The 72,089-nt window shown below is 45.5% G+C and overlaps 1 protein-coding gene across 1 annotated transcript; it reads right to left on the bottom strand.

Moving 5' to 3' along the window:
• Positions 1–16,950: 16,950 nt before the first annotated feature.
• LOC149347234 (sodium-coupled monocarboxylate transporter 1-like) lies at positions 16,951–63,383 on the bottom strand. Its single transcript, XM_089585531.1, has 16 exons — positions 63,045–63,383; positions 60,797–60,862; positions 59,004–59,055; positions 51,873–51,940; positions 47,790–47,947; positions 46,352–46,492; positions 40,169–40,298; positions 38,261–38,349; positions 28,588–28,680; positions 28,196–28,224; positions 26,957–27,018; positions 25,204–25,290; positions 24,147–24,325; positions 22,499–22,602; positions 17,147–17,247; positions 16,951–17,049 (listed from the first exon to the last, which is right to left on the bottom strand). Exons 1-16 carry the CDS (start codon positions 63,381–63,383, stop codon positions 16,951–16,953), a joined length of 1,797 nt encoding a protein of 598 aa, XP_089441657.1.
• Between the last annotated feature and the right edge of the window lie 8,706 nt (positions 63,384–72,089).

Here is a 72,089-nt window from a genome sequence, read left to right as displayed (position 1 = left end):
ATAGAAAAATGGTAGAGACGGGAATCAAACCGCTGTCCCTTCGGTCGCGAGCAGTGCGCGCTACCCTTCGACCGCGAGGAACGTCCTTTCGACTCGCTTAAAGCGAGGTCCAATGTGGTGAATAAAATAAAGATATAAATAAACATTAGAATAATGAAGCCAAAAGAAAATTGAATAAGCAAAAGCGCCCTTATCTGCGAAGTGATAAGTGAGAGGACCCAGGTCTGAAGGGACCGTTTAACTCTATCGTGTCAAGCCATTCAGGCGAAGCTTATGTGTCCCCCCAATTTTGAAGCGAAACGCTTCTCGAGGCTCGTCAACACCGGGTCTGGCGTGCACCGTGATCAACTTTAGCCACAGCTGCGCATGCGCGAAACCGAGCGACGTCACGCGGAGTGCAGGTGGCCGCTGCTGCCACAGCCGTCGTCGCCGCCGCTCGCCGACTCCGTCGTCTAAGCGTTGCCGCTTCTCCTCGGTTCGCCGCTGCCGTGCGGTCGCCGCCGCCGTCCCAAGAGGAGAAGGTTCTTTCGCAAGGCGTTGCGAGAACGCATGAGCGGCGGCGGCGGCCATAGAAGAGCCGGCCGTCCTCGCCACCGTTTGACCTTTCGCCGCAGCCGTGCGCAGTGCACAGTTGAAAGGAGGGGTATATAAGGCGCGCTTGCCCTTAGAAGAGACGCAGACACTCGCCATGGAAAGAGAAGAATAAAATACAGTTGGAAGGCGCAGAAACACCGATCCAGCAGTTGGTTTGGTTCGGTTTATTGATGTTTAACTTCCCAAAGCAACTAAGGCTATGAGGGACGCCGTAGTGAAGGGCTCCGGAAATTAAGACCACCTGGGGTTCTTTAAACGAGCCTGTTTTTCTGATGCTGCATTACCTCTGTGTTGATCATCGTGGGAATTTTGATCACTTTAATCAGAAGTGGTAGCTTGGGAGTTGGCTGAAAAGCAGCGAGAGCTTTTCGCTTATCCAGGCTTAACCTTAGCTAAGCCACAGCCAATTTTTTTCGGAGCAGTTGTGAAACAAATCCACATGAAGTTTTCGTTGCGAATACAGAAACATAGCGTGCGTAAGCGAACCGGCAAGGACTTTTGATATTCAACGTTGTTCTGGCTTACTGGCAGCCTAATCAGTAAAGGAGAGTAGATTATGATAAGTTCTAAGAAAAGCTTCCCAAAAAATTCCCAAAATGATCAACACAGAGGTAATGCAGCATCAGAAAAACAGGCACACTCGAACCTCTGAATTAACATCTCAGGAATTCCCGTTATATCATTGATAATCTTCGACACTAAATGCTTCCTCCATTGTTCTAAATAGCGGACTGAAGTCTAATCAGTCCACTTTTAGGCTTATTAGTGATGAAGGCAGTGTTAGTCGCGCGGGTTCATGTAGCTGCTGTGCACGAATGCATATTGGCTAAAATTTACCTTGGAAGCTCATAATGCCAACACTGTAAATGCAACGCAGGTTGTAACCGTGCAAACACGGCAGCAGGAAAGAAGAGACAGGACAATGCGCTACCATGTCTTTTCGTACATGCGTTCTTGTTAGTTTGCGCTGTTACGATATGCATTCCATTTCGAAGCACCTACTAGCACCCCTATCGGTATCGCTTATAATGGTTCCGAGAAGCCCACAACAAGGTGCATATAGTATTCTACTTCTATCATCTCTTGGAATAAACCACCTGTCCAAGCAACAGCATTACAATTCCTACACATATACATAGAGTCTACATATATGAATGGCACGTGTTTCATGGAAGCCTCTAAACAAATTTTATAAATAAGTTTTTTGCGGTAAAAAAAAGTTCTGTTTCCGGAAAGTGATACCATTGACTGGGGACGTCAAATATCAAGTGAATCATGCTAACTATTAAGTTGGTGAACTAAAATATCATCATTAACTTTTCAGATTATACAGATAGGCGCCTAGTTCCAAGTAGGGGCTTGTTACTGACCTTAAGCAGCAACGAAATTCGTTTTTCAATTTCCATGAATGCGGTCACTGTCATCACCATGCCTAAACAAATTTTGTCTTAATCTCGTGCAATTCGAAAACTGCTCTGCGGCTGAGTGTGCACAGAGATGTCAATCAAATCGCATCACTTCACACTGCATGCACCACGTGACCTTCTCGGTCGCTCTACGTACTGCTCTGCACACCGCTGCTCACTGTTCTTGCCGAGGCGGGTACGAGACGGTCACGTGATGCGGAAGTCGCGCAGGTGCGTTTACTGGTGGGCCTCGCATTGAGGACAAGGCAGGAGAGCGAATTTGGAAGTACGCGAGAAATGGCCAGAATTTGTTGAGTCCCAGCGCTGAAAGCAACCCCGTTTTTGAAATCGTTCGAACTGTTGTGGCTACTACTAATTGGTTGATTTGGTTTGGTTTGGTTTATGGAGTTTAACGCCCCAAAGCGACTAAGGCTATGAGAGACGCCATAGTGGAGGGCTCCGGAAATTTCGACCACTTGGGGTTCTTTAACGTGCACTGACATGGCACAGTACACGGGCCTCTAGAATTTCTCATCCAAAGAAATTCAACCGCCGCGGCCGGGATCGAACCCGCGTCTTTCGGGTCAGCAGCCGAGCACCATAACCACTGAGCCACCGCGGCGGCCCTATTACTAATTGTCAGCTGCACATCTTTAAACAGGCGCCCATTAGTAACAGATAAAGAAATGACTATTATAATTTATTCATTCATTTATTTATTTTTTTCATACTCTTAACCTTCCGATCAGGGCCAATACAGAGGGGTAGAAGATATACAAATATAATTACAAATACAGCGGTCATTGCGAAAAGTACCTACACAAAAACAGAATTACAAATTTCCACCCCGTTCGCGCAAAAACGTCTCCACACCTAAGAGAAATTTTTCAGCATCAGTCTGCTGAACAACATCATTTCGCAATTGATTCCACATTTCAATCACATCCGGAAAAAAATGAATAAACGCACACCAGTTTAGAATTTTGTTAGCCAACATACCAGTTAACATGACATGTGTTTTCTGAAGTCCGCGCGCACAAGTATCACATTGCCAAAGAAGACAGCTTTTAAAAGTTAGTAATGCGCCTCAGCAAAGGCTAGACAACCGCTAATCCTTAAGGGTAAAGGAGTGGCTTTCAACAGAAGGCGAGAGTAGCAGGAGGCGACAGAAAGTCAGGTGGGCGGATGAGATTAAGCCGCTTGCCGGGACATGGTGGCCGCAGCTGGCAAAGGACAGGGTTAACTGGAGAGACATGGGAGAGGCCTTTGCCCTGCAGTGAGCGTGGTCAGGCTGACGATGATGATTAGTGGGCCTCACTTAAACACCCGGTATAAACCAGGGCTAATCTGTCCATTGAACTGCTGCTATTCTCTGAAGTAAATGCAGACTACGCTATGGACACGCACGCCAAGTGTAGCATTATTTCCGTTGACACTGACACTATGAGCAGTTCCCCAGCTGCGCAGTGCGCATAGGTGTTACTACGGTATTAGCCGTGGATGTGAACTAACTTCCAAGGACGAAAGGCAGCGCATAGTTCCCCGCATGCCTTGACTCTCCGTCTTCAGCTTCGTCTTTCTCGGTGATGTTACTAAAGTTTATTTTACTGTTAAATAAACCCCACTGTACCTGTTACAAGCGTGATGGAGGCTGCAAAGATGGAGAGGGCGCCGACACTTTGCTGGAATGAAAATGCAATGGCAAATTATAGGGCCAATTTTCTCGCAGCATGATCGTGAGATAATGGAGATGGCAGAGAAAAAGATTAGTTTCAAGCCATAGTAGTGTTAAGGGCCAAATTTGGTAATTTTTTTTATTATTATCTCCTTGCAATAGCTCCAAGGCGTGCATCGCTATCCTTCATAATTACGATCCCTGTAAATACCACATTGGTGAAACGTACAAAACAAGGTTATTAGGTAAAGACACCTTCTAAATAATCTTTGAAATAAACACGCACCGGCCATGGAAATTATTTGGAAATCTGTTATCGATAACTCCTTCAAAAGGAATGCTATAACTTACCGCCTTTCTTGTTCGAATGATTAAAAGGTTTTTCACACAGAAATTCTTGATGTCCCTGTTGTTCCGTTAACTCTGTGAATTCTCTTCTATTTCTCATTTTAATAAGCCTTGAAAATATCTAGTGTATAATTTAGTGATGACAAAAGTATGCATCTTTCGCCTAGTTTCTACCTTGCATAAATGTGTTTTTTGTATAATGAGAATGTACGAAGTTCTTGGTTCTTTTGCCTCCTGTACTGAGCATAGTGTCGGGTGCTTAATTGGGCCCCGTCAGGCAGAGTACGTCTGCCTTTTGTCCTTGCATCTGAGACCTTGTTGTCTGAAATAAAGAATATCTATCTATCTATATCTATAGCATGTACTCCGTAATCAGCCGATGCCGCCGGCAGCACACGTGGAGTGTAGAATTATTCTTTGTCAGTCTTTTGGGCGGTATTCAGATCAATCAGTACCAAGCGAGGCGGCATTCTTTCGTTGCTAGTTAAAAAGACTTTCTGGTTTGACGTCCCAGAATGACTAAGGCTATCAGGGACGCCGTAGTGGAGGGCTGCAGGTAATATCGACCTCCACGTCGTTCTAACTAGTGTGTTGCTTAAAGAAGACATGTTGTAGGGCAGTCACTTGTCATATTCAACATTAGAAGCGGAGAAACATGCGACGAATGCTCGATTTTCAAATTGCTATTTGCATCAATTTCGCAAATTCACGTTCAGTTCAACTGCCCTAGAAATTACTCTAGTGCTTCTCTTCATGATCCGAATAGGGCAGGGTTCGCGGATTAGTTATTATGCGGCAATTAGGCACACCCGGCCAAATCTGCAACTGGCGTGATTTTTGCATCCCAAATTGCACATTGTGAAAGGCTTCTCTCGCCTAAACCGCAGGCACGTTTATGCTGTAGTTTTACGTGTGGGGTGGCATTCGCTGGTCCATGCTTTTTCATGTTATGCTTCAGGGGAGTAATCGCCTGATGAATTCAAAATTATTGGTAATCATCATCGTCTGCCGCTACGAATAGCCAAAACAAGGTGTATACGTATCAACAGTTCCGGGGGCGTAGTCGCACTTACTCTGGGTAAACGACTTGTCTAGTATGGTAGGAGAGGCAGTTTACCAAGAGAAAGAAGCGAGATGAAGGATAACCATTGCTGCGTGTGCCGCTAGTTTTGGCTCTTCATAGCTAAGGACGATACCGATTTCCAATAATTTTGGACCAGTCAGGCACCTACTCCACTCAAGCATTATGAAAAAAATGGACTAAATGCCGCCACACGCGTCGAATTACAGCATATATGCCAGTGTTTAACCTAGGGTGCAATTGGGGATGCAGAAATTACGCCGGTTAAAGATTTGGCCGGGTGTAAGTGCCGCAAAAAGATATCGCTGTGCGGAAGGACATGTAAATTTCACTCACCGTTAGAAAAATGTAGATCGCGCTGGCCGCTAATGAAATTGTGCTGCTGAAGCGCATCCGAAGGTACTGCAGAAAAAGAGAGTAAAAAACGTGCATGCATTGAGTGTTGAACTTAGCAAAGCGCAATAAAAAGACAGGGACAAGAAGAAAAAGCACACAGGACAAACGCTTGCGTTTGTCATGTGTGCAGTGTGCGTTTCTCCTGTGTGCATGTATTACATTTTTTTTTCTCACTTCAACTTTTAGAGTTGTACTATGTTTTGTTGTTAATTATAATGAGCATAATTATGTTGCGTTGCGACTGCTGTAGGGAGCCAGGGGCATAGTTAGTGAAATCACTTCTCGCCTTTTGGCCCGGCACCTTGGCTATTCCGCACTGTATTGTCAGAATTTCAATAAACTCAAACATTAGACACTTTTAGTTGGGCCGCCGCGGTGGCTCAGCGGTTATGGTGCTCGGCTGCTGACCCAAAAGACGCAGGTTCGATCCCGGCCGCGGCGGCTAGAATTTCTTTGGGGGAGAAATTCTAGAGGCCCGTGTACTGTGCGATGTCAGTGCACGTTAAAGAACCCCAGGTGGTCGAAATTTCTGGAGCCCTCCACTACGGCGTCTCTCTTAGCCTTAGTCGCTTTGGGACGTTAAACCCCATAAACCAAACCAACTTTTAGTTGGCCGTACGGAACGGGCTGACGTACGCAGGAGAGTTGCGGGTCGCGAATGAGCATGCGCAGATGTTCCGTACCGCTGGTCAGCTTCCGTACGTACGCACGTATCGCGCCGTTGCGTGCGCGCGCTTCGAGCACGTTACGGGATGCGTTGACAAGATTGCGGCGCCCGGCTAGACCTCTTCGGAATAAATACATGTCACCGGTGGATTCTTAGACTCGATAGCTCGCTCAAATGGTAGCGGTTCGCTTTTATTTCACACTCTCTAGCCCACGCGTAGAGGTATAAGAGATAACTAGCCCCTGTTCTTCAAATAATTTGGCGACTTTCAAGCTCTTAGGCCTAATTAAATGCGGAGTATTTACCTCGCCAGAACGGCACCTGGCGAAGCAGTTGTCCAGCTTTTAGTCATTTGTTACATTTTGTTCTATTTGCATAGTTTTTCTTCTTGAAACGAAAAAAGGCTCACAGTGCACCCGCCCTAGTTATCAGTAATTACGGATTAAAATTTCTTCAACACAGCTTTGATGTGCTTTGGCGTCTTCTCACTAGATGGCGCTACCGTTTACGCGTGCCCCTGAGAGACGCTACGGCACGGCCAACTAAAAGTGTCGATTTTCAACGTCCCTCGGCAATGTCTGGCAAATTTTACACCTTCCGGACTACGCTTTCAGAGAGTGGGCCATTAGTGAAACTCACCTCAAATATCGAAGTTATGCCGAGTTTGTAGAGCACGGGCACAAAGATATGTGTGGCCAGAGGAAACAGCAACAGAGGTGTAATTACACTCCAAAAAATGTGCCAGCCGTAGGCGTAGTAGTGAGCCGGCATGCCCACGAGTCCAATGGAGGAGAAGAGAGAGGCCACCGTTGAGGCGGCGAGGGGAAGAATTCGGAGGGTCCGGCTCCCAAGGAACACATCTTTCGCAATCCCGTCGGACCCGCCTTTCGACGGAGGGTTCCGAAAAAAGAAGTAAAGACCGAGGGAAAAGTTCCCTGCAATCAGAACTCCGAAGAGCACGTACTCCAGAGTACGCATCGCTGCTTCGTCTTCCGCGTGGTTCTTGGACGCCGCTTATCAGCTCAGCATTCGCAGTCTGCCACGGAAGATGCGCCCAAGTAAGCCTGCGAAGTCAGCCTTCTCAAGTACACGCGCTTCAGCTGCTGTTGCTTTAATTGATACTTTATTTTTTTTTTTCGCGCTATACGGTGGGAGAGGACCCAAGGAAAAATCCGTTCAAACACGGCTTGAGGTGTCCTTGGCGTCCTGAGCAGGCACTGACCGCAGCGAAAAGCAGCACAATAGAACAACGTACCAAGGCGCAACTAGCTCCGTCACGTTCGATGCAAAGTACAGAACGCAAATGAAAAAATATCAGGAGATAAAAATAGTCGACTTGAAATACATCATATCAGACTGGCAAAATCGCGTGCATAACCCACAGTACTCAACACAGAATGTTAAATGTATCACTGGCTGCAGTGAAAATACAAGTGAAACAAGTGAATAATACAGCGAGTGACAACTTCTACCTTACTTGGGTCCAAAGAGGAGACTCCGTTATCAGAATGCGTTAAACCTCAAATTAATCTGCGTCAAGATTAGCACCGACTAGAGCACCTGCTGTGCTCAGGGGAGTATCGCTAAGCCTATACCGGACTCAATTCCTGCAAACTTCATGCACTCAAACTAACATCCTTAAGCAATGGGGGACGCCGGTACACGATGAAGTGAGGGCTCCTGATGCGTGCGAATTCGAAAAACTTGCGCGTGCAGCCTGGTCGTTCTGGCTATTTGTGGGCAATGGGCGAGCTCATGTTCCGGTTGATGAGCTGTGCGCTACGCCGGAAGCTAGCCATCAAACGGCCCGTCCTGCTGTGGCACGTTTTTCATGTGCTAGCTTCACACTTTTGTGCTCGCTTTTTTTTAGGTCAGGGGCAGGACTTCCATAATAGAGCACGGAAGATGAAAAGCTGAAAAAAAAAGTAAAACTGCTTCCGCTCGTAGACAGCTGGTGGAAACAACGTGCGCCTGCTACGTCAAAGATACTGTGCGAACTCGGAGACCTCTTTTAGCCTCTCACCCACGATTCCCGACCCACTGTGCAAGAGGAAGTGATTGCTATCTACGTCCGTTGCAAGCGAAATAAAGCACACCACACTTGTAGGTAGCGTTCCCCACATCAGCAGTCTGCGCTATGGGTGAGGTGGTTAACCTTCTGTTTGCAAGTGATGTTCATATGAAGCTCAATTTTTTATTTCCCTTGAAAACGCACCTTTCTTTTTTATTTGCGCGCTTTTATTTTCGCGCATTTCATTTTGGACCTTGTCACCGCCGAGGGTTTTCCACGTGGAGCCATATGCCGAGAAAAAAAAATGTTCTATACACAAAACAGAACAATAGTCGGCGATCTCTGGAACGAATAATAAAGAACTGAAAGAAGGGTGTGTTTCCATCAGTGACAGTGAGTATTATGCAGGTGTTCCTTTTTTAGAACGTTGTCGTTTGGCAGTAACACATGTCAAAGGCAGGAGACATACCTTATCGCCTCGCATTACTCCGGCTGTCGTAAACGCGGTCCCATTCTGTCCATGAAATGTATGGGCATAGTTCTGGCATAGGTGAGTCATATACAATATGGCTACATTTTGTCACGGTTAATTTAAAAACCACAAGTGAATTGGCGATAGGAATTTTCGGCTTTGAATCATTGCTCCTAAGTGTGGCTTTTAAAAGGTTAAGGGCTCCTGAGTCTTTAAAGCACCTTTTTAGGCAAATTAGGGTTGCACGAGAAATTCGCCGCCTAATGGCCAAAACGTTATTCAGAAGAGCCGAAACCTTAGGGCTGCTCCACACAGCCTGCCTTCGCTTTTCGTATCAATCTTATCTGCGTTCAGAGTTTGCCAATTTAACACGAGGATGCTTATTGGAAGTTTCGCCACTCGCTAGTACGAGTCCTGTTTACATCCTCCGTAGAAAAATACTTTCTTTGGGCGCTTTTCTTCATAGGAGACAGGTTACAGTCGAACATTATGATGTAAAAATAGAATCAAAATCAATGTTTGTTTTTAGAGTATAAATGAATGGAAGCAAATATTTCTGTGGATAGTCACGCGTGCAGGGAGCGATCAAATATAAAACATATTTCATCAAGAAGTCAAAATGAGCACGAAATAGTAATAAAATATCTTTGGGAAGGAAAATTGGAGGGGACACTTAGGCTGCGGCTTACTGGTATGACGCGATAACGCCTATGGTGTAATGGTCATACATGCAAGATTGGTCGTTCTGGACTTGGCATTCATAGATCCCTGGGAATCCTCGCTCCACTCCTGGTGCATTGGCGCAGCGGTGAAGCGATGCGCCACTGCCCTTCGATGGCAGGTGCTCCCAGAGGTGGGACTTGTGCGACGCAGGCTGCTGTTTCCGGGCAACCTTTCGTGACCAATCATCAATTAAACTGCCACCTGCCACTGTGGTCAGTTTCCTCGCAGTTCGGTGGGCAGGGTGTAATGATGGCACGATGTCACGTGACATAGGGCGCTTACTTAGGCTTCTTCTCCGGGGATTTCCCGACAGCGCTGCATGACCTGCATCTGTGCCTGTATTGCAATTGGCCCGTGCGGAGCAACGTCACCAGTCACAGCACATGGACAACTATAAGCAGCGGTTGACGCACCAAGCTTCGCAACATTGCACGTAGTGGCAGCGGCAGCATCGGCCTGTGACCGACTGGATATAACCTTTCTAACCGTGTTTTACAGGTTGGTGCTCTTCTTTTTGCTAAGATAGAAATAAGCTCTAAACGACTAAGTACTTGCGGAAGTTGTTCGGCTGCAGCTGCTGCTGCTCCTGCTGCTGGGTTTTTTGTTTGCTGTGTTGCGGTGTTTCCATAGACGCTATTCCTTATAACATCTTGCTTGCTTGCCAGCAGACTGTTTCGAAGGCATCGACCGTTATAAAATGCTCTGAGTGTTCATTCTCTTATCATGCTGGCAACTGCTGAGGAGTGGGGCAAACAGCAGTGAAATCCAAACAGGATATAGGAAAGTCTAGGCTCTGCCCGACATGTAAAGCTTCTAAACTAAGGGGGGGGGGGGGGGGGGGCAAGCTCTGCAAAGGGTAAACCTGAACAAGGTGCTGGTATTGAGGCTAGACTAATCCTGATGAATCGGAACATCACCGCCCTACTCCCACTTCTTCAGAAAATTGATGACCTCATGTTGCTCAAAAAGACTGTCGAAAGCATTGAGAGAAGAATCAGCTTTCTGCCTGATAAGTACGATAAGGTTATAGAAATGACTGACTTGCAAAAAAAAAAGACATTGACGACCTCAAAGAGAGAGTTAAAAATATAGAAGCACGAACAATGAATGAAGAAATTCAGCCACTTAAACAGCAACTAAAGGACCTGGACCATATGGCCGCCCACAGAACCTTGAAATTCAGGTTGATGATTGATGATGATGATGAGATTGATGATTGATGATGAGAATTTTGAGCAAGATTGATGATGAGAATTTGTTGAGCAAGTTGCACGAGAGTGGGACATTGAAGAAGTCACACCCAGAGACATAGAAACCGTACAGAGGCTGCCGTCGACACCTCTGAAGACACCAATAATCCTTGTGCAGTTTGCTTCGCGCGCCGTAAAGGAATAGCGGTCCGAACAAAAAGCATTATTCTGAACGAAACGTCCCGACCTCAGTTTTTTTTTTGACAACATAACTTCTCAAAACCAGAAACTGCTCTGGCTGGCTAAGATGAGGTCAAAGGAACGTTTGCACCGGTTTGCGCGGCAAAAAGACGGCAGGATCCTTGTCAGAAAAAAGCGAGGTGAAGCGGCCTTTCACAAAAATTCTGAAGATGACATCACGCAAATCGCTTAATCGCTTCAATAAGTCACGTGTGTAGAGGAGCGCCTATCATCATGGCTGAACAGTCCTTTAACTGCTGTTATCATGACACAAACTGCTTCAGAAAATTCATGAAAGAGCAACCATGGAGGAAATCTATATCTTAGTTCCATCTTAATAGCCGAAGTTTGCAAAATAAGCATATCGATGTTGGATCATATTTGGACTCACTGAATCACAATTTTTCCATAGTATCCTTCACGGAAACTTGGTTCCAAAACGCACAAGATGCTGTGCACTTCGACAATTACAACTGCAAAACAATGTGTCGTCAGCGACAAAGGGGTGGCGGTGTGGCACTTTATATCATCAAAGATATAATGTACACTGTTATTCCAGAATATAAACTTATCACAGAAGACTATGAATGTCTGACAGTTGCAGGTCATGCTTTTGCAGTAGCTGTTATTTACCGTCCACCTTCAGGGTCTGTTTCTGCATTCTTAAGCTTCTTTGAAGAACTCAGCCAATACCTGCTCTTATTACATATTCCATTTGTCATGCCAGGCGATTTCAATATAAACATGCTTTCTTTCGACAGTTCTTGAAATGCTTTCCTCGCGATGATGCATTCGATAGGACGTGTTAATGTGACTGGCATCGGAACACGCGTAACACCAGACAGTGAGAAGTTAATTGATCTATGCCCTACATACTGTTTAGAGGACACTATGTGCTGTTGATTGTTTTCAGTGAACATTAGTGATCACATTCCATTTGTCATGCAAAGACAAAGCGGACCCCAAACCGAAATATTGCGTAAATTTATCAGTGATAATGGTTTTGCGAAATTCCGTAACCTTCTATCAAGAACAACATGGTATGCCGTCTTGAGCAAGGACGACTCGAACGATGCGTATAATTCATTCCTCCGTGCAGTAAATGAATTATATAACACTGCTTTCCCTCTGAAGCAAATAAAAAGAAAATGGAAAAGGAGAAAACCATGGATTACAGATGAATACAACAATAGAATGAACGATAGAAATAACCTGTTCCACTTATTTATTGGGACTAAATATAGCTCTAAATTCCTAGAATACAAAAAGTTTGGGAATAAGTTAAACGCTGACCTAAAAAAAGCCAGTACATCGTACTACATGAACAAGTTTCAGCAACTAATAACTGCCCGAAAGAAACATGGACACTTATGCGCTCTCTTGTATGTAAAAATCATGATTTTGCTCCCAGCAAATAGCCATTGATGGCAAAAACTGTTCAGATCCTTCACTGTCAGATAAATTTAATGGCCATTTTTTAGCATCTGGTGCGACACAGGGCACGCGGCGCTGTTCACCTAGGAGTTACATAACTAAGAAAGAAACTAGCTCCATGCTCTTGTCCCCAACCACGCCAACTGAAATCAAAACAGTTATCATAAGCCTCAAAGATACTTGTGCATGTAGTCATGACGATATTGCAGTCCGTCTGGTGAAATGATTATGCGACATTTTGAGCGTACCACTTTGTCATATCTGAAACGGCATAATGCGTCATGCGTCATTCCCTGATGAAATGAAGATCGTCTGAGTGAGCGCAGTACATAAGAGCGGGGCAAAGAACGATCTTAGTAACTACTACCCTATATCCATGCTTCCAGGTTTTTAAAAGGTGGCCGAAAAAATAATGAACACTGGAATCAGCAGTTTTTTGTGCTCTAAGGGTATAATTGCGAACCAACAGTGTGGTTTCCAAAAAGTCAAACGCGTTGAGTCAGCACTACTGATTATCAAGGAAAAATTAATAACAAACATAGAGAGACAGCTATATACTCTTGGTGCATTTCTAGATTTCAGGAAGGCATGTTACTTCATTAAACACTATATATTGTTCAGTAAACTTTACGATTACGGAATTGGCAGCAAAGCTCTTATTTTGTAAAAAAGTTACTTATACAACCGCCTACAGTGCGTTAATATTCATAATACCCGATCAACTACGCAACTAAATAAATATGGCGTACCCCAAGGTTCCATCTTAGGTCCTTTCGTATTTCTCTTACATATTAGTGACATTGTCTCAATACCTCGAACCCCCGAAATAGTGTTGTATGCTGATGATACTAATTTATTTTTTCATGGCAATTGTCTTATCACCCTAATGAAGATTACCAATGCATGGCTCGAAGAATTATCGACTTGGTTGCTGCATAGCCAACTAAGATTTAACAAAGAAAAAATGAGCTACATTATCTTTCGGGCTAAAAATAAGGCGACATCAAACCGTGTGAGTACTGAAAAATTTCTGGGTGTACATTTCCACGAGACCTTTAACTGGACACACCATATAAACTATTTGAATATGAACCTCCCGAAAACTGTTGGAATGCTAAATAGATTTAAGTTTATGCTCTCAGCGTGGTTCAAACGCCAGCTTTTTTATACCATGACTAATTCAAGATTGCAGTATTGCCTACTTGTTTGGGGCACCACTATCAAAGGTAATATGGAACGTTTTCATATTGTACAAAAGAAATCCATCCGATTAATAAAAAATGCAGTGTTACGAGAATACACAGCTCCAGTGTTCTTAAGTAATGAAATACATACAATTACAAGTACATTTCGACAGCGCCTGGCACTGAACATTTCACTCATATAAAATATAACCTAAATTAATTTCTTGGGATGTACCGACTTCAAGAGTACGGGTATAATTTTAGAGAAAATTCATTTGCTAAGAAAAAAGTCAGAACTTCCTTTGGGACGCTGTCGTTAGACTACCAGATCTCTGTCCTTTTAAATTTGTTTCCACAACTTATTGGAATCACAGTGGATGTAGAGTCACCGTGTACTTATAAAACACTGATAAAAAATGTGCTAGTGGTCGAACCAAAATGACCTGTCTCTTGTTATCCCATTCAGGTTAGAGTTCCATTTGTATTGCTGTGTTTCTTGTTAGATTATTCATATATATCGATACAAATGTTGCTTCTTCATGCTTCTTGACACTAATAATTTAACTGGTTATGAACAAATCTTTTGTTGTGATAAACATTTATGCAACTGTGCTTCTTACCTTTTGACACAATAATAACTTAACTGGTTGTGGTGTAATCTTTTGTTTGGAGAAAAATTCTCTTGTTTTATTTCGTACTTACGATTCTAATTTCATATAATGCCCTGCTTACAATGCTTCTGTTTCTTCATGTATTGAAAGATGCAATGTATTTTTTCAACGGCTTTTGTATCTTAGAGAGTGCAATGTTTCTCTCCAGGAGGCGAAGCCTTGTCAGGCGTAGATGAAACGACTTTTGCCTCGTCTTCCCTGGTAGAATATTTCTCTTTTAAACTCTTTTGCTCATGATGTATACTTGCTTTCTACCAGAAATAAAGTGAATTTGAATATGAACAATGCTGACGACCCCGTATATTCTGGAGAACTAGATCCTCAACGATATCGCGTTAAAACACGCATGAAAGAATCATTTGCAGCCGATTATTAAAAAAACAAAGACCAAAAAGTGAAGAATAAAAGTTTAAAGAAAAAAAAACGGAACAAAAAGGGAGTGTGGACGCTTTATTCCTTTCAACAACAACAAAAAAAAAACGCCTTGCAAGGCAACTCAAAGTTCGATGTATTCCAGACATTAGGACCAATATTTAACTACGCGTAACAGGCATTACGGTATACAGGCATACCGTAACAGGTATTATAACAGGCAGACAGTTTGAAATTTTCGTTTAGTGGGTTCACTGCTCGTATTCGCCAGCATGTCCAGTCAAGAAACAAGATGTGTCAGAAAGTTGAAAGATGGAAGTGCTGATTTTCAGGGAAACGGCGCATTACGTAATTCGGTACATTGTCCTAGTGAAAATTGTTGCTGGAGGTCAATTAAAGGGGTCGTTTGCGCCGAAGGAATTTCTGTTGTGTTGGAAAAAAAAGCCCATCTCATTGTCATAGATTTCACGGTACAAAAAAAAGAGCGGCAATGAAGTTGTCATGTTTGAATTCTTCGTATTGAGTCCCATGATCACCATCAGTAACTTTATTTCCACACTGTGGGGTTAACATTCCTGCTTTAGACGTTAGCCAGGATCCCTTAGGCACTGGCGGCGTCTTCCGCCAGTTGAATGATTTTTGCTTGAATCTCCGGGTTGCAGCTGAGTAGATAGGTCTCCCATTGGTCCTTCGATTTTTTTGATAGAGCCCCAGATGTAGTGTCCGAGGATGTTCCCATATTATATAGTCGAGCGTAGCCCTAGTTTTGCATCTTCAACCAGTCCGCCCGCTCAGAATATGAGCAGTCGAGCTTGTTCGAGGGCCGCGTAGTTTCCGGCTAGGGAGGCGTGGGCGGGGGGCCAGAGAGCCTCAAATGCCTGCTTTCTCTCATTCTCTGCAGGAGTCATCTCGCTTTGGGAGAGGTTCTCCCTCTGGCGAAGCTCGTCACTGCCGACATTTAGCTAACTATGGTCCTGGCAGTTTGCTTGCTATGGCTAACGATATTGCAGTTTCTTCTGCCGTCTCTGTGTTGTCCGTGCGGACAGTGGAACTGACAACTAATTTAGCTTCTTCGTTGAGCACTACTCTTCGGCACTGGCAAGAGGTTTGCATGAGATCGCTGAAGCAATGCACACCATTTTCATGGACTTTTTACTCATTTTCAACATGATTATATCCTGTTACTTGCTACTGCTTTCCTGCTGACATGTTTTTTGAACCATGCTTAAATTTCAAAGCGTTCAGTACCACTAAGTAAAGCAATATGAACGCAGTCTTCATCAGCTCCAAAAAGGTTTGGATCCAGGACTGTTGAAAAGGGGTTAAAGTCTGAAACACTACCTCCGGACTTTCATCGAGCGCTATCTTTCTCTTAGAACGCTTCCACATGTACCACAGATGGCTTCGTTGAGAACGTTTTTTGGCGGTGAAGAGAGGGGTTTAAACGCGACAACGTTGAAGAATCCGTTGTAACGTCTGCGTTGGCAGGATGAAGAGGAGGTACACTTTAACTATGAGCAGAACATTAAGCTCACATGTTAGTATGAGTGAACAGCCCAGAACGCCTTGATTTCTGTGTCGACAGCCTTTTGAATATCGCTTGGGTAGTCGCACAGAGGTGTCTGTTTGCATGTTGAGCGCTATCAGTTTCGTTTTTGGTACCATGATGCCTACGCGAATGGAGGTCCGAACCAGCCTAACCTCCTACCGGAAAGATTTTGCCTTCCCAGCTTGCAAACAGACACAAGTGAAGGTCTAATTCGAATTTTCGGACGGAGCTCTAATAATGGTGCATTTATTATTGCAGATATAGAATGTAGGCATGTAAATATTTGGGCGTTATTCCGGCCACCTGAGGCATGTATCGGTCACGTAGGCCCACACTGAAGGCCCCGTATTGCAGCGTTAGCTGTATATTGGAAGTATCCGCTGTGTTAAAACACTTCAATGACTCATTTCCGCGCTCATTACTCATTAAATACTTTTAGCTGTCATCCTTGGTAACTTTAGGCGAATACCACGTGCGAATCGAGCTGAACCCAAATCCGAACATGGCGGTGAACATGGGGCTGGTCCTCGGAACGAATTTTCCAAGTTTCACTCAGAAAATTAGCGTTACCGGCTGCGATTACCTACCTAGATTATTCAGAAGGCACGGTGCCAGAAGGACGCAAGTGCCGACGGCATGGTGAAAGTGCGTTTGCGCCGTCAAGGTTCCGTAGTGTGTGCCAAATCTTGGCGTTAAGAGCGAGCAGACGTGGCAAGTCTCTGAACTCTCTCTCTCTCCCTCCCCCCACCCCCACCCCCGAAAGGAGCACGCTCCAATTCGGAAGCCAACGTTTACGGGAGGGAGTATAGCCTCAGTATGGCCAAGACGAAGACCTGTCGTACAATACACTTCATGCTTGCACCTACCGTCGACGACAAGTGTTATAACTTTCGGAACACGCTATCACAGTAATAACTTTATTCGTGCCTTCGTGCATCTAGGTTTGGATAACAGCTTTATTATCCAGTAAATTCTGGTCCTCTGTAGTAAGTGTCCTCCCTTCATTGAAACATGTCGTCCGGGAGCTCTGAAACCTCTGGAATAAAAGAAATGCCATTGCAAAATCATTTGAATTTACATCCGCACTGGCTTCAGCGCACCTTAGACAAGGAAAAAACTTCTCCAACGCTCACCGTTTGTTCCTTTTTGTCAAGAGTGGGCCTTGATTTACGCCAAATCTTGACCAGCTTATCACTGCACAGTTCCGGTTGCTCCTTTTTTGTCCTCATTTCTCCTGCAACAGTATAGTTTGTTTTATGGCCTATCAGTTGCTGACAACAACAGTAGTAGAGAAATAAGGCATTTACTCTATGCGCAGGAAAGTAGGGTTTCTACGAAAAAAAAAGTGCAAATAAAGGGCGAGTGGTAGTAAACATTTTAACGGTATTTAACAGTTGTGACTACAGCGTAGAAAATTGCTAATATGCCACATTGTTTGACGTGCCACGGGGCTCGTACAGTCATGTTTGAATTTCAAGTAAAACTTGGGCACAATTACACAATATATCACAAAATATTGAACGTTACTATTTATTTTTGTTGAATTATTTTCTGTACATTAGGTTCCGACAACGCATTCCTGCGTAGGCAGCAGTGCACCCTTGTACAGCCCATCAGAATAAAACAGGATAAAATGTATGTAGCAGGCACTGGCGACCGTAATTTAAAGTTTTATACGTATTGATTCAAGAATGCCCCTGTTAAAGCTATCAGGAATAAATCTGTCTAAATCAGGATTTTTGAACAGTGCAAGTGGAACAAAGTCAAGGTGAACGAGCAGCGTAGGACGAAGGCATTTGTGGTAGCCAGCATGAAAGGCCTCATGCTTTCTAGCATTGCCTAGGCACTGTTAATCCATTTCAGTCGAGCGGTCAGATCACAAGGGTCAACTCATGCGAGCAAACATTTCTGCAGAAATGTACCATCTCGCAGTAAATGCGTCATCGAGAGTTCAACGGACGTTGGTATTCATAACAGTCATCCCTATGAACTGAACAACATCCACTGAAGAAAAAGGTCTCTCTCGTAACACTGCAATTGAACCCGTCCTATGCCAGCTGCAGGCACCTCACCTCCGCAAATGCCTTTGCTTATTCGCTCAACTGACACTAAGACGCCCCCAGCTACGCTCGCCGTATGTTGAAATATAGTCGATTACCTTATGGAACCATCAGTTATCTTGCCTTCACATTACTACCCCGCCGATGCCCATTTATTCGTCTTGATTTTCGCTAGGTCATCGTTAATTCGCGGTTTCCCTTGACCCACTCTCTTCTCTTCCTCTCTCTTTAATTTATACCTATAACTTCATCTCTCGTTGCGCTGTCTAAGGACAGGCTTTTCGTTAGCCTCCACTTATAAATTGCCTGCTGAGGGATATTGGTAAAGAGCTGTTCATTACCTGAGAGTGCCTGCGAAATGCACTCCGCCTCATTCTTCTTCTCCTATGACTCTTGCACTCACGTAAATTGTGCACAGTAATCAGAAAATGCTCAGCATTAACTGTGCCACTTTCACAGGCTACGCTGAACTACATGCGGCTCTCGAAGCCGTTATGTTTGAAAACAGACACAGGTAGGCTGCCTGCAGTACAGCCATCATGAAGTCGGTGCGGGCTGCTCACATTGCCCACATCCCCTTGTACTTTCGGCTACTTGAATATGGCTGATGTATAAAAAAATTAGTGTTTCATGTTTGGGGCCTGAAAGCCCTATGGGAGTAACTGGCCTGGGGCCGCCCCTAAAATACCCACATCGGCCCCCTGTAGGGACATGTGGGTAAGCCCCAATAGGGCTTGCCCCTGTAGAATCGAACCGTGATCGGTCGCATGTCGGTATTGGAGAGGCTAAATGAGGTAAAAAATGGAAGTGGCTCAGCTCACCTAGGCCAGAATATACGTAGCGAAAGCAGTTTCGTCTAAGAGATTTCGGTAGCGACACGCCGTCGCTGTCGTTCAGCAGCTTGGCGGCGTCTCTTCGAGAGGCGTTCCTCTCGTTCTTCGCGCCTCTCGGCCGCCCGCTTTGAACTTCTCGCCTCGTTTTCACGCTGTCAGCAGGCCTAGTACCATGCGAGTACTTCTGGATCACAAAAAGACTGAATTTCACGCAGCCTGTACTGCTGCCGTGACGAGCACAGCCGCTCTTTTTCTTCCATTGTGGCGTCTGAGGAGCGAGCGCGTCGCTTCCGGCTTATATCTCAGCTGAGCGGCGCTACTGCGCGCATGCGCTGCGGTTACGTCGCCTTGGTTACCATGGTAACGGCGCATACGCAGCAGCGGCCTTCTGCAGGCACCGCGAAATGCGCTTCTGGTAGCCTAGTGTAGCTTTCGCTACAAAGCATGTACTCCTCGTTCTCAGTTGCTGCTCAAAGCTCCCCAAAGTACGACCAATTTAGGAGATGAGTGGGCTGCCTGCATTGCTCAATGCAGCCTAAATGAGATCAGCTGCACATGAGCTACCTATATCGGTCCTAAATGGAACCGATCGGGGTGTTGGTGGGCAGTAAACTTAAGGCCGATGTGGGCTGCCGTTGTACGACCCACATTGAATTCACAGGGACTCATCTGCATTGCCCACATCGGACCCACAGGAGCCCCCACTTAGTACTACTGGGGGCGCATGATATACTTAGAACAATCGCGGGGGCAGGAAGGGAAGAAGGAACCGCCCGCGTGGGATACGCATAAATAAAATAGCATCACAATCAGCACAAACCTTAGCACCGTGATAGATATGGTGGGCTGGGCAAGGTGAGGTGCAGCCGCAAGTTACGCACTGAGCTGTGTAAATATTCTAGGTTTGAAAAAAATGCCGGACAAAGTTGTCGGGAATGCAAAGAAGAAATAGCTCGCAGCAGTAAGAAACATGCGGTAGTCGAAGGTTTCACTTCATGAAAGATATTATTCAGGTGTACCCCCCAATGCGAGCATAGAAGGCTACAGGGTGCGTATGCCACGAAGAGAGCACGAAGATTGTACTTGAATAAGGCTCTATAATATATTGTTACGAAGAAGACGAAGCAGGCAGTGGCGCTGGACGGAGCGCTCGCGCTAGGCCAGCGGCCATTAAATCTCCATCGTTCATCACGCCTCATTCTTCGGCTGGCCGCCACGTTACATTTGGTGTGAGGTGCTGGGGTCCCTTCATCGCCATCCTGGTCACGAAGCTTAGGCGTCTTGCGGTTGCCGTGGACGTCGGCCGTGAGTACCTGGTCCGCCCCGCACGGCCCTGCCCCAGCTCGCCCGACCTGAACCGACCTCGCCGCTCACCCCAGCCCCGTCCCCTGCCCAGACCACAAGACACGACGACCCAAGACCCGACCGACCCAAGACCCGACCGACCCAAGACCCTGCCCACACATGAGGATACCGCCCCCCTGCCGTTCGGTGCGTCCAAGGACCTCGGCCGTCAGCTCCTGGCACCCTACGGTCCGGATGCTTCGTAGACCGGGACTCATCCGCCTATCATCTCATCCACCGTGGCGGCCAGCACTTCATCACCGTGCCACTTCTTTTCTGCAATGAACGCCATCGCTGAGTCACGCATCCCTTCGCCCGCGTCTTCCTCAGTTTACGATCGGGACGATCGCTCGGTGGCCCCGGGTAATGTTACGAAGAAGACGAAGCTGGCAGCGGCGCTGGACGGAGCGCTCGCGCTAGGCCAGCGGCCATTAAATCATCTCTTATCCATCGTTCATCACGCCTCATTCTTCGGCTGGCCGCCACGTTACAGTATATAGCGTTCATTGATTACGAAAAAGCATTCAACTCAGTAAAAACCTCAGCAGTTATGCAGGCATTGCGGAATGAAGGTGTAGAAGAGTGTTATGTGAAAATATTGGAAGATATTTATAACGATTGCACAGCTACCATAGTTCTCCATAAAGCCAGCAATAAAATTCCAATAAGGAAAGGTGTCAGGCAGGGAGATACGATCTCGCCTATTCTATTCACCGCCTGTTTACAGGAGGCATTCCGGGGCCTGAAATGGGAACAGATGTGATAAGAATTAATGAATACTTAAGTAATCTACGACTCGCTGATGACATTCCCTGCTAAGCCACTCAGGACAAGAACTGCAAAGCATGGTCAATCAGTTAGGCAGGCAGAGCAGAACGGTGGGGCTAAAAATGAACATGCAGAAAACCAAAGTGATGTTCAACATTCTAGCAAGGGAACAGAAGTTCGCAATTGGTAGCGAGGTACTGGAAGTAGTTAGAGAATATGTCTACTTAGGGCATGTAATGACCGCTGATCCGGATCATGAGACAGAAATAACTAGAAGAATAAGAATAGAGTGGAGCGCATATGGCAGGCTCTCTCAGATCATGAGTGACAGTTTACCAATATCCCTCAAGAGAAAAGTATACAACAGCTGTATCTTACCGGCACTCGCCTATGGGGCAGAAATGTGGAGGCTAACAAAGAGGGTTCAGCTTAAGTTACGGAAAACGCAGCGAAGTATGCAAAGAAAAATGACTGGTGTAACGTTAAGAGACCGGAAGCGGGCGGAGTGGGTAAGGCAAAAAACGCGGGTTAATGACAGTGTAGTCGAAATGAAGAGGAAAAAATGGGCTTGGGCAGAGCATGTAATGCGATAGCAAGATAACCGCTGGTCCTTAATGGCAACGGAGTGGATTCCAAGCGAAGACAAGCGTAGCAGAGGGCGGCAGAAAGTAAGGCGGGCGGATGAGACTGAGAAATTTGCGGGAATACTGTGGCCTTCATTTGGCGAACGACAGGGTTAATGGGAGAGACATGAAGAGGCATTTGCCCTGCAGTGGGCGTAGTCAGGCTGATGATGATGATGACGACATGAAAGGAGCGTGTAGGGGAACGTAAGCGCCTGAAGTAAGTGCAGCAGAGGGTGTATCATTGAAGCACAGAGGAAGCCTTAAAGGAGGAGAAAAAGTAGACATTGGCAGAAACGAGAAGCACTTTGTAACAGACCTGGGCGCCAACTGCAAGTTAATTTGCACATATTTTTCATCATCATCAGCCCGACTACGTCTACTGCAGCACAATGGTCTCCCCCATGTCTATCCAATCAACCCTCTCCTGCGCCAGCTGCGGTCACCCTATCACCGCAAACTTCTTAACGTCATGCGCCGACCTAACATTCTGCCGCTCCCTGCTACGCTTCCGTTCCCTTGGAATTGAATCTGTTACTCTTAAGGACGCTAAGACGCTTGCGAGTGAGATCCTTATATTTAAGCACATATTTTTACAGTAGCACTAACAATAATGGTGCTATTATCAAATATTTCGTCACCAAGGAAATTACAGAGGAAGTCAAGGAAACTATATAAAAGGGCTGATGCAAAAAGCGGTAAATTATTCAACTAATTAGATCCATTGATCTGAGATCTCAAGGACGGTGGAGGTACTGTGCCAGAAAAACCAGCAACCCCGTAAACACAATGCTTTATGCACTCAGTCAATAAGCTGTATGAATATGAGGCATAGATTATCATAATCAAAGTCCTACCTGTTATAGCGCTCACCAAGACCCCGATTGCAACAGTAGCCAAAATACCAAAGAAGCTGCTCCAAAAGGACGATATTCGAAAGAGAAAGAACGCTTCTTCCGATCTGAAGGAAAAAGAACATTTAAAAATTAAGGCACGGTGTTCTGACAGTACGTCTTTTAGCCCACATGAGGTAATGGGCAGTAAATCAGTTTATTCACAAAGTAGCAGATGCTTGCAAAATGCGTTAAAAGATGGCAGCAGCAGTAGCACCTGCCTTACCACGCCCACTTCAGGGCAAAGACCTGTCCTTTATCTCTCCAGTTAACCGTGTCCTTTGCCAGTTGCGGCCACCGTATCCCCGCAAACTTCTTAATATCATCCGCCCAACTAACTTGCTGCCATCCTCTGATACGCTTTTTTCTCTTAGAATCTAGTTTGTCACCCTTGACGACATCGGTCATCTGAATTGCCTCTTTCCTCCTAAGGAAAATAAGCCCCTATGGCACCCCATTTTATACCCGCTACTTCCTCGAACAGCGCAGCTAGACTAACCTGTGTGGATAGCGTTCTAGCGTTAAACGTTGTCAGGTTCAGTTCCCAATGGCAGCCTGTCTAGAGCAAGAGATTTTAAGCAACCTCCTCTGAGTCGTAGGTATCACCACCGCATTGGCCAGTTGCTTCGCAGTAGCTGGAGACTGAGGGTAGAGGGTTAATTCATTGACTCATATAGCAGGTTGTGATCAAGTACTACTTTATATAACATTATTTCCTGTGTATTTTTCTTCTTATTTCTGTTCACATATTTTGCACTTATAGCACTGCTTACTTACGCCTCAGCACACGCTTTCAGAAACATTTCTTTTGTTGTGCCCATGTCTTTGTAGTTTTGTTAAACGATAAGCATATTCCAGGTCGCCCACCTATGCACCCTTCCGTAGTAGCAAAACGAGGCGTAAATGCCTTGCTTCGACGCGACCTCTTACAAACTGCGCTCCAATCTTGCATGCGGCGTTGTGTTTCCAAAACAGAGGGTCAATAAAGACGGCAGTGAAGCGCGCTTCGTCATACACCAGAGAGTGTGAAGGCGCAACATTAAAAGACAGTTTCAGGCGTTTCATGTTTATCGCTCCGTCTGGTTCTCCCTTTACTGTTATTAGACGCGTTCAACCAGAGCGTCGTTAGGCGCTGCTGAGATGGTACTTTCTTTTACAGGACTAGAGCAGGGGCCAAGACTAGCCGATGGGGGAGCGTAGGAAAGGAAGATAGGAAAGGGCCTTGGACGCTCATGTCGGGTATACTCGGCAAGCATTGCAAAAATAGAGGAGGCGCTGCTCAGGTTCATGTGAAATACACGAGTAGCTTTGTTGGCATGATTTTACCCCTAATAATGTCACGGTCAGACAGACCGTCGAGATGAATTATATCGCCTAAGTTAGAGAGAGGGTGCGGTAGATGGTCCTTGGCGATCACAAAATGAACAAGGGAAGGGAAAACCTCAGGTTGCTAGAGCCAACGTTTCGACAAGGGGACTTGTCTTCGTCTGGGCCCAGACGAAGACAAGTCCCCTTGTCGAAACGTTGGCTCTAGCAACCTGAGGTTTTCCCCTCCCTTGTTCATTTTGTGATCGCCTAAGTTAGATATTCATAATGATTATAATTTACTTACTTGGGCGGTTCGAAAAGAGTCGTGACATTCCGCCCAAAAGCCGCAGCACTGTGAGTGCGGTTAGCGGGGCAGTAATCTAGTGACACAGACATTCTGGCGGGTTTCGTATTTTTCTGAATTGCGTGCTTTATGTGCCAGAGTTGGTAAACCACTGTGACAATTGTGGCCACGCCTGCACCCTGTGAAAGTAAGCGGTCATTTAGTTAATGACATTTTATTGTAGGAAGCATGCAAAATAATGCGGAAGTCTGAAATTGTGATAGTCGTACAAGCTTCTTCAAGAAGTTTATATTGGGAGTGCTCAAGAGAATTATTGCCCATGCTGACAGCAGTATCAAAGCAGAAAACTGATTATTACCTCCTGTGTATAAAATAATTTATTCTGAGATAATAAACGGTATAAAATAGAATAAACTGACAATAGTGAAGCATTGCGTTTGGAGGCGAACGAATGTTTGAAACTCTCGGAAAGCAATTCGCCCTCATCGAAATGTGAGCGCACCGGCGCATTTCGATCGAACCGGTGTCTTTCGGCACAGCAGCTGAGGACCATACCCACTGAGCCAACGCTGTCCAAATTTATTCGAAAGCAGTCGATTATGTTTTCGCGGTTTTGCTTTCTTATCCAGTAACTGGTATAAAGCTTCAAGACGGCTCGACTTAGCTTCTTTCTATTTTTGCCTTAAAAACAATGACCAGTAGTATGGCGCATAGTACTGTGCCGCAAGCAATCGCTTTGCGCGGGAAGTAGGTTTCAGCGCCTAAACATATACCACTTCAGTTTTACAGCCATCCATGTTATCGAGACACTACAAGGACGAGGACGGAGACGTAGAAACACGGAATAGTACCTCTTCTCTCTTTCTACGTCTCCGTCCTCGTCCTTGTGGTTCGTCGTTAACAAGGATCGGTACCATCTCGCCCAATTTCCACTTTTTTACAGGCATTTACCGTACTTAAATTTTCCGCTTATGATTCTGTTTTTACATCAAGCGGCACAGCTACATCAGAAATAAAACTGAATGCACCCTGTCAGTGGCACATGCTGCGTACGCACCTTGGAGTGGACGAACGGAAATAGCATAGCCAGGAGGCACAAGCCCACATAAGGCGACGTGAGGCAGGTATACACCATAATGAATGTCTGTCAAGGAAAGAGGAACACATCAAGTAAGTTCATGGGCTAGCGGAAGTACAGTGACAAAACAGATATAATTAAAGGCCATATGTACGACTAGAGGGGCGCAAACTCCAAAGACCTTGATGCAATTTATACTGCCATCCCTCCTACTATTGCATTGACCTCAAATGGTAGCCAACATGAAGATGAGCAGTGCTCTCAAAAGGATTTGAGACGGGAGATGAAGAATCACATGTGGAAGTTCTGCTGTCCGCAGAGCCTGAAATGTAAGCATTGCGTATACCTATTACCGGCCGAACTGGCGGACTATCTCTCCATGGTGAACCGGGCACAAGATCTACTGAGAGCTCAAATTGCGCCAGCCACTAAATTGATTCTCTTTGTCCCTAGAAAGAAAGGGTCCTTTCTGTCTACTCTGTCTGCAAATCAAGGAGTGGCAAAGATCTAGGCACTTGGCATCTGACACTTGGCATGCTAGCAGTGGAGGCACACTCGAATCCAGGGTTGGACGTCGATATTCATAGGGGTAACGAGCGCACTTCAGTGCTCGAACTTCGTCCGGGTCACCAACTGAAGAAGTGAGCTATATTATTCATGTATTTGCCTTTTATATTAAGGCCGTAGAGAATACAGCTCTGTTTCGAGGGTCCCGTGATCGAACGCGTGTGAAAAAGTTTGCGGTTCGCGGAGCATGTAGGTCAAGTAACTGTAAGGGAACAAAGTTTGAGGATTCAGTTAAACTCTCTTCCAAAATTATGTCGTACTAGCACCTTTTTTCATCTTTTCGAACTATTTTTCGTCTTGACTCAAAATACTCAAAAGTAATTTTGACCTCTGTTAGGGAGATAATAAGAAATGTGTCTTTTTGTGCATAATGGTTTTTCCCTTTCATAGTGGAGGGTCTTTTACAAGGAGGCACTTCATCAACCATTGGAGTGTGGCCCGGCATGCTCCAAAGGCACTTGCTCTGTGTGCAATAGCTGCGGCCCGTTGCAAGGAGTATTATAGCCCCGCATCGCCTTAAGTACGTAGTTATGCATACTGAGTTCGATATTTCGACGCAGATATCTGGGAGCACAGACGTGGTGCGAGAATTCCACAAGATATAGATAAGACGGCCCTGTACTTCCCTTATCAGTATGTACGTTAACTGCCTCAACTAAAACTTTTGATGATGATGGATTTTAGCAATTACGAGTCACGAAGCCAATTATCGTCCCCGTGTCAAACTGGTCGCGTAACACACATAAAAAACAGCTATTTGTGTAAGACATTTTGGTGGGCTAGTTGGTTCGGAGGCATCGCGATCCATACAGCTCGAACCAAGACTCACAAAAATGGACAAATAAACCGCGCTATTCTTTGTGTCTTCGATAGAGCTCAGCGTTTTATGATATTTCATGTGCTGATCATCATAAGCAAATGTTGACAGTCTGAATTCGAATACCTTGTAAAAATACTTCTTCCCGTCCCTAATAGATATAAAGGGCTTCTCAAGTCATGACAATAACTGAACAAGGCAGCACTTCTCATCGTGCATTACAGTTCCAAGTACCTTCCATCGGAGGAAGGTGGGTAGCACGAGTTCAGTCATGAGCAATTTTGACTGAGATAAAGTAAAATAAAACCACCAATCCTTACATGATCGCGACGCCTGTGCGGTACTTACCCTGGCCAAAGACGCCATGTATATGCAAAGAGTGCTGTAAATTGTCATCACAGTTCCTAGAGCTGCTGGGGCAGAAAAGAAGGAAACGGAGACAGTTTTAAACGTTCACAGGTTTGCGTGTGCATTTGTGCAGACACCTCAGTTTTTTGCAAGTGCCTCTAAATGAGCGCGAATGTCCAAAAACTCTGCACCTGCGCTTATGCACCCCTCCGGTCTACAAACGGTGTTGAATGGAAGAACATTTCGCAGAAAGCCTGCACTGTAATCCATGGGCGTCATTTGGAGCCCAAGTCACCAGTATTGCTCTAAGCTTACCTCTTTAACTGAGGTGCACCGATGTTCTTTTACAGTTGTATGTTATAATCTCGGAAGAGTATGTGGCCCTCTTTGAGAAACTCCGCTAAAAGGATCGAAGCAAGAAGTTGAATACGGTATAAAAGAATTCCTGCGCAGCAAGAGTTCCCTTGTAACTTCTTTTTGCGGATGGGCGGAAGTCACGGAGGCTAACTGCTGTGAACGGCAAGCAACATATCGATAATTTAAGCAGAGCGCATACCGCTACTGCTTACAGCGTACCGCGCCCAGCCCTACGCACGCGCTGATTGGTCCCGACGCGGCAGGCTTGCGCGCTGTTGACGGGTTCGTGGCGCCATCTGGCGCCGTAACAGTGATCTACCCATACGCAGCTGCGCGGCGCGGTAAGCGGTAGGCGCTATGCCGAAAGGAGACAACAAGGCGAGCAGAAAGTGCCGCATTAAAAGCGCGCTGGCTAAAGTGAAAAGCTAATAGGGCAGAATCACGTCGAGAGCGTGGAGCTTCCAAGGTGGTTTAGCTTAACGGAGCATTTGGCGATCGCGAAGCGGGAAACAAAGCAGAAGGGAGGGACAGAAAAGCAATAACGCTAATTACACTAAGAAACGTGCCGCACGGAGTGCCACAAGCTCGTTCGGCCATTTAGTGGGCTTTCAGTGGCAAGCGCGAAAAAAGTTCGCATTGTGCTCTGTTGTGATGCATTCACGCATGTCCCTTCCTCCGGCTCTCTCTTTCTGCCAGATCATATACCCTCCTCCGCGGATATCGAACAGCATAGGCAAATCCCACGGAGCCCTTATAATAGAGGGCTGTGAATACCGAGCACTCTGGTATTGTCAGTGATGTCGGCTGCGATAGCGGGAGTGGCGAAATAACTAATTCCGGTATACTCTGTACAGAAGCGCTTCAACACGATATCTGCACTACAGAGTGCGATTCCTCTAAGGATGGCTGCCCTGGCTTTTTCAGTATCAGCCTAAAGTCGTAGGCGAAATCAGCACAATGAGTGCCACAGCCTGCATTTATCTCGTCTAACGCCGTAACGCGGTAATGGTGAGTGAGCGCCACGTTAACGTAGGCTAAGCATAATGAGCTGTAGGCTTATCTAAACGCCCCCGCGAAATCGATGCGCTGAAGGCGGGTCAATATAGTCATCAGCACGCCTGGCATGTTAGTCCGTGCACACTGTAACAGTAAGCATTTTATTCGCGGTACAAGTTTACTGCCTTCACATGTAGCGATGCATGCAAGAACATTGGGTCAGAAATAAGTTTCTGAAAAGCGGGAAATGCCGCTTCTCTCACCCGAGCCACGTGTACCACAACATGTGTTTTTCGGCGTTCTTCCAGCGAGGCCCAATCACGTCCACATACAGAATGGCGGCTTGGGAATTGATTGTTGACGATGTTGTACTAGAAAACAATAAACGAACAGCATGCGTGGTTCATGATGCGCACCCAGGAAAAGTTTGAAATTGCATTCTGTTAAATAATGAAGCTTACGTGAAGGAAGCTATCAGTAAAGGGCAGTTACTGCTAAAGAGTTTATTAGAATTAGCTGGTTCATCGCATTACGGACATCTTGCCTAGCGGGAAAAGACGTACAAATAAGAGAACGAGTGACCTACTAAAATGCTGACCTCAAAAGAAGCTCTTCTTTCGGTTTGTTTTAACTTCAGGGGGCAAGCAAAAGTGGTCATAGTCGGCGGACAAGGCTAGTGCCTGAAGTGACACTCATTCGCGTATAGTTTGATTATACAGGGTGTTTCACCTATTACTGCACACAAATTTTAATAACAGGTTTTTAGTTAGAAGAGCGCTTTTTTCGGCATAGCATTGCCAGCGGAGTAGTACATTAGGATACAGCTGCGATGCGCTAACTAGCAGGCTGGATAACTAATATTGAATTGAATACTGAACAGTGCTATGCTGCAAGAAGCGGTGTTCTAACTAAAAAAGTCTATTTTAAAAATTTTGCCTCAAGTGAAACACTCTGTCCTGCGGTACAAGGTAGTAATGAGGGCAGTGTTTGGCGCTGATTGTGTTCCCTAAAGCAGGCGGCTAAGAGGGGTCGCTCCAATGTGCGGATGGTTAGTCGAGTAGCAAGGTGAGGGGCTTGTTTTGGGCGCGATTGCTGCAAAGCAACGCTTTTGTGCCCAGCGATCTGCAGCAGCACAGAAGCCATTGTACTTCAGCTGAGGCCGAAGATGTGAAGCAAGCGAGAAAGAGTTAGATGAAGAGGAAAGACAAGAAGTTTGACACAAGCGTTTGTCTTGGCTATCCATCACCGGGGCACAGGAGAGAGAGTCTACAAAGCGGAAATTTATATGATCGCTCTCAGGACGTAATTCAGCACTGCACCTGGTAATATACATGGTCATCTCTTTTAACGATTACAGATTTTTATTCAAAAAACTGAGAAATACGTCGGTGCGGTCTGTTGAGCTGGATTGTACAGGAAAGCGTACATGATGTATATCATATATCTATAACAAATTAGCAGACTAATGAGCGCAAAACGATTAATAAACCTTTTGAGTTTGGCTTTCGGGCAAGGTTACAGTGCGGAACCGGGGACCGCCAACATCGAATGTGAGCCCTGTTTAGAAGTTCTTTAATCGGCAATATGGTTCGAAATGTCGAAAATAAAAATGAGCATTTGGAAGCTTGTTGAGTTCGCTTGCCCGCAATACTTAATTATATAATGCCGCCGCTGCGTTTACTATTGTCGCAGAAATAAAGTTCTCCTACATCATCACAGACACCAACTGCGGCATTATTTGGCACACAACAATTGCCAGAGGCGCCATTTTAAATATGAAATACGAGAAAGCGAACTCAACACGCTATCAAATGCGTAATTTTGACAGTCGATATTTAAAACCGTTCACGTTTAAGAAAATTTTTAGAAAAAGAAAACCTTCCCTGTTGATCGCTATCGATTTAACATTATAGGCTGGAACCTTTAGATTAAAGATAAAAAGTTTCCTTCAATTTTGTTCAATTAATCGCTTAAATATTTACCCACATGGGGTACAGCCAGCCAAATCTTTAGCTAGCGTGGACGACGACCGCTTTTTCTGCTCTCCTGCTCTCTATGGCAAAGAAAACTTGCAGAAAGCTTAATATAAAGCACAGGCTTAGGGAGCTTTTACTTAGATTTGATATTTTCGCAAGTTTGTTTCATCATAATCAGCAGGAGCTCGGAAAACGCGGCCGTCACGCACGCCAGATAAAGATTTGGCCAGCTTTACATAATGTCCGCCTTTCTGTACATTCGAACTCAACAGAAAGCATTGACGTACATTCGGGGTCAAAAGTCTCTGGATCACATGTTCCTCAAACGAAGCCGATATCTCTGCTATTAGCCCGCGGCTGTAGGGCGCACTTTTGGTGGTGAAGGTCGAAATTTTCAACTATCATCTCCACAACTCTGGTCTCCAGCCGCCGGCTAATAGTACAGCTATCGGCTTAGTTTGAAAAACCTGTCACGGCTTTTTGAAATAAACATTCGTAAGGGTAAAAAAAATCACCTTGTATACTTTTAAAGTTTTTGGAGGACACTGGCCTTATGAATCCCCTGTGGTAACATATTCATTCAGTTAAGCGACTGAAGTGGAGCAATTGCCGACATATAAGTGCAAGGTTAATCCCCCTTGCGCATTAACATAATTACCAACTAAGGACCTACTGGAAAGTAAGGTCGTTGCTTCATCACAGTCCGGACCTGTAGTGCAAACATGGCGGCTTAAGGAACCGCGGTAACGCTACGCGTGCCATTAAGGCTAGCGGTCTATGTGGCCATCCATTACTTTGTTACCCGTCAAACGCAGAGGATCAAGGCCTCTAGACCACAGCGCAGCGTCTATATTTCAGTTCTAAACACAGGGTGTACAAAACGTGGACACTGATTGTTTCAGCACATACACAGGCGACACAGGTAGAGCTTTCCGAATGGCAATGAACAATGGGTGTGCCAAGGTTATTCTTACATATCGCAATCATGTTTGTGTTTTTAGGCGCCCTATATTTTTATGCCATGCTTCTTGTTGTCACGTTTGCTTGGTTTCATAGATTTCTTAACGGTGAAAAAGAGGTCACAAGGCGAAGACGAATTTTGGCCCTTCTTGACTGTGAAACGTTCTAGCTAACATTCATTCCTGGATTTCATTTGCAGCCTGACTCGGTAAGGCGCTGAGCTTTTACTGTTAAATAAAGGGTTAGTTGATTTAGAGGAGGTTCTTCATATTTGTTTATTGTGTCGAGGTCCTGTGGTAATGTTATTCGCAGGAAAAAAATGACAAAATGATATAAGAATTGCCATATGTGTATAAAATCTGAACAATGTCGCAAGTTCTGTTTACGAAAACTGCCTCATGGCATTAAATTCAGTGTTGAATGTCTCCGAGGTTCAATGTCTGAATTGTGGTTCATTGGTGTGCTACTGCAAGGGGTCATTGAAGGTTAGTATTTTATCAAGTAGACGTACTTATCGAGGACAGTTGCAGCAGTGCTTGCTAAACAATGATATGCAGCATAAAAGTGAAGTGCAACATCCCGGAACTTCTGCCCGTTATGGGTACTCCTTAAAGTGCCATCGCAAGACTGGGAAGCTATGAGCGTAGACACTGAGCCAAAACGGATCTACTAATGTGAAATATGCTATGTGGTAGTCCAACTAAAGGCGTTATCTGCCGTGTGTTTATATCACCTGTATGGCTCTTGTTATGCATCAAAAGTCACTGCTGGCAAGCCCGCCAGCATGATTATATGCTATGAACCTAGAAATTAGAGTCACCGCGGTGGCTCAGTGGTTGCGGTGCTCGGCTGCTGTCCCGAAAGACGGGGGTTCGATCCCGGCCGAGGAGTTCGAATTTTGATGGAGGCGAAATTGTAGAGGCCCGCGGCGGCTGCGTTTCGATGGAGGCGAAACGCGAGAGCCGCCCGTGGGCTATGCGATGTCAGTGCACGTTAAAGATCCCCGTGTGGTCGAAATTGTTCCGGAGACCTCCACTATGGCACCTCTTTCTCTCTTCTTTCGCTCCCAACTTCCTTCCTTCCTTACGGCGCGGTTCGGGTGTCCGCCGATATATGTGAGACAGATACTGCGCCATTTCCTTTCTTCAAAAGAAAATTTACCAATTTACTAATTTACTGTGTACTGTGCGATGGCAGTGCACGTTAACAACTCCAGGTGGTCGAAATTTCCGGGAGCCCTTCACTACGGCGTCCCCCATAGCCTGAGTCGCTTTGGGACGTTAAACCTCAATAAACAAAGCCAAACCTAGAAATTAGAGGCACACTTAAGCTCCGCCTTAAGGGTACGACGCAATAGAGTAATTTGGAACTCTCAGCCGCCTGGGTTCCTTTTTGCATATCACTTAGCATACACAGACACTGTAGGACAAGACAGAGAAGGCCTCCCTTAACAAGGTCGAACGAACGTGTGTCAATCGCCTACATGTACCGTTTCTGATTCCCAACGCAGGGTTCCCGTGCTCGATTCCCGTCTAATTACTACAATTTTCTTTTCAGCGCAGCCAGTATACTTTCATCTTACATGTCATTATCACGTTCGAGTCATGTTGCGGCCTTACAGTATAGCAATTCATCTAATGTTTTGATCACTATTCATTTCTATAGCTAAGCTTCTGACGTCAAAACCTTCTTGATCAATCCGGACTATCTCGGCCAGCCATTTACGAAGCTGGTTTCCCTGCTGATCGGTACCCTTAACGCTATAGGTTTAACATGAAATTCGGGACCATGAACTAGACTCCCCAACAATTTTCCTGTGTTCACTGCTCTATCGGAAGGCGTTGTTGAGACGGCCAGTCAAATTAACACAACTTTTGTAGGTAACTGGTGCATTGAAAGCCAAAAAATGAACATGGCAACATTTTCTCTACGCAGACGGCTTACGAGAAACCATCGCTAGCGTGGCTACCTGCATAAACATGTTCTATGGAGGCGGATTATAGCATTTGCATCAAGATCAGCATTGACACCGGGTTGAATACAAAGGTGGTCTGGGAACGCTGCGCGGCAGCGCTATTCTAAGTTCCGCCGTTAGCAGGCACGCATTAAGCGAAAAAGAAGGCGGGGACTGTGTGACCCATCATTGAGCGTTAAATGGGCCACACGTGTGTGAGCCACTTTTGCCCTGCAATTACATGCAAAGAACATGACATAAAATAATCCTTGCTTAGAGAGCTTGGGCATGAAGTTTTAAATTTATCCGAGCAAGAACAAAGTAATTTTGATTTTTGAAATTGAAGAATTTTAATGAAATACATTTGATGTCTCTCCACTCGGAAACTTTTGTTCTCCAACCACAAAGTGTTACACAGTGCCAGTTAAATGTCAGATGATATCGTGTATTCATGCTGCCTACTGAATGTTTTCTGGGTGGCCTTGTCGTTATTTTCGAAACCTGGCACAGTTTAAGAGCAGAAGGCGTGCTAATTGGCTCGAAGGCACCATGAACTATATAGAGAACGACATGAAGGAACACGTGGTGATCTTGACGCACTGCACTGAGAATGAAGCCTTACTTCAAGGGCACCATAAATAACTGATTGTAGAAGAAAGAAAGATCACCAAAACAACCAAACGTACTCTTCACATATTGCTTAATTTGATAGTCACATTTCTTCTGCTATATTTTGGCACCAGCTGTCTATTTTTACGTGCTACCATAGAAGTAGAGGTTTAATTTTGAGCGCCATGTATCATATCGTGTTTGTTGCATCTTTATTTACTGCGTGCCTCGCGTTACGCTTTATAGTCTATGCATTACTTGCAACTTCCATATACTGAGAATTTATGCTCGAGCTCCTCTGTCCTCAGGTGATCGAAGTTACCGGAGCCCTTCACTGCAGCGTCCCTCATAGCCTCACTCATTTTGGGACGTTAAACCTGCATAAACCACAACCTCAGGTTTCTCCGTCAGTTCTGGTGTGATCTCTCTTCATATGAGCTCTTCATGTTATGCTGATTGCGCATGGTGAATCCAACAGGACTGTCGTACATACTTCCCCATGTTACGTCGCTCAGACATTATAGATCCATTTTTCTCCTATTGTTGAATCAAGAAGCGTGGATATTGTGCTAGTGAATGCATGAACGGTTACATTACCTTCAGCCAGCCCAGCGCCAGTGACACTACCCCGTTTATACATGAAATATGGAGCCAGTGACCATTACTGTGCACTTACCATCATCTATTGCTAAGCCACTCATGGGATGTATTGCAAAGAATAATCAGTGACTAAGGCAAAGCTCAACCGTGGATCCAGTGCCCTGATGTATATAGTTTGGGCAGAAGGCCATAGCAGTCACAATAAGCACTGTTTATCGGACGCATCTGCGCAGGCCTTATGTTTTGCTGCGTGCTACCAGTATTTATTGACCTACAGCTAAAATTTACAGTACTTCCGCTATGGGTTCATTGGCTACATTGACTCAATTCTGCTGATACATCTACTTAACAGGATGCTTGGAGCATGGTTGAAGGAGAGACTCAATAAATGTTTTTGATCAACGTGTTGCTGCTTTACTTTTACCAGTAACGAGCGTCAACAGCCAACATAATTATGGAACCCGCGCATTGCGTACAATTTTGATGAAGCAGACTCTGCAGGTCAGTAAAATTCTTTTGAAGTTTCAGTTCAGTAAGAGTGTTTTCACCAAATGTAGGTCGATCACTGGCGCGCACCTCTTGTGACATAGATGCAGGAGCCAATTGTTTTACCGCAGCCTCTTCAGCGATAATCTGGGTCCTTCATTGTCACATAAATTTGAAATGAAGCTACGAAGGGTACATGAGCGGAACGTGCTTGAAGGCTTTGTCTAAACAAACACAGAAGGCACGCTAGATTCCAGTGGATCAGAAGGCAGGCTTTATATTAGATTGCCAGAGCACTCTTCTTTTAGGCTGTACATGAGGACTAAACGCGAGAATATCAGAAAAAAATGCGGCACGGTAAACTTCATCAGCCGTGCTCAAGGTGAGTTGTATGCGTGCACATTCTTGGAGTTAACACGGCTCAGCGTATGTACCCGGGTGGTATCTAAATATTGATGCAATCTCTGTGCAACACCTTAGGTAAATATTCGTTGTCCTTGCAAGATGAAACAAGACCTGGGCCCGCCGTTCGAATTCGCAAACTGCAAGGGCTTACACACAATTTTTCGCGTGTTGTCACTGCAAATGCCGCAAGTGCGTACCGTCAATTCAAGCGGTGGCATTTCAGTTCTTGTTATTCGGTTTATATGTCGCAGAAGCGTATGAGAAGCGTACATATATAGATAATTTGAAGTCCGTTGACTTGGCGAAACGATAGATTCATAACTTTTCGCCAACATAGTGAGGGTGTAATGCTCTCCACAAATGCGGCGCATAACTGGCATTGAGCACGCCCAGTGGCACAGCTATATGTTTAGGGTACAAAGACGCACAAGGATAACGGTCTTCCCGGGGTTACCATTTTTCTATTCACAACAGTATTTTTATAGTTTTTATGCTTCTGACTGGGCATCGCTACTCAAGGAGGCTTTCTTTGGTATCCAGCGGGAAGAGAGAGAAAGGAATTTTAATGAGGGAAAGGTGGAGAGGTCGGCCGGTGGTGACATGGCCCTGGCCTGCTACTCCACACAGGGGAAAGGAAAGAGGAGGAAAAGGAATGTGCGAATGAAGGCTGATGATGGCATAATACAATGAGTTTCACGGGTGATGTCTACACACACACACCACACACACCACACTGGCTGGCACTCGCATCGCGGTTAGTAGACGCACATAAAACTCATAAACTGATGTCTGCAACGCAAACACCGACACATGTCATTAACCATGTAGGTTGTGCACAGGCGGTCACAGACGAGTATCCAGGCCTGTTTCACACAAAAAGTTGAGCAGGGCCTTTGTCACACGGCACCAATCAGAACGTCTCGTCCTGGCACCCAGAAGAAGTCAGCGAAGGCGGGTGCGTGGCCAAGATTCTGCTGCTGTTTTCGCAGGAGATAAATCTGGATGACCGCCTCTCCAGAGCTTACGAGAGCAGCCTGGTCACCTCTCCCTGGGACTTGTGTTGGGGCTTTGCTTTATGCCCGTGCTAGCTAGGGAGTGCATGTATGTACGGAGCACGTATGAAGGCTATGAAACGACATAGGCTGTTTGTACGAGGGTGTCTGCCTTACGTATTGGGCAGTTATCCCCGACACCTTTGGTAAAGGTCGTTTGCCAGCTTATGTGCGCATAGACATATGCATTGTGCCCTTCACCTTTCATGTAGCTGCTCCTTATTCAAACCCCATCATCCCCATCATCACTCCCTGCCCCTCTCAGTTCGTCTGTCGCCTTGCAAACTGTGGTGCAGTAATTTCACAGATATCTTACCCCGGCCGTCCTGCTCACCCTTCCCGACATTCAGCCTTTATTTTTCTAACTGCACTTTTCTTCCGTCTTTCCTAAGTACAACCGGACTCTAGGTTCTTGGTTGTGACCCTAACGTTGACCCGTAAATGTTAGACAGGTAAGACAAGAGCAGTCGCTCTGAAGCTGGTGTGCTGAGTACAATATGACCCAGTCCTCGGCTATGACGGCCGCGGAATAGATTTCGCAGAAAGCGTGCCATAGGGGTCATTGGTAAAGTCCAGAACTCGGAGGGTTACAGCGCGAGAAGGTGCCGGAGACTCGGGAAGGGACGTAGACGGGGCACAGCCCAACAGTGGCGCTGTCTTTTTCATCACCCTCTATACCCTCGCTCCAAGCGCGCCTGAGAAACGGACGCGCCACCCCTCGGCCATCCAGCCGCAAGGACTCTACATTTGTGCTTGTCATTTCATAACTAGGAATTTTGAAAGCTGGCGGAAGGAGTGGAATGTGTAGAGCTGCAGTGCCACAACTTTCGCAAACACAGTCCCTGTGTGTGTGCCCCTTCATGACCATTGGTCTGTTTTGGAGATAAAATGAAGGTTCTAGGGATCAGAGAGAGATGTAAAGGAGTTAAATGTTTGGTCCAGTTTGCTCCGTTGGCGTGAGATGAGGCGTTAATTTTTTAATAAGCACTCAAGTACGCACCTTCAGCACGTCTATACGGTTAGCGAATTGCCACCAGAAAAATAAAATTCCTTAAAATGTCGTGTGTTATCGTTGAATTTGGAAAAGGTGGAGGCCAAGTGAGTTGTTGAGGTATTGCATCAATATGAAAGGTTGACCGGGAAACAAACAGGAATGAGTTCATGCAGAAGTAAAAATAAAGCAAATGCATGGTCGTACTCAATGCACCGAAGTTAATGACATCTGAAATCGTTCTTCGTTTTATATAAATATGTTGATCAGGTTGTCAGGACAGCGATGCTTTTCATATTGTGTCAAGAATGGCCACTTATTTCATAGACATCTTGGACCTGCAGTGCGAGCCTTGCCTTCACTGGTGCCGCTGCTGAACTGGTTGGAACTATTTGTGAGGTCGTAGCGGAACACACGACCAGGACACAGAATGAGAGGACACACACAAGACGGACTTCCAACAACTTTATCATTTCTGGAACAATAAAGTTGTTGGAAGTTAGCGCTGTTTGTGTGTGTCCTCTCGTTCTGTGTCCTTGTCGTGTTCCGCTGTCACGATGGTTTTTGGTCAGAACTAACAAGCCCAAGTTTCTACCTTATTGAAGCTCATTTCGAAGTTTCAAATGCATTGTTAAGGGTTTTCATTGCTATCGCCTACGACCAGTGCGCAAATGAAGATGTGAGAAGCGTGCTGAGCGTAGGCGGATTGTGCGGGAGATTATTTGCGCAAAGAAAGGAAAATTAGTAAGAAGCCACAAAGAAGACTCCCGACTGGTAACGAAAAATATGGCAAACAAAACCGCTTGAAACCAGGTAATCCTGCTCCTAAGCCATTCAAATTTTTTGCCCTCATACGGGGCTGTAACTGTCTCGTTTACATGAAGCTCACTGAATTCTGCACAGTATGCTCATACTCACCTTGTTGCGGCGCAGACAACTCCAGCTAGAAAGAGTCCAACAAATCCTGGCACGTGCAACAAGTACGTGTTTATGTAATACGGCAAAATCTAAAAGTTTTTATAAAAGATGTGAAGGAAAAAACCCATATGATATATATTTTGCTACTTGAGGTCTGCAAATTTATGTCAAGTACAACTTTTTTCCCGTATACTAGCGAAGAATAGGATGGATTAAGCCTTTCAGGCCGAGTGTCGCGATCTTGTGGCACGCTGTTCATAAGCCGTGCGCTCATCCCTACACGCAGCACGCAGAAAATTACAATGCGCTTAGGTACGCGTTTGGGTGGCAGGTAAATTTGGGCTCATTTGCTTTCTTGAGTGGCGTAAGAGTACGTAACGAATAAAGCCGGGTATTTTCGCGGCAGAGCTCCACGTGTAGTATAAAATACGCGCGCAAAGAGAACGTGGCCTAAGCAGGAGCCAGCGCTGTGAAAATCACGTTAAACTAAGATGTTCCAAAGCTTATCACTGTGTACATCCGGATTCAAAACTCGGAGCCTGGAGCAAGCCTCGGTACACTGTGTGAACAATTGTCAACTACGGCCGGAATTTGTACGTTTGAGCGTAGTAAATAAATATGCAAAAAAAAGCACAAGTGTCGTCATACAAAAACAACACAGTTAGTCCCCGTGGCAGTCGTTGTGTAGAGTGTTGAAATAAAGGCAGTCAAGGTGTAGCGGTTAGTATAATCAGCTCCAGATCCGCACGTTAGAGTCGTGTTAATGGCATTTTTATACTCTGTTTTTACTTCGTTTTTTTTTCTACTTTCCTAGATCTTCTTTTCTCTACCGCCATAATTTCACACATTTTAGAAACATATATCATACCTGCCTCATATATACGAGACACACATAACACATATCCAATAAGCACATACATGAGACATACGTATGACACATATAATAAGATCTTTCAATAGTCTTAAATAATTTCGGCAGTAGAGCGTTAGTACAGCTTGGTTATTTCAGAAATGTTCGTTATCAATTATTAATAAGGGTAGTAACTCCTAAAACGACACGTCTAGCATGAAATTGCGGTTTTGCAGTATGCCAACAGGTCTTAGCTGTTCGCAAGAAATAACAGGACATGTGGCGCGCAAAATATTATGGGAAGGACCAAATCAACTAGCTAACGAAAAGAGCTGCAAGCGGCATTACATAGCCCACAGCGATGAGTGGCTGGCTTAAAATTCGGCGTTCTGATAACCCCGAATATATATTCCCACAACCTTCACATGGAAAAGGATAAGAGTAATCAGGTGAGCTATTCAACGTTCTACAAACCAAGCATGTCTGCCTGGGATCACAAGAACTAATATTCTGGTCAGCTATTCTACGTTTTAAAAACCAAACGTGTCTGCCTGGGATCGAAAGAGCCAAAAATCTGTGAGGTCGCGAATTTTAAAAACTGACTCTCCGTATGGGACTGGAAAAAAAGCCACCGTACCTAGACCAAAACATTCTCCTTGAACTTAAATGGTCGGCGTCCGTTTAATTTGCAAGGTACTCTTGCTGCCCTCAGTTGCAACTTATTAATTAGACTGTCAAAGACAGGCCGTAAATTTTTGACAATAAAGTGACTTCCTGTAGTCTAGTCTGTAGCCAATAAAAAAGCCTATAGACAGTTTATAAAAATCTATAGAGTTCTGACTGCAGATCTGAGAGACAATGAATAGAAAGGAGGAAGTATCTAAGGGAAGGCAATATAGTCCTAAGAAGTCTATAGAAAGCCCGTAGACCATATATATAAGGCATATGAGAACTCATCAGAGGTTCTGCGCGATCAAGACTAAAAAAGGTGTGCGAAGACAGCGCTGCAAATTGGTACGAAATGACTACGTTGAGAATTGACGAAATGGAGAACTCACTTGATCAATGCTACCGATATCACCCAAGAGCAGTGGGTCACAACCCCGAAACCATGCAGTCAGTGCGATGCCCATCGCTACGGGTCCACAGTAAGTGAAAGCAGCGAGGAATGAGCTGGTCACGGCAGTGCTGGCAAAGGAAGCATATATATAAGCATAAACAGACTTTGTGGTCGTGATGTACCATATACTACAATAGTTTTAAGGCCAACAAAATCGTTTCTTATGCGCAGTCCAACTCGTCCTGTTTAAAAGGGTCCGTTTATCTCATAGTGTGATCATAAAAATATATGGGGCTCCCCAACATATTTATTTACAGGAACAGCGAACTGCAACTGTCAGGCCGTTGCCGTATAGCCCAATGCCGACACCGATCACGGGTGCGTTTGCATGGCGATGTTGGAGAAGTTAATACGTAATTATAGCTGAGAGGGATGAACACCACTCGGTTCTAGCAATAATAACGGGTTTTTATTACGTGAAATTTTTTTCGGCTGGATTCCTGCGGGAATATTTGTCATGTAATGTCGGCAGCTACAGTGCCGTTAACTCTCTGGATAGCTTAGCGGCTATAGCTTTCGGTTGCTTACGCCAAGGGCGCGGGTGGTCGACACCAGTCCGCGGCGACAACGTTTCTATAAAGGCGACATAAAAAAAAGCCGCAATGCTGCATGTCAGTGCGCGTTACATGTAAAGAAATTTAGGACAGATATTTTGAAATGTGCTAAATTGCAAGATACTTTTATGAAAATATTGAAAGTAATGGTTTATTCTTGTGATATGTAGCCGAATATTTCTTGTAAAATGTTTCCATCGATCGCATCGAAAAGTTAAGACTCCCATTTAAAACCAATAGGGAGCGGCTTTGACAATAGCAAAAACGTTAATAGAAAAACAATAATTGAAAAAATAAGTGAAATGTTACATTATATGAAAAAATTGTGTTCGTAAACGGTTTACCCCTCACAAATGCTTTTGTCGAGAATTGTTGGGTGTGATGAACACCAGATGGTCGAAATTAGTTCAGAACCCACTGATACGGCGTCTCTCATAGCGCATGTGCAGCTTTGGGTTGTTAAACAGGATGTAACGTGCAATAGGCCTCGCTCTTGAGTCAGTTGGTGCATCTTGAAATGGTAACAAAAGGAGGGTCCTGGAGGATAAAAAAGCGCGTACAGAAGAAAGGGACGTTAGACACGGACGGGTGCTGGGTACGCCCCAGCGCTCGTCCGTGTCTAACGACCGTTTCTTGTGTACGCGTCTTTGTATCCGCCAGTACCCACCCACCCTACGGTTAGAATTTCAGGACGTAAAGAGCCGTATCGTAGTGCACAATATTATATTGTACCATTCTGTACTGTACGTAGGTAGGTAGGTGGGGTAGGTTGGGTAGGTAGGTAGCGTAGGTGAGGTAGGTTGGTTAGTTAAGTTAGGCAGGTAGGTTGGTTGGTCGGTCGGTCGGTCGGTCGGTCGGTCGGTCGGTCGGTCGGTCGGTCGGTCGGTCGGTCGGTCGGTCGGTCGGTCGGTCGGTCGGTCGGTCGGTCGGTCGGTCGGTCGGTCGGTTAGGTAGGTTAGGTTAGGTAGGTTAGGTTAGGTAGGTTAGGTTAGGTTAGGTAGGTTAGGTAGGTTAGGTTAGGTAGGTTATGTTAGGTAGGTTAGGTTAGGTAGGTTATGTTAGGTAGGTTAGGTAGGTAGGTTAGGTAGGTAGGTTAGGTAGGTAGGTTAGGTAGGTAGGTTAGGTAGGTTAGGTAGGTTAGGTAGGTTAGGTAGGTTAGGTAGATAGGTTAGGTAGGTTAGGTAGGTTAGGTAGGTTAGGTAGGTAGGTTAGGTAGGTAGGTTAGGTAGGTAGGTTAGGTAGGTTAGGTAGGTTAGGCAGGTTAGGCAGGTTAGGCAGGTTAGGCAGGTAAGGCAGGTTAGGCAGGTTAGGCAGGTTAGGCAGGTAAGGCAGGTTAGGCAGGTTAGGCAGGTAAGGAAGGTTAGGCAGGTACGGAGGTAGGCAGGTAGGGAGGTTAGGTAGGGAGTTCGGTAGGGAGGTAGGTAGGTAGGTAGGGAGGTTAGGTAGGTAGCTAGGTAGGTAGGTAGGTAGGTTAAGTAGGTTAGGAAGATAGCTTAGGTAGGTAGGTTAGGAAGGTAGGTTAGGTAGGTTATGTAGGTGGGTCGCTTACCCGCCTACCTAAGTAAGCCTCATTACTCCCTTTAAAGGATAAAGATCCCTCCCATATCCCTCCAATTCACCTTGTTCTTTGCCAGCTGCTGCGAACCTACCCTCGCAAACTTAATCTCATACTCCCACCTAATTTTCTGGCCCCCTTGCTACGCTTTCCTTCTCTTGGAATCTACTTCGTTACCCTCAAACACCAGCGGTTATCTTGCCTTCACATTACATGCCCTGCTCTAGCCCACTTCTTCCTCTTGATTTCAACTAGGATCATATGAACCCGCGTTTGTTCTCTCACCCACTCTGCCCGCTTCCGGTCTCTTAACATTACAGCTATCATTTTTCTTTCCATAGCTCACTGCGTTGTCCTTAACTTAAGCTGAACCCTCTTTGTTAGCCCTCATGTTTCTGCCCCATAGGTGAGTACCGGTAAGACACGGCGGTGTATACTTTTCACTTGAGGGATATTGGCAAACTGCCATTCATGATCTGAGAGAACCCGCCATATGCGCTCCACCCATTCTTATTCTTCTGGTTATTTCGCTGTCGTGATCCAGATCTGCGGTTACTACCTGCCCTAACCAGCCAAGTTTTCTTAGCACTTCCAGCACCTCGCTCGCAATTCTGAACTGCCGTTTGCTTCCGATGCTATTCAATACTACTTTGGTTTTCAGTTTATTAATTTTTAGGCCCACAATCCTGCTCTGCTTGTCTAACTCTTTGGTCATGCTTTGCAGTTCATCTCCTTAGTGACTTAGCAACGCAATGACACCAGCTAATCATAGTTTATAAGGTATTCTTCATTAACTCTTTTCCCCAAAGTTCTCACCCATTGTAAACAGGCGTAGGATCAATAGGACTAGCAAGATCGTGTCTCCCTGCCTGACTCCTTTTTTAATGAAATTTTATTGCTGCAGTTGTGCAGAACTATGTTAGGTGCGCACCCGCTATGGATATCTTCCAATATTTTTGCACGAGCCTCTACTAAATTGTGATCGCGCAATGAGTGCATAAATGCTGAAGTGTTGAATTAACCAAATGCTTTCTTGCAATCTATAAGGGCTATACAGGGTGTCCACGCTAACTTTAGCCAAAGGTTAAAAAATAAAATATTTGAGGTAGGCCAGGGAAACCACTTACCAACCGGCTTGCGCATCATAGGCAATTTTTTCTTTTGCAATTAATTGATTAGCAATTAATATAATTTTTCTAAATGCGTAAATATTGACTTTAGACAGAAAATGTGAATACCGAAGTTAGAGAGCACGTTAAAAAACCCCCATTCCATTTATTTGCGGTAAAGAAAACCTCATGTGTATCTTTTTTCCGAGCTCCAAAGAAAGCCCGCGAAATACAAAGAAAATCACGTGACTAGCGCATTCGCGCGCCACGATTGTGCTGCTCTCAACCGTGGCTTCAGTGAACGAAATCAGCTGCTGGCAAGACGCGACGAACCTCAATGCGCCGGCAGGCCGATATGTCAACGGTGGTTGCGGCCCCCCGCGCGAGCCTGTCTGCAAGCGTGTCTGCCAGATAGTTTTGTTAATAGAAGCATAATGGGCCGCCGCGTTGGCCCAATCATTACGGCGCTTGGCTGCTGAATCGAAAGACTCGGGTTTGATCCCGGCCGCGGCGGTCTCTTTAAAAACGAAATGCTAGAGGCCCGTGTACTGTGCGATGTCAGTGCACGTTAAAGAACCCCAGGTGGTCGAAATTTCCGGAGCGCCTCTCCCTGATAGCTTGAGTCGCTTTGGGACGTTAAACCCCTATAAACCATCAACCATGATTGAAGGATACTGCATTAACACTTCTTCTTGGGCGAGTTGGTGCATACTTTATTTGAAGAAAATAGCGCCAGAGCATGCAAACCACGAAAAGACAAGGACGAGACAAAAAGCGCTAACTCACAACTAATTTTATTGAAACCAGGCAGCGCCTTTATATGGCGAAGTTTCACTGAAAAAGAGGGAGGAGGGCAGGAAAGGTAAAGATATCAAAGCGACCATCACAGCGAGCACACATGAGCAAGCGGAAACCAAAACAAAAACAAAAAAGTTAACAAAGATTATTTAAGGGCGGCCTCTAAGAATTCGAACTCGGATGAAAAAAGTGAAACAGATGGGGTGCTGACACACCTATTGCCAAGTTTTCTTATGTGAAAAGCCTCCAGACATTCACGTGCCTTCTTATCTGCGCTTTTGCCAAGAATCTTAGTCTGACTGAATCGTGCCTCGCATCCGTCGCAACCCATAATATGCGCTACCAAATGTGCATATTTATCCTTTAAATCTGATAAATTTCGGGCATGTTCCCCCAAGCGCTCGTTGATGCAACGCCCAGTCTGGCCGACATAGGTCTTCCCACACGTTAAGGGGATAGCATAGACCACTGGGTTCCCCTGCTGGCGGCTGGGTTCCCCTGCTCAGTTTGACTGCTGTCTGCGAGACCCTTCTAAAGAAACTTAAGCAAGGAACACAAAGAAACTCCGGAAAGGATCGTTGCAGGTCACAGAAGCCGTTGGTGGTGCCTTACTGCACAAAACTGCTCACAACTTGAAAAAGTGGCCAACAGGCTTGGGGTGAGTGTCGTTTTTTCCGCCCCCAACAAGCTGAAAAAGCTGTGCCCCCGTATTTGCAGCTCAAGAAAGCGGGGTTGCCAGATAAGGCACGACTCTCCATTCATCATGTGTTCCGCAGGAGTGGTCTATGCTATCCCCTTAACGTGTGGGAAGACCTATGTCGGCCAGACTGGGCGTTGCATCAACGAGCGCTTGGGGGAACATGCCCGAAATTTATCAGATTTAAAGGATAAATATGCACATTTGGTAGCGCATATTATGGGTTGCGACGGATGCGAGGCACGATTCAGTCAGACTAAGATTCTTGGCAAAAGCGCAGATAAGAAGGCACGTGAATGTCTGGAGGCTTTCCACATAAGAAAACTTGGCAATAGGTGTGTCAGCACCCCATCGGTTTCACTTTTTTCATCCGAGTTCGAATTCTTAGATGCCGCCCTTAAATAATCTTTGTTAACTTTTTTGTTTTTGTTTTGGTTACCGCTTGCTCATGTGTGCTCGCTGTGATGGTCGCTTTGATATGTTTAACTTTCCTGCCCTCCTCCCTCTTTTTCAGTGAAACTTCGCCATATAAAGGCGCTGCCTGGTTTCAATAAAATTAGTTGTGAGTTAGCGCTTTGTGTTTCGTCCTTGTCTTTTCGTGGTTTGCATGCTGTGGCGCTATTTTCTTCAAATCATGATTGAAGGTTAACGTTGTCCTGACCCTATTAGCGTTTACCTTAGTGACAGAGAGATGTGCACTGTATGCGTTGGCTTTAATAACGATGTTCGAGAAACGCGGCTTTGGAGCATATGCCGCCCGCGTACATTGCGTAAGTTGGCATTGACGATAAAAACATTGGACGCGCATGACTGGTTCCTGATTCAGTGGACACCTCAATCGCGCTTTCAGGTAAGTCGCGGTGCTGTCCGCATTAGAACTGTGCTTTCGCACAATATTTTGTTTTTAGGAACGCTGCACCATCAGCCATTTATTTTTTTTTCAGAGCTAATCGAACAATGTCAAACGAAAGCGCTGCGTTGAGAAAATTAAAAAAAGCTCGCCAGTCGTCGGCTTCCAACTCAGAAAGGATTTCACTCCCTGAAGTATATGCTTTTTTCAGTTCTGTCTTCATCGCTAGCGTGCAGGAGTATAATTAATAACTGAATTATTATTGGGTCCAACTGTAGTTCCTTTAACACATTTGAAAACTTTTTGCGCTGAGTTTTCAACGTTCATCGTGAGGTACGACAAAACCCCAACATCCGAAAAGTACGCATGCAGCTGCAAAAAAAAAGTATTTTCACACTGGAACCGTTACAGAAAAACTTTCCTGGACTAAGCTTCACCGTGAACTTTCCGCGGTCACATGACCGGTCACATGATGACCGCAGATTTAGCCTCACGGGACCCTGATGAGGTGGGCTTCAGAGACTTCAGAGTACCCTTTTGGATGGATGCGCCGCGTACCTCTTAGCTTCTTCAAGCGTTCGGCAGGCCATGAGTCTCTGGGTAACAACTTGATCGAAGCCGAGTCGGATAATTACTGGCGCGAATGAGCCAAAGAAGCAACTCCAGATGTTCTCCTCTTCAGTCAAGTCAAAACTGTAACTGTTGGAAAGGTGAAGAGAGAGAGCTGCTAAAATAAGCCTGGCTTTTTTAATAGTTTTATACGATGCTTCAGGATAATAATAATAATAATAACGTTTATTTGCATCAAGTACAACATGCAGGATGCTGGGGGAATGCTGGAAAAGCTGTCTTGAATACTGCTTGACGTGGCCGCAGGCCGACTAAGCGCTGTTAATTTTACAGCATCGCAAAAACAGAAGTAATAAAAATGTCTTGAAAAGACTAAAGCCAGACCAATAAACAGGCTATCAATAACAACATACAAAAAGACACTAGTCAACAGGAGTAAACTGCATTTCACAGCATTCATTATACGAAAACCAAAGCCACACAATAACTAATAAAATAATGAATTGGGCCTCTAAAAAAGAAAACACAAGGCATTACCGTGACATGGCCACAAAGCAAGTAAATAAACAGAAAGCACTAAGAAAATAATTCTCAAATCATAGCACGTGTTTTTAATTCTTTTAAAGAGATAATCTCAGGATTGATTTGATCGTCATGTAATTGATTCAATGTCCTAGGTCGTCCGGTTTTTATTCTCCGCATTGCGTACATTGTTCTACATGCTTTTATGTTCCTTTAATCGTTATGACTTGGTTATGTGTCTTAAAAGTTTTTGCAGGTATGATGTCGCAAAAAAGAAGCTTCCTTTCTTAATTCTTGTCTCTACATATTAGCAACCCGTAGTCACTGGCCCTTACCACTTGCATAGCGTTGTATTTGTTGAACACTTCGCGACTGTGGTAACAACGCACATTTTCCACAGCTCAGAGAAACTTTCTTCTATAACACATGCAGCTTTTGCAAATTTTCTTTTGTAGTAGATCCCCATACCGAATGGCTTTTTAGTTAAGTCAGGAAGGAAAAGCGTACTATAAATTAACAACATGACTTTGCGCATAAAATAACACAGTCACAAAAGAAACAGGCTTTCTTCTCACTATTTATTTCTTTTATTCTTAAATTCACTAAAGCGGTCCTGGTAATGTTCCAAGCTACCACTGCTAGGAAAATTTTTCTTGTGTAAATCCTACTTAGAAACGAGCAGCTTCTGCAGTAAATATGAGTTCTAAGAGAACTTCGTAACTGCAGGCACAAAACCTATCTTAGGGCTGGATATTCATCAGAAATTAAAGTTGCGATGGGAAGCTCCTCTAAATCTTCTACCCTGGCTTTGCAGAGTATTAAATTAAGAACTAAGGCTGAACGAAGCCGTAGCCATGCCAGCTCGGCGCTAAAAACGAGCGGCACATGTGAGCAGTGTACTTACTCTGCGATGTAGTCCGTGACATTCAGGTCGTTCAATGGACGAATGGTTGAGTTTGGCGACAAGGAGTCGATGATTATCTTTGTAATGAGTGTTGCTGGAGCAACCAGCATGATCAAAAACTGCATGCAGTCAGTCCATACAACACCTCGAAGTCCACCCTTTTCAAAGAAGAGAGTGTAAAGTTGAGTAACAAAATGAAATGAGGTGTAACAAGATTTTCCTTTAACGGTTGTAATCACGAGTGATATACGGCCTTAAATATTTTTTTTGCACACTTCAGCTCTAGTTATCCTCATGAATTAAGTATATTCCGTATTATGTAAACAACGTATTCACAATCTAATTGTCGCTAATCATTATTGAAAGGTTCTGCCTTCTGGGCAGCTCCGGCTATTGAAGAAAGAAACACACATACTAGCAACACTCGAGCAATTGAATGACTGCTCGAAATTCCTTTGATTTATTAGCGGCACAATAACGAGGAGGGTTCGTGTTAATTTACTCTCGCGTTTGAAAATCTCTAAAACTCTGGAATTATTCGAGCCGGTGTTTTCGTCAATCACAGCATATTTGACGCAGAGAAACAGGCACAGGCCTTAGAACCTCGACTCGTGGCGGTCACGGGTGCAGCGGATGAAAAACTCTAGCCGAACACTCTTATCGCGCAAACAGAATAATGCTTCGGGGTATTCATATTTGACGCAGCGGAAAGGCAGAGGACTTGCAACCTCGGCTCATGGCGGCAACGGGTACAACGAATGATAAACCGTAGCCCACCACTGTTATCGCACAGACAGAATAATGCTTCGGGGTATTCATATGTGACGCAGCGAAACAGGCAGAGGCCTTGCAACCTCGGCTCATGGCGGCTACGGGTACAACGAATGATAAACCGTAGCCCACCACTGTTATCGCGCAAACAGAATAATGCTTCAGGGTATTCATATTTGACGCAGCGAAACAGGCAGAGGCCTTGCAACCTCGGCTCATGGCGGCAACGGGTACAACGAATGATAAACCGTAGCCCACCACTGTTATCGCGCAAACAGAATAATGCTTCAGGGTATTCATATTTGACGCAGCGAAACAGGCAGAGGCCTTGCAACCTCGGCTCATGGCGGCAGCGGGTACAACGAATGATAAACCGTAGCCCACCACTGTTATCGCGCAAACAGAATAATGCTTCGGGGTATTCAAATTCGCTGGACGTCCACTTACGGCAAGGACTCTGCCCTTTTATCAACGAGAAGCCATATGTATGGCCTATTTGCGAATGTTGCTCGTGTAGATCCATGACGCAGCTAGCTCGAAACGAGCTCAGTATCCGTACCTTGCACACACTTTCACACTTGATTTTGTCAGTTGTTTCCCACCGCAGCTGCGTGGATTACAAGCGGCGCGGGTTCAGGGGGTTGCCTTAGTGCGAAAGCAGTACTTCACAAGCTGACACCGGTTTGTGTAATGCGTGACCTTTAGGGTGACCTTGGGCAAACAATAATTGAATAGAGAAATAAAACAAATGTTTTAGCGACTGTAATTCGAAGCCGTGGCGGCGCGAGCAAATGAGTTTCGCTGGCCAATGCACGAGAACACTGGGCTATCGCCGCACCCGCTCACTCATCGTGTTAAACTGCCATACACTTTCACGCAGTGCACTGCGCGTCGTCTGCTTCATCAACTAATACTACTAGCAAACGAACATTTGCGGTTTGTGCTATGTGGCGGTTGTGGTAGAAAGATGTGCGCTGTACGCGTTGGCATGGAAAAAAGGTGTGGCAAAAACATGGCACACGAGCAATGCACAAAAAAGAACTACAGGGAATGTTTACTACATTCGAATCGGAGCGAAAGCATGGATTTGTGCTAAGCAGAAGACGACGCTGAGCAGATAGTGCCGCCGGACGGAGCAGATGACAGTTGATGCAGACGACGCTCTCCAATCAACAGCGCGAGAGCGTGGTGCAGTTTAACACGAGGCGCCATCGTTTTTGAGGCAACGGCAACAACGTGAGGCGTGTTGGCTGCAGCGGTAGGCTAGGTAGGGGTCTCGCAGAGCGGCCCTTAAAGGAGATCTGTTCGCGCAGCTGCGGGTTCGGCTCCCAGTCATGGTTGTTGATTCAGTTTTTTTTCAAGTTTTGACCTCGAACTCAGCTGAAGGTCTAAATTTCACAGTCCGCGATTGAAGCCCGAGATCCTGTAGTGAAGCTTTCGCTTTAATACGTATTAGCATTGACAAGATTGCTACAGATACGTGACACTGGAGATTAGGCCGCCAGGGTTTATTGCGTAAATTGGCACCGAGGATGAAAAAGTTCAAGACGCACATGACTGGCTCCCTGGGTCAGTGGACACCTCAATCGCGCTTTCAGATGCGTGGCGGTGGGGTCCAACATTACGATTCTAACACGGATGGGCAATTCCCGTACTGTGGGGAGACTTGGGATATCTTCCACATGTTGTGGGCATGCACTCAACATCCCTACCTCACCCCTTCCCCTTCCCGAGAGGCATGGGAGACTGCCCTCCTCAACTCCCTTGAGTCCCAAAGGGCTCTAGTGAAATGGGCGAGAGACGGGCCTCGTCATGCGGCGTCCCGGACAAGAGATGCCGACCATGCAGTGGAGCCACAAATTCTCCCTATTACACTAACTAGAAGTTTTCACCACTACCACCACCACCACCACTGCAAAAAATTGTGCGGTCGTACAATATTCCGTGCTTAGCAATGGTAAACCGGCAGCTATTTTGATCTTTATAGCAGCTTCAGGATTTTGCCCGGATGATTAGTCACAGTTAAAAAGGCTTAGAAATGACCGTTGCAGAGTTCACGCCATAAAAAACCGAAAGGGGCACGTGTGCAGGAAATAAGCTTACATCCGACGGAAACGCACCTATTTACGTCCTTTAGCCGAGCTATTTAGTGAGCATCATGCTAACAATATCCAGTCTCTTTATAGTTACCGTCTCCTCTACCACATTTATTTTGATAATGAAAAGTGTGAAGAATTTCTAATGACACTCTCAGATGCAACGTTACTTTGCAGTATGTCGAAAACACGTGCCCCTGAAAAATGAATGATTCCACACCACCGAACTGATTACCTTCTACACTCATTAAGGTATACAGTGCCAGTGTTACTAAACAAGCTGGGTCTATCCAGTTTTAATAACACTCTAATAATACGCAAAATTTTGCGTTGAATGTTTCTAGAGTGACCCGTGTTTGCTGTTTCTGACGTAAAACGCTAACGCGGACAATACAAACATACACGTGTTACGTTCTCCTCTCATATGTGCAATTATCGGTTTTGTTGTAGTATCGTGTGCATGTTAACGCTAGTCTTTGTTAACGTCTTGATAACTTTTTATACATTTACTTCAACTCTTATTTTTGTAAATTTATGGTAAAATGCGAACGTTTTTTAGGTAGAGCAATATATATCTTGTATAGAATTTTTATATAGATTTTTTTCGGTGAAATCTAGCAAATAATGAAAATGTGGGGGAATAAACTCTTTCTCTTCAAAAATATTTCGTCCTGAATTGTTTAGTATGAATGGTGAAAATAGAAAATTAAAGTGGCCCTGTATGCTGCATGGGCACCGTCTGTTCCTAAGCGCCTCCACCTATGTATCTAATTCAGAGATTTCAGTATTTGATAAGAAATCAGTCGATCAAGCACGCTTCCTAGTTATGCTCGCCATTCAATGCAGTGGGGTCTTGCTGGGACCCAGTGACCTACATGTCCCAAGTCCCTTGGTTATTAAAGTTATTTCACTCTCTCTCTCTCACTCCTATCGCCGTACACTGAGTCTGGGCGCCTTCTATAAACACGTAGGTCTCCGTATAGGATCCAAAAGCAACAATCCATCTTACTCAAGAAAATCATCCATGGCCCCCTCAGAAAACGCATTTACCAGTTATCGCTTCAGTCTTGTGCAAATTGACCGCGAATTCGACGGTGCACGAAAGCTCAGAAAGCAACAGCTATTAGTGTCAACATACTTAAAATGCGCACCAACTGCTGAGTTGCCTCACGATGACCCCTGTATAAGAATATCAGATGCAAACAAGTTTTCTTACAAGGGCTGTGTAGATCGTACCGGACAAACCAACAGCAATGTTGCACCAGAAGAGGGGTGCATGGAACACTGAAAGAAAAGGTTTTGTGCTAAGCAAAAACACTTTATTTGCATAGACACAAAGTAAAACAGCCTGGTTGTTAGCTAACTGTCCAATTATCCTAGCGCATATTGACACGCGTACGAATTAGTCGAATGCATGACTGAAACTCTTTTGTTAATCGGGAAAACAGTACTTAGAGTCAAATTAGCGCAATGGCGTCAAGGGTCCCATTCTGTGCAAATCCCGGCTTCGGCTTTGAGGTGTCGAGAAGAATAGATTGGGCGAAAGGGACGCGACGTCACAACCACATGACCTCGCGCTGGTAATCCAAACTCCCCACAAAGATCACACGGTACAACAGTGATGACGTCACTACAGAATTCCTCATTGATCTAGACTCCTAGAGAGTCATGATGTAGTTCAGCCACCATTAACTAGCGTCTCTGAAGTAAGAAAAGCGTTTGGGCTGTAGGAAAATAGGAGGTCTGCTAGAAAAGTATCCGACTTTATTTTTTTGTACGAACACCTGATGGATTTGAAACAAGCCCGCTTGCACCAGCCTACCTTGAACCTTCGTGCGCATGCAGAAATTTTTTCTCGCCTACCGATAACGTCAGTCACTGGCACGCAGCGTTTGAGTGAGGCATAGCGTAGTGCTCTCGTCGGTTTTTTATTGCAAGGAAAATGGCGGAGCGACAGGAGCAGCGCTACTGCATCAAATTTTGCCAGAAACTGGGCGACAGCCAAGTGGAAACCGTTCGGAATATTCAAACGGCTTTCGGTGACAATGCTATGAGCAGCACACAGATTAAGCAGTGGTACAATTGGTTTAAAGACGGCCGCACATCGGTGCAGAGCGAGCCACGCTCCGGTCGGCCATCAACATGCCGAAATGACCAGCTCATTGCCGAAGTGAACGCTGTGGTGACGCGGGACCATCGTGTGACTATCCGAGAAATTGTGGAAGAGGTGGACATCACCAATTTTTCTGCGCATTCCATTATCACCGAAAATTTGGCCATCGAGAGAGTTGCGGCGAAATTCGCACCGAAACTGCTCACGGTGGAGCAAAAGCAGCTTCGTGTTGAAGTCTCACAGGACATGCTGGATTCCACAAACTGTGACCCCGACTTCATCAACACCATAATCGCTGGTGACGAGCCTTGGGTGTACGGGTACGGCCCGGAAACCAAATCCCAGTCGTCACAATGGCAGCATTCCACGTCACCAAGACCAAAGAAGGCCTGCCAAGTGCGCTGCAATGTCAGAGTGATGCTGACTGCTTTGTTTGATTCCTTCTGTGTGGCACACCACGCGTACGCACCCACAAAGTAAACATTGACCAAAAGAATACTACAGGGATGTCCTCCGTCGCCTGCGTGGAGCTGTGCGGCGCAAGAGGCCGAAGTTGAGATCAACAGGAAATTGGCGCATCCATCATGACAATGCTCCTGCACATTCCTCGCACTATCGCACTAAATTCACACTTTTTTCGCGAAAAACCAGACTGCTGTAGTTCAACAGACTTCTTACTCTCTTGATATGGCCTCCTATGACTTCTGGCTGTTTCCTAAAATCAAGAGGCCATTGAAAGGAGTGCGATTTATGACAAGAGAGGACATTATGGCTGCAACGACAACTGAGCTAAACTTCATTCCGAAAGGGGCCTTTTCGGAATACTTCCAACAATGGCAGCAGCACTGGGAGAAGTATGTGGAGTCCCAAGGAGACTACTTTGAAGGTGATCAGGTTTCCAACGCTCCAGTTAATCCAGTTTTTTTTCTTCGGCAAAAGGTCGGATACTTTTCTAACAGACTTCGTATGGTCGAGACTGGATTCAAACCTCTTGCCCCCTTGGTCTTGTGCCGTGTGCGCTACCCTTAGACCACGAAGAACGTTCGTTCGACTGGGTTAAAGAGAAGCCCAGTGTACCTCGAGGTGAGTAAAGTTTAAAAAATAAACAAACAATAAAATAAAACAATAAAAAGCAAAATCAAATTAAGCAAGCAATAGCGTCCGTATCTGCGAAGTGATATGCGAGGGGGACCCTGGCTGCTGAAGGGACCCATTAAGTCTAGCTTTTCAAACCCTTCAGGTGGAGCTTATGTGCCCCTAGAATTTTTAAACGATAGCTTCCCTATGCCATGTAAAGCCAAGGTCACCGGGCCGAGCCGAAGCCGCTATTAGACAGTTTTAGCTGTGCGTCCGCAAGGGCTTAACGTACGCAAGGAGCTTGCGGGGACAGTAGTGCGCACGCGCAGAACGCAAGCGCGAGCCCTGCGTCTTGGGTACGTACGCAAGCCAGCGAACTTTGCGTTGCGTTGCTTGCGTGGCTTTCGTGGTTAAAGTTGGCAACATGGCAGCGCCCTGCACGCCCGCTTCGGACCAAATACTGCATCGCCGCTGCATTTTTCGACGCGATAGCTCGCACTAAACGGTTGTATTCACTTTTATTTTGCGCATCCTCTCCCTTCCGTAATGATATAGGTGACAAATAGTCATAATTTTTTAGATAAATGCAAGAATTTCTAGATGTTACGCCTAACTATCTGCGGCGTACACTGTCGTCATAGCAACGACCCCCAGTTAAGCACTTCTCCAACTGCCGACGCGGTGGCTCAGCGGCTATGGTGCTCGGCTGCTGACCTGAAAGACGCGGGTTCGATCCCGGCCGCGGCGGCTAGAATTTCTTTGGAGGAGAAATTCTAGAGGCCCGTGTACTGTGCGATGTTAGTGCACGTTAAAGAACCCCAGGTGGTCGAAATTTTTGGAGCCCTCCACTACGGCGTCTCTCATAGCCTTAGTCGCTTTGGGACGTTAAACCCCATAAACCAAACCAAACCAAACTTCTCCAACTTTGCACTACAATTTATCTTTTCATTTGATTCAAATGATTTACATTAAAAAAAACAACGCCTTCGAATGCAAACATTACTGCCATTAATAAAAGTGGAAAAAGTTTCTTCAGCACACAGTTCAGGAGCCTTGACTTACTGTCGCTAGATGACGCCACAGTATGTTAAGCTTCCAGGGCGCTACGCTATCCACTCCTAACTAAAACTGTCGTTGCCAGGAAGGGCGGCAGTGCGCGTAAGGTGCGCCCGTAGCGTACGCACAGCTTTTGTGGACGCACAGCTAGAACTGTCTATTGATCATGCGCCGCGCAACAAGTCCGCCTCTCGTGACGTCACAGGTGCGCCGCCGCTACCGGCTTCGCCGCTGCGCCACCAACTCCGCAGCCTTGCAGTAGCTACAGATAAACGTCATTCCTCGGCCACTTTATAAACAGAGGGTGCTTACCACCAGAAGGTGGTAGCTTTACCACCTGTAAGGTATTTGTCTGGGCTAGTCGGTACATTGTTCAAACTGAAGGCACAGCGCAAGAAAGACGGGACTAAGGCAGAGACAAACACAGCGCTGTGTTTGTCTCTACCTTAGTCCCGCCTTTCGTGCGCCGTGCCTTCAGTTTTACCATCTGTAATCACGTGTATGAAGCTATAGCGTACGCATTGAGTTTAACCGTAACTAGACCACCAGTAAGTTTTTGAAGAAGTTGTGAAACAAATGCATATGAAATCTTTGTTGGTAATACAGAAGTATAGACGCTTTACAGCGCCGTCTCATGGGGGCTGCCATCTTTGATCACGTGATCACGCCGCCATTACTCGCCTCCTGACCGCTCGGCGCGCGCCTCGTCGCGAAGGCTGCTGCGTCGGACGATTCGGTTCCGACAGGCAGTGTTTCGGCTGATACGGTTGTAAAGGAGAGGGAAGACGACACTATGGTTTGGCCAAAGCTTGGAAGGACATGTGACAACCCTAATTTGATCACTTCAGGCGTGAAAACGTGATAGGACTTCATGTCGCGTAGAGCCGCGGAGCTCGACGCCTCTTCGAGCCAACGGACGGATCGCCTGAATGCTTGTCTTTGCATGTGCTGAAGGCTCTGCTTAATGTTTTTTTTATTGTTATTATATAAAACGGCAAGGTTGAATGTTCCTTCGGCCTTACAGGTCGTTGTCCTATCGTGTACCTGCATGCAGACACTGCTGTAAAACGCTCACATGCACATCGTATGCATTTGTTTACAACCTGTTAACGGTGCTTAGGAAACCTGAAATATTTCCTACTGGTTGGATAAACATAGAAAGGCGACAAATATAAATAGACACACAAAGGTTGCCTATCATGGTAACAGTACCATGCATCAAGCAGCCGTCACAAGCTGGCGTGCAATCATTTCGAAGGATTCCGCGATACAATTGTTGTAACGCGCGCATGGCAACGCGTTCATGCTAGACGAATTTCAAAATAACGTCAGCCTCATACAAAAAATGTTTGATACGCTCGACGCTCGATATGCGGACATGGAAATGCTCGTGGTCTCTTTGGTTGTAATTAATCACCTTCACTCTGAGCGTGCGGAGTCACTTTTAGTGACTGTCTCACATGGACCGCGAGCAAGTGACAACCGCCCAGCACAGCAGCCGTAATCCAAATGCGGTAATCCGAATACGGTCCACGGAAACCGCGCTACTTGGGGCGAAATTGAACAGTGGCACCAAGACGGTGTGTAATACACGGACTGACGGTAAGCGTTGTCCGCTCGCACGGCAGTGCGGTGCATAATAAACAGCAGCAGCATGTAGGAGCGCAAGTTGTCTTTTTTTTTTTTCGTTCCTAATTCGGCTTCGGGCGCTCCTTTTACTAATGGCCACACACCATCACTTACGATCAATGGGGTCGCAGCACAGTGCACAACAACTGAAAGCACGCCGTCATGGTTTCGGTGGCGGAACAGCTTCTTCATGCGGCTGTGTTGTGCACTTACCTTCGCGGATTTTCCAAGATCTAAACCTTTCTTTATTAGCTATCTAGCGCTGACGGACGTGTTTGTTGCGTTCACCAGTTCGGAAAGGGTGCGTGTCGAACGGGCGTGAACATTGGCATTACCTACTTGTGCAGTTCGATTGCTGTAAGTAGCGGTTTGGCTTGGTTTATGGGGTTTAACGTCCCAAAGCGATTAAGTCAATGAGAGACGCCGTAGTGGAGGGCTCCGGAAATTTCGATCACCTGGAGTTCTTTAACGTGCACTGACATCGCAGAGTACACAGGCCTCTAGAATTTCGCCTCCATCGAAATTTAACCGCCGCGGTCGGGATCGAACCCGCGTCTTCCGGGACAGCAGCCGAGTGCCATAACCACTGAGCCACCACGGCGGCTATAAGTAGCGGTTTCTTACTGACCTTAAGCAACAACGAGATTGCTTTTTCGAATTTCATGAATGCGCTCATCCTCGTCACCGTGGGTAAACAAATGTTGCCCTATACTCGCGCAATTAGAAAATTTCGTTCCGGCAAAATGGGCACAAAGATGTCTATCAAATCGCATCACTTCACAGTGCATGCACCACGTAACCTTCTCTGTCCCGCCCGCGTTGTACGTACTGATATGATCGCCGCTGTTCACTGCTGTTGCCGAGGCGATGACGAGAAGGTCACGTGATGCGGGAGTCGCACAGGGGCGTTTACTGGTGGGCCTCGCTTTGCGTGCAAGGCAGGCGCGCGACTTTGGATTTAAGCGTGAAATCGCCAATATTTGTTCAGTGACAGCGTTGAAATCAGTCCCGTTTTCGAAATCATTCAAACTGATGTGGCTATTACTAATGGTCAGCTGCATTATACAGGCGCCTATCAGTAACAGATAAAAGTTGACTATAATAATTTGTTTATTCATTTATTCATACCCATACTATTTATGCTTACGCCGCGGTGGCTCAGTGATTATGGTGCTCGGCTGCTGACCCGAAAGACGCGGTTTCGATCCTGGCCGTGGCGGTTGAATTTCTTTGGAGGAGAAATTGTAGAGGCCCGTGTATTGTGCGATGTCAGTGCACGTTAAAGAACTCCAGGTGGTCGAAATTTCCAGAGCCCTTCACTACGGCGTCTCTCATAGCCTTAGTCGCTTTGGGACGTTAAACCCCATAAACCAAACCTTATTTATTGATACTGTTAACCCTCCGATGATGGTTACTACAGGGAGTGAGAACATATACAAATACAATTAGAATTACAACTCCCATTTCGAAAAAATACATTCACAAAAACAGAATTACAGATTTCCACCCCGTTCTATCGTCTCCACACCTCCGTCTCCACACCTAGGACAAATCTTTCAACATCAGACTCCTCAACAACATCATTTGTCAATTGATTCCACATTTCAATCACACCCGGAAAAAAAATGAATAAGGGTACGCCAACTTAGAATTTTGTTAAACCACTTACTAGTTAACGTGACTCATGTGTTTTCTGAAGTCCGCCAGCACAAGTATCACATTGCCAAAGAAGACAGCTTTTAAATGTTAGTAATGCGCCTCAGCGAAGGCAAGACAACCGCTGGTTCTTAAGGGTAAAGGAGTGGCTTTCAATAGAAGGCGAGAGTAGCAGTAGGCGACATAAAGTCATGTGGGTGGATGATATTAAGAAGCTTGCAGGGATATGGTGGCCGCAGCTGGCAAAGGACAGGGTTAACTGGAGAGACATGGGAGAGACCTTTGCCCTGCAGTGAGCGTGGTCAGGCTCACGATGACAATTAGTGGGCCTCACTTAAACAGCCGGTATAAACCAGGGCTAACCTGTCCATTGAACTGCTGCTATTCTTGTCTGTAGTAAATTCAAACTACGCTATGGACACGCACGCAAAGTGTAGCATTCTTTTCGTTGACACTGACACTATGAGCAGCTAGTCAGTGCGCATAGGTGTTACTACGGTATTAGTCGCGGATGTGAATCCCGGCCGCGGCGGTTGAATTTCTTTGGATGAGAAATTCTAGAGGCCCGTGTACTGTGCGATGTCAGTGCACGTTAAAGAACCCCAGGTGGTCGAAGTTTTCGGAGCCCTCCACTACGGCGTCTCTCATAGCCTTAGTCGCTTTGGGACGTTAAACCCCATAAACCAAACCAAACCTAACTTCCAAGGACCAAAGGCAGCGCATAGTTACTGCATGTTTTCACTCTCCGTCTTGAGCTTCGTCTGTCTAACTGATTCTACTAAAGTTATTTATAATATTAAATAAATCCCACTATACCTGTTACAAGCGTGATGGAGGCTGCAAAGATGGAGATGGCGCCGACGCTTTGCTGGAATGAAAATGCAATGACAATTATAGGGCCACTCTTTTACCAGCATGATCGTGAGATAATGGAGACGGCAGAGAAAAAGATTAGTTTCAAGTCATAATAGTGTTAAGGGCTAAACTTGGTAAATTTTTATCACAATTATCTCCTTGTAATAGCGCCAAGGTGTTCATCGCTATCCTTTATAATTACGATCCGTGTGAATACCGCGTTGGTGATATGTACAAGAAAAGGTTATTCAGTAAAGACATCTTTTAAATAATCTTCTAAATCAGCACACACAGCCCATGGAAATTATTCAAAAATTTGTTGCCCATAACTCCTTCAAAAGGAATGCTATAACTTACCTCCTTTCTTGTTCGAATGATTAAATTCTTTATGTCGCTGTTGTCCCGTTAACTCTGTGGATTCTCTTGTATTTCTCATTCTAATATGCCTTGTAAATATCCAGTCTATAATTTAGCCATTGCAACAGTATGCACCTTCCACCTATTTTGTACCTTGTATCAATGTTTTTGGTAAAATGAGAATGTATGAAGTTCTTGGTTCTTTTGCCTTCTATACTGATCATTGTGTCGGGTGCTTGGGCCCCGTCAGGCAGAGTACATCTGCCTTTTGCCCTTGTAAACGAGACCTTGTTGTCTGAAATAAAGAGTATCTATCTATCTACATCTATAACATGTACTCCGTAATCAGCCGATGCCGCCGGCAGCACATGTGGCATGTAGAATTATTCTGTGTCAGTTTGTTGGGCGGCATTCAGAGCAATCAGTACCAAGCCAGGCGGCATTCTTTCGTTGCTAGTTAAAAAAGACGTTCTGGTTTAACGTCCCAGCGCGACTAAGGCTATAAGGGACGCCGTAGTGGAGGGCTCCAGGTAATATTGACCACCAAGTCGTTCTAACTAGTATGTTGCTTAAACAAGACATGTTGTAGGCCAGTCACTTGCTATATTCAACATTAGAAGCGGAAAAACATGCGACGAATGCTCGATTTTCGAATTGCTATTTGCATCAATTTCGCAAGTTCACGTTCAGTTCAACTGCCCTAGAAATGACTCTAGTGCTTCTGTTCATGATTCGAATAGGGGAGGGTTCACGAATTAGTTATTAAGTGGCAAACACGCACACCCGGCCAAATCTGCAACTGAAGTGATTTTTGCATCCGAAATTGCAACTTGTAAAAGGCTTCTCTCGCATGAACCGCAGACATGTTCATGCTGTAACTTTGCGTGTGGGGTGGCATTCGCTGGTCCATTTTTTATCATGTTATGCTTGAGTAGAGTAATCACCTGATTAAGTCGAAATTACTAGTAATCGTCATCGTCTGCGGCTACGAATAGCCAATACAAGATGGATACGTAGCAACGGTTCAGGGGGCATAGTCGCACTTACTCTGGGTAAACGACTTGTCTAGCATGGTAGGAGAGGCAGTTTACCAAGAGAAAGAACCGAGATGAAGGATAATCATTGCTGCCTGTGCCGCTAGTTTTGGCTCTTCATAGCTACAGACGATGCGGATTTCCAATAATTTTGGTCCAGTCAGGCACCTACTCTACTCAAGCATAATATGAAAAAAAAAAGAATCAAATGCCGCCACACGTGTCGGATTACAGCATGTGTATGCCAATGGTTTACCTAGGCTGCAATTAGGGATGCAAAAATTATGCCCGTTAAAGATTTCTCCGGGTGTAAGTGCCCCGAAAACACGTCATTGTGCGGAAGGACACATAAATTTCACTCACCGTTAGAAAAATGTAGATCACACAGGCCGCTAATGAAATTGTGTTGTTGAAGCGCAGCCGAAGGTACTGCAGAGAAAGAGTGTAAAAAACATGCATGCATTAAGTAGCAGTGCTGATTTGTGCACAGCTGACAGCAAATACATGACAGAATGGAAAGTTGTCGTGAAGAGACCTTTAAGTCCAGATTGAAGTGGATTCGGATCTATATACCTGATAATTATTTAGGTTGTTCACTTAAGGGAGAAAGAAGACAAAGTAAACAACTAGCGCCGGAAATTTTATCTGCTGCCAGTGTTCACAGATGCCGATGGGCCTGCTGAGCTCCGTAAGATAACAGTGCAGAAATATCAGCGCTAAGATTGTGATAAAGCGATAGCCGTGGCAAAATGTGGTTTTCATCGAGTAATATGAGTTAATAAAGGCGAAATGCTCCAGCATCAGAAAAAAAGAAAAACCGAACACAGCAGCAGTGTCACTGTCATCCGTAGCAGACTGCAGTATTATTGAGCCTGAATGCATGACGTCACGCCCCTTAATAAATATGAGTCAAGCACTGTATAGTGAAATATAGATTCATGCGCTGAAATACATATAATAAAAAAACTGCTCTACAGGGAGACAAATGGGGAAAGAATTCCGAGAATACAGGTATTGCATTGTACTGAAGAAATAGTTTGATCTTACGCTGAGCTTTAGCCTCTATGGCCTCTGGTTACGGAGCATTCAGTAGCGAAAAAAAAATTGTGCACTCGTCTATACGCCACTACAAATGTACGCATCCTAGATGCCTACCTGAAATGATGGTTTGCATGCTACAATTAGCTGAATCGCCTTTTAATCTCTGATCGGTCAGGTTTATTCAGGTGCGGTCATGGTAAGGGCGTAACAATTTCCATATAACGCGCTCTCATCCTGCGCGAAGTCGGCGCAGCTTCCTGAGAAAACTCGATTGCAGGATTATAAGATTTCTGGTAATAAAGAGAAGGCCGTTACGACTCGTGAGTGTAAGTAATTTTGCATATTTTCAACGAAAGCCCAGTATTCGGCGTGGTGTTAGATCTAACCGGGAGGTATGAGCCTCACCCTCACGTGCGTGCGAGTGAAGGTCCCTCTGTGAAGGCTATTTTTTCTCACTGTTTGACTTCTAGTCGTCGACGTTTGTGCGAGGTTATGCTGCTTGGCGCATCGTAATCTTGCTGGAGTGTTTTGCAGACAGTTTTGTCCAGACGACTGGTTCTTTTCCTGATGCTAACTTTCTTCCGTGACATGCACTGCCTTTTTTAATGCAACAGCATTGGGCATGATTTCGCGTTAGTCGCAAAAGTGTGCGAGTGGTCGACAGGGCGACGACGTCAAAGGGTCACGTGATCTTGAGACGTCACCACAACCTGCCCACCGGGACATGTGGCAATAAATTCATTCCACTGAAATCATTTTCCACCTGCGCACCGTGGCGCTTAAGATGACGCGATTTCGCGTACTGAGAAAGTCACTAAGTCGCTGGTTGGTGTAGAAGACCTTGACGTCACAAGTTCACGTGAACACGTCGGGAAAATTCCAAACTGCGAGAAGGGGGGCCGCGAGAAGCCGTGAACGGTGATACGCGCGAGTTAGAGCAGGGTCTCAGCTGATTAACGTAGCACATGATTATGTGAGTGCAAATAAATATCTGATTACTGTGAACTCATTGCGCATGTGGTGATAGAACTGAACCAGAAACATAAACATCTAGCAGCAACGTTGCTTCTCATGCGGCCGTATTCCACTCATAATGTGAATAAACTAAGCGCCCTCTTAAAATTTTTGCTACCTATCGGTCCCTCTGGGCGACGACAGAAAGAAAAGAAAAGGTTCGTGGAACCGTAGCGCTTTGAAATATTACAAAAAGGACATAAAAACGGTGTTTTTAAAAGCATTGCTGCGTAGAAAGGGAAATAGCGTGCTTCCTGCAGGTCTTTTTGCGGATGTGCAGCTGGCTCTCTAGAAGCTTAATATGCTTCTAAAGAACCTCACATTGAAAAACACCTAGTTCAGTATGGATCGTGTAGGGTTGAACATTTTTTTTCTGCTTCCAAAATGCCTTATACTGCTATGAAATTGGAAAAAGCGCGAAATGTGAAAATTCGAGAAGCTCACCGCTGTGGTACGGCAAATGTTTTGAACATTATCAACGTCCCCCGGCAATGTCTGGCAAATGTTACACCTGCCGGACTACGCTTTCAGAGAGTGGGCCATTCGTGAAACTCACCTCAAATATCGAAGTTATGCCGAGTTTGTAGAGCACGGGCACAAAGATATGTGTGGCCAGAGGAAACAGCAACAGAGGTGTAACTGCACTCCAAAACATGTGCCAGCCGTAGGCGTAGAAGTGGGCCGGCATGCCCACGAGTCCAATGGAGGAGAAGAGTGACGCCACCGTTGAGGCAGCGAGGGGAAGAATTCGGAGGGTCCGGCTCCCAAGGAACACATCTTTTGCAATCCCGTCGGACCCGCCTCCCGTCGGAGGTTTCCGAAAAGAGAAGTAAAGGCCGAGGGAAAAGTTCCCTGCGATCAGAACTCCGAAGAGCACGTACTCCAGAGCACGCATCGCTGCTTCGTCTTCCGCGTGGTTCTTGGACGCCGCTTATCTGCTCAGCATTCGCAGTCTGCCACGGAAGATGCGCCCAAGTGAGCCTGCAAAATGACCTTTTCAAGTACACGCGCTTTAGCTACTGTTACTTTAATTCGCACTGTATCTTTTTTTGCAACTATACGGTGCAAAAGGACCCAAGGGAAAAACAGTTCAAACACGGCTTGATATGTCCTTGGCCTCCTTAGAAGGCCTTGGCAGCAGCGAAAAACAACACAAGACACAACGTATCAAGGCCCAGCTAGCTCCGTGAAGTTCGAAGCAAAGTACAGAACGCAAATGAAAACGTATTAGGAGATAAAAATAGTCGACTTAAAATAAATCATATCAGACTGGCAAAATCGCACAGTACTCGACACATAATGTTAAATGTACCACTGATTGCAGTAAAAATAGAAGTGAAAGAAGTGAAAAATACAGCGAGTGACAACTCTTACCTTACATGTGTCCAAGGAGGAGATTCCGTTATCAGAATGCGTTAAACGTCAAATAAATGTGCGTTAAGGTTGGCACCGACTAGAGCACATGCTGTGCTCAGGACAGTATCGCTAAGCTTATATACCGGGTTCTATTCCCGCAAACTTCATGCACTGCAACGAACAGCCTTAAGTAATGGGGGACGCCGGTACACGTTGAAGTGACGGCGCCTGATGCGTGCGAATTCGAAAAACCTACGCGTTCAGCCTGGTCGTCCTGGCTATTTGTGGCCACTGGGCGAGCTCATGTTTCCGTTGTTGAGCTGAGCGCTTCGCCGGAAGCTAGCCATCAAATGGGCCGTCCTCCGGTGGTACGTTTTTCATGTGTTAGCTGCACACAAAAGAATATGGTACTTTAGTGCTGACTTTTTTTTTAGGTCAGGGTCAGGACTTCCATAGAAGAGCAAGGGAGATGAGAAGCTGAAAACAAAAAAACAAAAACTGCTTCCGCTCGTGGACAGCTGGTGGAAGCAACGTGCGCCTGCTATGCCGAAGATAGTGTGCGAACTCGGGGACCTCATTTCACCTCTCACCCACGATTGCCAACCCACTGTGCAAGAGGAAGTCATTGCCACATACGTCCGTTGCATTAAGTACACCGCACTTGTAGGTAGCGTTTCCCCACATCAGCATTCTGCGCTAGGGGTGGGGTGATTAACCTTCTGCTTGCAAGTGACGTTCATATGAAGCCCAATTTTTTATTTCTCTTGAAAACACACCTTTCTTCTAAAGTTTTATTTTCGCACTTTTATTTTCGCACATTTCATTTTGGACCTTGTCACCGCCGACTGTTTTCCACGTGGAGCCCTTTCCCGAAAAAAAAGAAATGTTCTATACACAAAACAGAACAACAGCACATATAGCTGGCGATCTCTGGAAAGAATGACAAAGAACTGAATGAAGCCTGTGTTTCCATCAGTGACAGTGAGTATTATGCAGGTGTTCCTATTTTAGAGCGTTCGCGTTTGGCAGTAACACATGTCAAAGGCAGGAGACATACCCTATCGCCCCGCATCACTCCGGCTGTCGCAAACGCTGTCCCAATCTGTCCATTCTGCAGATGTTATCAGTTCAGCACATGTTATCTGGCAGGGCTTTCGTGGGTAGTGCCTCAAGTGCACGAAAGGGATGTTGGACGCGTCGCATATCCTCGGGCTCGCACAATCTCGATGCGCGCGGCGTCTGGCGGGCGTTTCGGGAGATTTGGTGCGTCTGACGACCTCGCGTCCCGCCTGACGACGGCGAAGATTGCACTTAGGGAAAGGTGCAATGCATTGCAAGATAGTTCAACAGAATGGAAAGCTGGGCTAGTTGTAGGCTTTTCAAGATGGAATTTGTGGGCGCGAATAAACAAAACACAGAGAAGATACCACAGGACAGGTGATTTTTTCACATCTAGTTTAATGGGAAGACAACAAACACTTAAATATGAAAAGATATCTCAGGTAGGTCGGATTAGTCAGGTCGAAGTTACTACGCGGAAAAGAGCCCTTTGTACTAGAAATATAGTTCAGCAGAATGGAAATCTGGGCTAATTGTAGGTTGTTCATGATGGAATTTGTGGGCGCGAACAAACAAAACAGAGAGAAGATACCACACGACAGGTGCCTTTTTCACAACTAGTTTAACGGGAACGCAACAAACACTTCAATATGAAAAGATATCTCAAGTAGGTCGGATTAGTCAGGTCGAACTTACTACGCGGAAAAGTGCCCTTTGTACTAGAAATCTAGTTCAACAGAAAGGAAAGCTGGGCTAGTTGTAGGTTGTTCATGATAAAATTTGTGGGCGCGAACAAACAAAACAGAGAGAAGATACCACAGGAGCGGCGCCTTTTTCACAACTAGTTTAATGCGAAGGCAACAAACACTTAAATATGTAAAGACTTTTTTATATTTAAGTGTTTGTTGCCGTCCCAATAAACTAGTTGGGAAAAAGGCGCCTGTCCTGTGGTATCTTCTCTGTGTTTTGTTTGTTCGTGCCCACAAATTCCATCATGAGCATTGCAAGATGCAGTCGTGCATCCTCATCTCCCCCCACGTTCATAGCACGCGCTTGAATACGACGAAGGCGGCACGAGGCACGAGCAGCGGGTAGTCACATTACCACGGAACGGGACCACGAAGACGCCACAGTGGCTCAGTGCTGATGGTGCTTGCCTGCTGACCGGAAACACGAGAGTTCGATCCCGGTCGCGGCTGTCACTTTTGGGTGGAGTTGGAATGCTAAACGCGATGGCACTGTACGATGTTAGAGCGCGTTAAAGAACCCAGTTATCCGGAGCACTTCACTACTACGGTCATCATAACGTTTGTGGCATTGGGGGGTTAAACGCCATATACCTGCATGTCGTCAGACATGCACATCATACCTATGCTGCAGGAGCTTTAGCTCAGTAAATGCTTTCCCGCCTGCCACTGCTGTTGAAGCTCTGAATGCGTACTGCTTGCACGGCAATAGAAAACATTATTTAAGCAAGAGTAGATTTCTTTATAGTTTCCTGTCTATAATTTGCGACTACATAAGGCAGCTGTAAAGTTGTCGGACAGGCAGAATAAATTCGCACTACACAGAACAAAACAGCTGGTTCAGATGACGTTACAGCGCTGCGAGCGCTTGTGTCCTGTCTTCACCTTGCCTGTGTCTTGTTTTTCGCGCTACGTATTTCGAAGATGCAATTGCTCCGACTAGCCCAGTTTAGCTTACTTGTGTAATGTTTTACAAATACGGCATGTAGAGAAACATGCTTAGCCATTTACAATACGGCTACATTTTGTCATGGTAAAGCACAAGCGAATTGTCGATAGGAATTTTGGACTTTGAATCATTGGTCCTAAGTGCGGCGTTTAAAAGGTGGAGTGTTTAAAGCACTTTTTTGGGCAAATCAGGGTTACACGAAAAATTCGGCGCTTAATGGCCAAAAAGTTATCATAAGAGCCGAAACTTTAGGACTGCTCCACAGAGCCTGCCTTCGCTTTCTTGTATCAGTGTTATCTGCGTTCAGAGTTTTCCAATTAAGCGCGAAGATGCTTATTGTAAGTTTCGAGAAAAAGAAAGAAAAACGAAGCAAAAACAACAAAAAGAAAAAAGAGAAAAAAAGGGAGTGCGGGGCGCTTTATTCTTTCTAATTATTTCTTAATTCTTCGCTTAATTCTTTCTAATTCAGTAATATTCTAAATTGATCGGCAGCACCAAATAAATAAATTAAAAAAAATCCCCGTGCCCTTTGGTTTCTGTGGCTGTTGGCTTCTGTCATATTTATAACGAACCCCTCATTCCCCTTCTCTTGTTTGCTTAATTGCTTAGCGAGGGCCTCGGTTCTGGCAGCCTTGACGCCATAGGAAGCACGGGTTCTCAAGCAGCTTCCACCCTCTCCGTTCGATGACGTTCTACGTCACACCTACGGTAACTCAGGACGTTCTACGTCCGCCGCTCATGAACGTGGGTGGCGCTGATGAACACTCTGAAGGTTAGGTTACTTGTAAGCATAAATACCCCCGAAAGCAGAAGGTTTGACAGCCGTCGCCGTAGCTCAGAGGTAGAGCACCGGACGCGCATTTCGGAGGTCGTGGGTTCGGATCGCACCGGCGGCATGTGGTAGTTTTTTCTTCTGCTTTTCTAATCAATTAGCTTTAAGCGTTATTACAGTCAGTAATATTCTAAATTGATCAACAGCACCAAATAAATAAATTTAAAAAAAATCTCCGTGCCCCTTGGTTTCTGTGGCTGTTGGCTTCTTTCATACTCAGAGTAATATTATATTAATCCTAATTCGTTCATTAAAAGAAATGAATTACGCAAAAAGTTTATTACTCACTTGATGGTCATGTGTATTTCTTTTGGCTGTATAGAGGGCTCAGAAATAACTGATCCTGTTTTTGAATGCAACGTACAGGTGCAAGTAAAAACGATTAACACAAGTGATGGCCCTCGGAGCTGGAGATTACAGCATGCGGCGCTGCGGTAAACGAACATTCCGATAAAAGGAGTGCCAGGCTGTTTCTAATCTTTAGTTTTTGATGCTTCTGCAGACAGCTATCACCTTTAAGACATTTCTCTCTCACCCCTTCCGTAAACAGGCTTGGTCACATATGCGAGCGGCCAAGAATGCCGTGTACACGATAATGAATGGTTGGCCGACGGCAGCAAATTGGCTTCAGGGCTGGCGAGTGTAGTCAGGATTTATTCCTGCTCTTAGAGCATACCTTTCAGAGCCCCAACCCAAATCAACACCACGCGCTATTCGCGAACGATATGTGTAGGGAATTTGATACTGTCGGTCACAACCTGCTTCTTCACTGTAAAAAAAGTCCGTGACTTTACGGAGACTTACTACGTGGAAAAAAGGGACCATTTGCATTTTTAGAAAACACGGACGAGGAGACCGTACTTCAGTTCAATAACGGAGGAATCGTCATTATTCACCCGTAGACGTTGCAGGGAATAAAACTTGAACATTCTGTTAGGCAGCAAAGCTTAACACTACACAGCGGTTGACTCCTTCGGCATTGTGTTACCGCCAAACGCATTAATAACTTAACTAACGACAACAGAAACAGAGCAAAGGTTGTCATGATTTGACGCCGCTGCTTACTTTCATGCCTGCATGATCAATAATAATTTGTTATTGGAAAGAGGGCAATATCTGTCTCAATGTTTCGGTGGGCCCCTGAGCCGTCCCAGCTAATACGGGAACCATCACAGCAGCGTTACGTTTTTGTTTTGGTCAAACGTTAATGACATTGCTGTTAAATTCTTTTCTATAGCATTTGCCAAACGCTGCAAATGAGTGGAGAGAAGTCACTGGCGCGCTTTTTTAACATTCGCTTCGGTTCAGGGCTGCCCACAGAGCCGAAATACTCCAGGCCGTAGCATCTACTAAGACTTTTGAAAAGTGGTGTTTGGGTTACAACGCATTCAATTTAATTTCAATTCTATTTTGCAAATGCAATATTGCCTCTGAAATCGATAATCATAACTTGAAGCATTTTTGTTAACTGACAGCTTTTTTTTGCACGGTGCCACATTTCCAGGGGGTGCCAAGCGTTACGGTCTGACAGAAAATGGGCTTACGCAGGACCCTTTCTTTGCAAAATTGGTGCTGAAAAAAAATTTCATGTCTGCTACATTTGCGATCTCTGGGAACGAAAGGGGGGAGGCCAGGGGCATGTGCGCAGGCAAGCAAGTTGTGCTGGTGCTCATACACCTTTCATCCCACTCCCTCCTCCTCCCCCGAAATTTTAGAGATACTCGCTTTGAACTCGGTCGGTGCCTTAGGGTCACCTTTATACCCCTACGCCACTGAGTGCGCTGCTGTGGTGGCGGCTCCACTTTGCTTCTCTTTTCAACGACAATTTGCGTTTTTGTAGACGCAGTGGCGCAAGTACGCTTTGACGCACGGAAGACAGATGTGTGAAAGGTAAGTGTAATTTCCCTGCTCTGCATCAAACGATTTGTCGTGCCGGAGTCGTATTTCACCTTTCGCTGCGAAGACAGGTGCTGTCTCAAGCGCGCACAGCTCGGTGTTCCTGCGTAAACGGCATTCCAGGTCCCAGGTATGCAAAAGCATTGTCACTAGCCCACAAGAATCTCGCGTTCATTTAGTGCTTACTACGGAATGCCCTAATGCGTGGCGTAGATTACCGAGCAGAGTGCAGCAGCTTCCAGAGAGAGAGAAACAACTTTATTTTGCAGCCGCTTCCAGCAACCTTCGAAAAACGACCTTTTTTTTTTCGTAACGCAAAGATGTTTCGTTCGCTTTAGGTCAATTATAAATACGACTAAACTTTAACAAACTGATTTAATTAACGCATTGGAAAACAAGAAAGCAGCTCACTACAACTCTCTTTGAGGCGTCTCGCAGTGAGTAGCATGTAACTACTTGGAGGGTGTGCGTCCAGTTCCTTTCTGCTTCTTCTTGGGTAAAGCTTTTTTTTTTCTCGCAGAGGTAGAGGCTGTTGAGAAGGGAGGAATGCGCCCATTGTGAAAAGGAACTTTTCCAACCAGAGAGCACGCCGTACATGCCGTTCGGGAGAGGGCATCCTCCTCTCAACCTCGGCGTGAATATCCGCGGTCTGCTTTTTTTTTTCCTTTCTTTGTAGGAAACCTTCCCCTGCATTCCAAGGTTGACCGTACCATGCGACTTCCTCTATTGTCGACTGTCGCGTTCGTTGAACAAGCCAAGCTAAGCCAAGCACTGTATATGTTTGGCTGGCGGTGGACGGTGGTTGATTTCGGGCGTTGCGACGCCAGCCATTGCGCCACTTTCGTCGTTCCAGTCTTCGTTCCAGGCGCAACCAGAGTAACCCTCAACTGTTTTTGCGCGCGTCTTACGCCGACAACGTTTCACCGCAGCTCCTGTAGTGGCCCGAGTGGCCCTTCTTCCTGCCGGGTGTGCGGCTGCCCGACACAACGTCGGCCATGGCGGTACGTCTCTCGAAGCGCTCGCCTCCCTCCCCATGCCTCTGCCGCGGTTCTTCTCTCTTCTCGACATGTTCTCAGCGCACTCTTCTGCGTCGTCGGATTTTGTCCGTGCTGTGCTCCGCGCGCACCTTAGCGTGCCAGCTCGAGCTTCTGCCTGCTTCAGCCATCGTCGCCTGGATTATCGCCGTGCTGTATTGTTTTCAGGAGGGACCTTTGGCTTCCATTTCACGCGCGCCTTAGTGCGCCCGTTTTCATAACCTAGGTTGCTTGTCGGCTGCTGCATGTGCTTGGCTACATCTGCTTTTCGCTCACTTGGATACACTGCTTGCTCGTGTTTTTTGGTCGCGTCGCACACTCGGTGCAAACTATCATGTGCCACATCAAGGCAGTATACGTGATCCAAGAGTTTGCGTTGACTGGCGGCCTGGTGCAGAGCGCGTGTGAATCGTTTACGTTATAATGACGACGTGGTAAATTAACTCTTATATCGTTGGCATTCGAACCTCCGTGTATTTGTGTCGCTGCACTGGCGGGAGGCTTGCATTCCAAATGCATTAAAGGCTGTCTTCGTAAAATGAATGACGAGAGGCTGCATGACTGGCATTGCTTATTTCATTGTTTGCTCAGAGAAAGCGTTTGTTGTAAGTGAGCAGTAGTCGCTATTTTTCATTGTTAAAGTAGCAACATCAGCCAGCATGCATTATCATTTTTACACTTGAATGACTGAAAGAGTATCGCAGCATTGCCTTCATTTTTTTTTCTTGTTGCTTGCACAGCATGAATTGTTGTGCCTACAGATTGCACTTTTGCATGCGTTTTGCATTTTCGCGAGCAAATTTTAGGCAAGAAGTTTCAAAGGCACTGTGTATTGACCTGAAGTGCTCGCTATTAATGTAGCAGTATTTGCTGTGCTGAATATCAAATCTACATACTTCAAAGCGTGTTTAGCATCTTGTCTGCATAGACTCTTGCCTTCAAGGAGCATGGTTGAAAAACAGCGCACAAAAGACTAGACACAAGACATAGTTTTATTTGTTCAATTTTGTTTTCATGATTATGCCTTCCTAATGTACCCAGGTTTTCTCAATAAAGCCTTAGTTGTGAGTTCAGCGCTTGTCCTGTCGTCGCCTTTACTCTTGTCTAGTCTTTTGTGCGCTGTTTTTCAACCATGAACCTATACCAACTCGCCCAACTTAACGTTCTACTAAACCTTCAAGGAGGGCTTGGAGGTTTCACTTATCTGCTTAGTGTTGGAAGTAACAGCCATCACTGATAATAATACTTATTACAGACATGTTCTGCATGTACAGTCAGGGCGGAATGAAATGCAAACACACATATGTCGTACTTTTCTACTTTACAGCGAGATATTCATTTAGAAAAGGCTTGTAAAGAAGTGCTTCAGTAGATTCTTTACCCTGAAACATGAATTAGGCTAGCTGTATACTGCAGTTGAAAGCACACAGGCAAAATAATTTGTCTTGTTCATCTGCATGGCTCATATTTCATTCCAGCCTGACTGTACACTACTCTCCCAGCAGGTACCCCAACTGAAGCATGCACTGTCTTGTGAAAAATGCTGCACATATGTTTTAGAAGGGTGCGTGATACAATGTGCAGCTGCTAATATTGAACTATTAGTATCTGAGACCTGATATTCAACTGAATCATCAATCTGTCTCCTGCTAGGAAGGCACAAGCATCCCGCCCATGGCTAATTCACTGCCCTTCACCCCTGTATTGGTTTCACTCCTTGAGTTATGGT

This window comes from Amblyomma mixtum, chromosome 4 (assembly GCF_055824585.1).
Source record: "Amblyomma mixtum isolate Tamu chromosome 4, ASM5582458v1, whole genome shotgun sequence".
NCBI classification, from domain to species: Eukaryota; Metazoa; Arthropoda; class Arachnida; order Ixodida; family Ixodidae; genus Amblyomma; species Amblyomma mixtum.
The sequence above is the reverse complement of the archived record's forward strand: the minus strand, read 5'-3'. Positions and strand labels throughout refer to the sequence as shown.

Bases quoted from the DNA above. Each gene is read 5' to 3' on its own strand.
- LOC149347234 (XM_089585531.1), bottom strand. From the start codon at position 63,383: ATGCGTGCTCTGGAGTACGTGCTCTTCGGAGTTCTGATCGCAGGGAAC. The intron at 46,493-47,789 runs GTAAGTACACTG...CCTTTCCAACAG, and splicing joins GTCACGGACTACATCGCAGA to TTACAGTTTTGACTTGACTG. The intron at 22,603-24,146 runs GTAAGTAAATTA...TTTTTCCTTCAG, and splicing joins ACTCTTTTCGAACCGCCCAA to ATCGGAAGAAGCGTTCTTTC.